The sequence below is a fragment of the Ciconia boyciana genome, chromosome 4 (assembly GCF_034638445.1).
Source record: "Ciconia boyciana chromosome 4, ASM3463844v1, whole genome shotgun sequence".
In the NCBI taxonomy this organism is placed as follows: Eukaryota; Metazoa; Chordata; class Aves; order Ciconiiformes; family Ciconiidae; genus Ciconia; species Ciconia boyciana.
This window is the reverse complement of record NC_132937.1, coordinates 33,936,398-34,007,407: the sequence shown is the minus strand read 5'-3', so window position 1 is coordinate 34,007,407 and position 71,010 is coordinate 33,936,398. Positions and strand designations below refer to the sequence as shown.

At 51.3% G+C, this 71,010-nt stretch overlaps 2 long non-coding RNA genes across 3 annotated transcripts; both read right to left on the bottom strand.

Annotated features, from left to right (window-relative positions):
- Positions 1-19,930: 19,930 nt before the first annotated feature.
- On the bottom strand, positions 19,931-21,673 carry LOC140650674 (uncharacterized). The gene is made up of 3 exons (XR_012042126.1): positions 21,519-21,673; positions 21,177-21,294; positions 19,931-20,338 (listed from the first exon to the last, which is right to left on the bottom strand). It is a non-coding gene; the product is annotated as an uncharacterized lncRNA (long non-coding RNA).
- LOC140650675 (uncharacterized) lies at positions 21,668-58,379 on the bottom strand. 2 transcript variants are annotated; one of them, XR_012042128.1, is made up of 3 exons: positions 58,241-58,379; positions 56,450-56,680; positions 21,668-21,788 (listed from the first exon to the last, which is right to left on the bottom strand). It is a non-coding gene; the product is annotated as an uncharacterized lncRNA (long non-coding RNA). The 2 variants fall into 2 exon arrangements; XR_012042127.1 differs by lacking the exon at positions 21,668-21,788 and adding an exon at positions 30,478-32,774.
- Between the last annotated feature and the right edge of the window lie 12,631 nt (positions 58,380-71,010).

Genomic DNA, 71,010 nt, shown 5'->3' with positions numbered 1-71,010 from the left:
TTGGCCAATATTTGCATTTCTGGGGGATCTTATCAGCAGGAGGGCTGCTCTAGCTCTTGCCTTTGCAGTCCTCCTGGTGGCTGGCTTGACAGAGCCTGGATAGGAAGCAATTTTCCTTCCATCATGCTGAGCATGGCCTTGCTTTGCTGATTTTAATGAGAGTAATTTTGCCCTGGCTTGTATCAGCTGCAGCCCACCTGTGCTGCCAATTACACCGGTGGATTTGGTGTGACCTGTGGGGCTGGGATCAGGAAGTCAGACGTTTAAGTGTTTGAGCTGCATGGTGTGAAAAATCTTGCCAGTGTTGAAACAGAGAGGTGGGGGAGTAGTTTTCTGGGTTATGAAAGACCTAAGGACATACTGGTATCAGGTGTTGTTGATCTCTGGGGAATTTAGAGAATCAAGGGCTTGCTAATTGCAGATGTGTTGCCAGCATGTTGGGAAAGAAATTCTCTTTAATCACAGGCTGTGTGCCCTAACTTTTTTTGTTATTGGATTAGTTAAATGTGTATTGTAACACCTCAGTGTCTGAGAAGGCTATGTGTGTGCCTGAAGTGTGTGCATGTATGCAAACATGTTGAAAGGGCTCTGTGGGAGTGAGGGTGGCAGTTCTGCTATGTAAACATGATGCATCTGTCACACTTCCCATTTCTGGGAAAGCTAGCATCCAGGCCAGTGTGTGATTTGCTCACACTGACCTGGGTACTATCCAAGATAAGCTTTCTGCAGTGTCCATGTAGCTGTGACTTCCTTTTGGCTGGTGGCTAATGCTCAAATTTGTTCCTGCCTCCTTGTAATAACTGTTGTTATTGTAATGGTTTCAGTCATTGCAGGGCAGGTTGAAGGGGAATATTGGCTGGACTGATAGCACCACACAGCAGCTTGCTCACTCCCCCCTGGTGGGATGGGGGAAAGAATTGGAAGGGTAAAAGTGAGAAAACTTGTGGGTTGAGATAAAGACAGTTTAACAGGTAAAGCAAAAGCTACACACGTGAGCAAAGCAAAACAAAGGAATTCATGCACTACTTCCCATTGGCAGGCAGGTGTTCAGCCATCCCCAGGAAAGCAGGGCTCCATCACACGTAATGGTTACTTGGGAAGACAAAATGCCATCACTCCAAATGTCCCCCCCTTCCTTCTTCTTCCCCCAGCTTTATATGCTGAGCATGACGCCATATGGTATGGAATATCCCTTTGGTCAGTTGGGGTCAGCTGTCCCAGCTGTGTCCCCTCCCAACTTCTTAGTGCACCCCCAGCCTACTCGCTGGTGGGGTGGTGTGAGAAGCAGAAAAGGCCTTGACTCTGTGTAAGCACTGCTCAGCAGTAACTAAAACATCCCTGTATTATCAACACTGTTTCCAGCACAAATCCAAAACATAGCCCCATACTAGCTACTTATGAAGAAAATTAACCCTATCCCAGTCAAAACCAGCACATTCTCCACCCCTTATTCCATACCATTTACCTCATGCTCAGGTCCCACACTATCTAATATGTCCTCATTAACCACCACTCCCCTTCCCACCCTTTGATATAATACATTCATTGATATAATACATATCATTCCCTTAGTCTATGGACCACCCTTATAAAATGTCCATAAATGTCCACAAAATGTCCACTGAGTTCATTTAGTCCATGACTTTGGGCTCCATCTCTTATGGTGGTCACTCAGGGCAGGAGAGGTGGTGTGTTGCTTGGAGTTATTGGGCACCAAAGCCAGCTCAGGTTGGGTCACTGCTGTGCTTGCCCTGCTTCTTGTAAGGCTTCTCTTCCATTGGTTCAGGTGGTTCCTGCTATAGTAATTCCCATAACATGCAACTCAAATCATGGGTTACAACAATTTAAAGGTATTTGCATTACAGTCTCCACCCCTGGTCCCTTTGGACCAGACCATCGGGTTTAACATTGCAATGAACTCCTCCCCTTGCCCCTGCTCTGGCTTGGACTTATCCACAGACTGCAGTCCCTTAGGGTTGTACCTGCTCCAAGTGGAGCCTTATCTATGAGCCACAGTCTCTCCAGGGATATACCTGCTGCAGCATAGACGTGTCCACAGCCACAGTTGCTTTGAGGTGCACCTCTTCCAGCATGGCCTTCTCCATGGGCCACAATGCCTTCAGAGATATACCTGCTCCAGCGTGGCCTTACCCACAGCCACAGTCCCTTCAGAAGTAAACCTGCTCCAACATGGCCTTACCCATGGCTGCAGTCCCTCCAGGGGTGTACCTGCTCTGTCCTGGGCTTATCCATGGCCGCATGCTTTGAGGTGCTCCAGCATGGCATCGTGCACAGCCACTGATGCTTCAAGGTGTACCTGCTGCAGCATGGACTTATCCACAGCCACAGATGCTTTGAGGTGTACCTTCTCCAGCATGGACTTATCCTTGGGCCACAATCCCTGCAGAGGTATACCTGCTGCGGCACAGATGTAATCATGGCCACAGATGCTTCAAGGTGTACCTGCTCTGGTGTGGGCTTATTCATGGCCACAGACGCTTTGGGGTGTCCTGCTCCCGCATGGATTCATCCACAGGTCACAGTCCCTTCGACTCGAGTTCACACTGGAGTTCCAGCCTGTCCAGTACAGCAGCACAGAAACAGCAGCGATGCCCTGGCCATCTGCCAGCCCAGGCACATGGCCATTGCTATTACCAAAATGTTCCCAGGCACAGCAGAGTAAGATGATAAGCAGTACAGCAGTACAGCAAACAGCAAAAAGCAGCCGCTAACGAGCACTAGACTGATATACAGGAAGGCAAGCAAGCCCCATGGCAAGCACAGGAGCCTGCCAATTAATAGCTAAACAGCAATAACAGCTATAAATTCTATCTAGCACATTCCAATCAAATCTGTCGTGATCTCAAACCCTTCAAGCCCCACGTTGGGCGCCAAAAAGGACTGTCGTGGTTTAACCCCAGCCGGCAACTAAGCACCACACAGCCTCTTGCTCACTCCCCTGCTGGTGGGATGGGGGAGAGAATAGGAAGGGTAAAAGTGAGAAAACTTGTGGGTTGAGATAAAGACAGTTTAATAGGGAAAGCAAAAGCCACGCACGCAAGCAAAGCAAAGCAAGGAATTCATTCACTCCTTCCCATGGGCAGGCAGGTGTTCAGCCACCTCCAGGAAATCAGGGCTCCATCACGCGTAACGGTTACTTGGGAAGACAAATGCCACCACTCCGAATGTCCCCCCCTTCCTTCTTCTTCCCTGTCGTGGTTTAGCCCCAGCCAGCAACTAAGCACCACACAGCCGCTCGCTCACTCCCCCCTGGTGGGATGGGGGAGAGAATCGGAAGAGCAAAAGTAAGAAAACTCGAGGGTTGAGATAAAGACAGTTTAATAGGTAAAGCAAGAGCCGCGCACGCAAGCAAAGCAAAGCAAGGAATTAATTCACTACTTCCCATGGGCAGGCAGGTGTTCAGCCATCTCCAGGAAAGCAGGGCTCCCTCACGCATAATGGTTACTAGGGAAGACAAACGCCATCACTCCAAATGTCCCCCCTTCCTTCTTCTTCCCCAGCTTTATATACTGAGCATGATGTCATGTGGTATGGAATACCTCTTTGGTCAGTTTGGATCAACTATCCTGGCTGTGTCCCCTCCCAGCTTCTTCTGCACCTGGCAGAGCATGGGAAGCTGAAAAGTCCTTGACCAGTGCAGCAACAACTAAAACATCTCTGTATTATCAACACTGTTTTCAGCACAAATCCAAAACATAGCCCCATACCAGCCACTCTAAAGAAAATTAACTCAATCTCAGCTGAAACCAGGACATTCCCCCAGCTTTATATGCTGAGCATGACGCCATATGGTATGGAATATCCCTTTGGTCAGTTGGGGTCAGCTGTCCCAGCTGTGTCCCCTCCCAACTTCTTAGTGCACCCCCAGCCTACTTGCTGGCCGGGCAGTGTGAGAAGCAGAAAAGGCCTTGACTCTGTGTAAGCACTGCTCAGCAACAACTAAAACATCCCTGTATTATCAACACTGTTTTCAGCACAAATCCGAAACATAGCCCCATACTAGCTACTGTGAAGAAAATTAACCCTATCCCAGCCAAAACCAGCACAGTTTGGCAGCCAGGCTCTGTTCTTTCTCTAGCGCCTGGCCTTGCTCCCAACGCAGGCCCATCATACCACTCGTGATACCAGCTTGCTTGTGACTCTGAAGGTCAAATGGTTTGCAGCAGGGTGATAAAGGAGCCCTTGATCTGAAAGCGAGATTGTTCTTGTGCCTTGTCCCAGGAGGGGTCTTGTGGGCCAGGATGTGTGCTGGCTGAAAGGAACGTTTAAAATGTTATTTCTTTGCTCCTGTCAAAAGCCTTTGCAAATGTGAATCAAAATATCTGCCCCAGTGCCTTCCTGCTGCATGCTTCAGGCTGGTTTGTTCCCTGAGAATGGCCTGATCCAGTACAGTCAAATGTCCTGGGATTCTGTCTCTGACAGCAGACAGTAGTGGACATGCAAGGAAAAGGTGTAAAAACAGGGTGAGCGTGCACTGGTGTAGCTCCAGCCTTTGACAGCCTGTGGCTCAAATGTCTTCAGCCAGAGGTAGAGATTTTTTTCCCCCTCTGGTGTGAATTGGTGTCCAAGTGCATAGATTCAAGAAAGCAAGTCTTGATCACCTGCAGAATCCTCCAGATGGGCATCCCACTGCTCTGCTGTGCCTCTTGTAGAAAGCTGGTCCTTTCTGAGTTAGGGACCTGCTGCCCACTGGCTTTTTCTGTCTCCTGCTGTGGGGATTTGGGTGCTCTCAGGGGCTGAGTGGGAGACTCATGCCTCTCACTCCACCAGTGCAAAGCCTGTGCTTGTGTACCTCCAGCCCTGCGGCTGCAAGGTATCCTCCAGCAAGGCTCCATGCTATGAGGAGTCTTGCATGATGCTGTGCACCCCAGCCTCACGCTGCATCCCTTCTCTGCCCAGCCACCCCCTGTCGAGTGTCTCCAGGCACATGCTTCTTGCTGTACCATGGATGTCAGGTCACACATCTCCAGCACTGATGCATGACAGCTGAAAGATCAGCTTGTTTCTGCAGGGGTGCTGAGGTTGCATCTGACAGCCAGGTGTAAGTTGCACGTGGGACACACAAGCATGTGCCAGGCTATTGTGCTGCAGCCGGGAGGCACATCCCAGCAATATCTTGCTGAGATTTTTCCTGCCTCTTTCTGTTCTTGAAGCTTTGTTCAATTACGTTTTGGCAAGAAGGCAACTGAGGGTGCTCATACTGGGCAAATAAAATGTCAACATATCAGCCTGAAAAATACCTCATAAATTTATCTATACAACTTTAAATTAAAAAAGAAAAGCTGCAAACTGGCAGCACCTGTTCTGGTGAGCCCTTGGTAGTGCCCTCTTGATCAGAAGAAAAAGAGACTGGGGTGACTTTTGCATCTCAAGGTGTTGTGCTGGGGTTGGAGGGAAGCTGTGATCACTAGATTGATCATCCAGTCTTAATCCATTGGTGATGGTGTGTTAATTACTATAGTCATGTGTTAATGTGACATTTATACCAGGGGGACCTGTCATACCCTTAACTTCTTGCAAGTTGTCCTGATGGTGACTATCATTCCTGTCACATAAGCTGTAAATTGAAGGTAGTGTGCAGGTACCTGGGAGGCAATGAGTCAAAGGGCTTGCCAGTTGGATCTGCCTGGCCCGTATTGCATTTGTAGCTTGATTTGCAAGCTTCCTGTTCTGCTCTTCCTGCCACTGTGGCTTTCTACTATCTGTTTGCCCTTGCCATGCTCTGCAGCGCTCTTGGCCTGAGCAGTGATGTGCAAGGATATTTGCAGAGCAGGGATGAGCTGCCTTGTGCTCAGAGGTGAAATACCAGCAGGAAAAAATGCTGGAAGCTCCCAGCTGCACCATGTGCCTGTTGTGCTTTGCTGGGAGTGATGCTCAGGCAGATGGAAGTGTTTTGGTCTTGCTCTCCAGCTGCTCTAGGCCTGTACTGCTGAGCTGCAGGCAGAAAGCTGTTTGCAGTCTCTTGCTCCCCATGTGGATCATGACAGGCTTGCTTGGTGCTTTTGGGTTAGGATAACCCTCACCTGGGTCTAGCCTGCAGATGTGCTGAATCTCCTGGCCCAAGTGCTCTTCCCTGGAGGACAGGGGCCTGCCAAAGGGCACTTTTGCTTTCCCTTTTCCTGTTCCCCACTGGGCATTCAAATGTAAAGCTGCCAGGTTTCTCCAGCACCTTCCAGCTCCTGGGGGACAGGCATGGCTAAGTCCACCCAGTGCTACCTGCAGTCCACCTTGCTGGCCCTGATGGGTCAAGGAGCATAGGAAAAAAAATGGCAAACCCAGGGGAATGGTAAGGAAACAGCACAGACTGCAAAGGAGCTGGCTGGTGTTCTTTGCTATTCTCCTTCTCTTATCATGCAGCTGATCAGCAATCCTGGCAGGCTCCCTGTACCCAGGAGCGAGGGTGTCCTGGCAATGCAGGGAGCAGAGGGACAGTGGAGTATGGGAGGTCAGAAAGGGGACTGGGAGGTCAGGGCTCAAATCCAGCCAGGGTTACTGTCAGCCCGGGGCTTTCCCAGGTGATTTGCAGGAGGATATTGCTGTTGTGTGGGCAGCCTGACCCAGGCAGTGCAGCAGGGGTTACTGTGATCCCTTTAACAGGACACTTTCAGAGACCCTTAAGAATTAGGTCTCTGACCCCAGATACAGTGCTCGGTGCCCTATTGTGTCTAGGCTTGGCTGAGGACAGCCTGGCAAAAGGTTACCTTGTGGCAGAGCACAAAGTGGGTTTCTTTGAAATGCTATGGAAGGAAGGAAATATCCCCTCCTGTTTGTTTCCAAATCCTCTTCTAATCATATGGGTTAGGCTAGCTGTTAGCATGGCAGCGCTGTGACCATCTAGATAACTTCAACTTTTTTGTCTTAAGCAATGGAAAATACCATCAAAAAGTTTGTTTGCAGGAAATGAATTTAAAAAACAATTGCCTGACTTTTTCCTGAAACAGGTTGTTTCTCATCTGATCTTTGGCTGTACAAGAGCTTAGGCCAGCAGAACCCCAAGCGACACAAGCTCCTGTTTTAGTGCTCAAATGCATAAGGACACCTTGTCCTGCCATTATTGCCAGAGTGCACATATATCACCTGTGTCCCTGCTGCATCAGGGAGGCAGTGGGAGTTTTAAGGCTCCTTTCTCTCCTGGTCTTGCTGTGGCCACAAAGAACTGAGCCTCGGGGGCAGCATTCCTTGACTTTTAGGGGCCACCTTGCCTCTTTTGACAAACATCCGTGGGCTGTTTCGTGAAGTGTTGCAACATTTCTCTGCTTACAAACTTGCTCTCTCCTATAGCTGCTTGTGTGCACAAGTGCTGCTGTGTGAGGGTATGAGGTTTTACCTTTGCAGCTGTGCTTGGGCTGCTCTGTGATGCCTTGAATGTCTTGGGTTGAGAAGTGCCAGTCTGGGGAGCTCCATGCTACTGCACAGGGCTGGGAAGGGAGAGCGGCACCTGGAAAACCTCTCCTTCTAGCAAGAGTTGCATTTCTCTCATGTCAGTCAGTAATGCCTGACTGAGCTCATCTTGCTTGGGAGAGGTTTGTCCCTGCCTTGCTAGCTTTGAGTCCCTCTAATATGCTTCCACAGGCAGTTATTTCTGTGCTTTCTCCAGAGCTGTCACCAGCTTGGAGTACAAACCTCTTCAGGATTGAACGCTCTTGTGTTATTTGGAAATAAATGAGGGGAAAAGGTTTTCTGGGGGATGATAATGACTTTGTTGTGTTTGAGGTCAATGAAACATCAAACTGCCTCTTTTGGGATGCCTGTGGCTCACTCTGTGTGAAGCTGAAGCCTTTCTTTCAGAGAAGGATCTCTTGGTCACATCTTCTAGAGCTACCTGCAGCCACCAACTTCCTCTGATAGTTATTTATTCTGGGAGATTAATATTTCTCTGATTTAGGCATCTTCATACTGGGGAAATAAGGGGAAGCTGTGGAGAGAAGGGAAAGAGCTTTCTTCTGACCCCCACCCCAGTCTCTGTCCCTCAGTGTTGAAGTCTCTCTAACACCTTGGATGTGCTCATGCTGAGGGTTGCATGCAATGGCACAAAGGGTCTGTGCTTGCCCTCAGCCACTCCTGGAAGCCAGGCTGTGTCAGTCCAGCTTCAGACTGGTTTCCTGCTTGCCCTCTGAGCTGTGCCACTGGCCAGCAGACTCCAAAGCTGGTGGCCCATCAGGGTGCAGTGCAGGAGCTTCTCTTGGCACTTCCTTCCATGCGCTTGGCTGCAAGCCCTGTGGTGTCTGCCATCTCTGCTTGGAGGGGACAGGCATGCTGAGGGTTTGATCTTGCCAGCTGCTGGCGATAGCTCATTTTAATTTCCGTAATGGACCTGGTTCCTGTGGAGATGGTCCAGAGACATAAATCACAAGGCTTGGAGAAGAGGGGTGGGGGTGCCAGGTGAAGGAAGAGCCCATCTAGTTCCCATCCAGTTTTTTCCTGTCTCTTGTCTTTGCCAAGGCAGACCTGCTTCCTGCAGTCCTGGATGCTCTCCAGTATCTTATAGTTTACCAGGCTGGAGATAGTATAAATCACACTTGGAAGATGCTGAACCAGAGTTTCCTGACCCTGATGGGGGAGAAAGAGGAGCAAGAAGGGCTGAAGAGGGGAGGGAGCTGAGGCTTGAATGAATGGGAGATGATTTCTGGGTAAGGGTGAATATTAAGCAAGCAGGAGTCCAGCTCAGCATGCAGTGAGGCTGTTTGAAAGGAAGGTGGTGTATTGCTGCAGCATGTCACTGCTGCTTCCCATTGCTCTTTCCCCACCTGTCCCAAATGCTCAGCATTTGGAACAGGGGCTGCAGGAGCTTGCTTGGAGGTGGATGATGGTTCCAGATCTGTGCATCCCACCATCTGGCAGAGCTGCTGGGGGTAGTCCCACATGCAGCTATCCTGTGTCCAGGTTGGTCAGACCTCTGCTGCTTCCCTGATTGAGGCTAATGCTATAAAAAAGTGCTGTCTGGTTTTCCTGTAAGTCTTCCTGCTTAGCTACTTTTTTCTGCACGTCTACTAATGCCTCCTGCTCTACCCAACTTTCAGCACTGCTGAGCATAGGGTCTTTTTGCAGTCAGCTAATGAAATGTGGTCCCTGAACATCTCTTTGGAGATCCTCTAAGTGAGGGGGAGCTGTGAGATGCCAGAGGTGGGACAGTGAGTGACTTGGGGACCACATGTCTATCCAGTCACCTCCTGGGAGGCTCCAACCAGCCACGGTAGCAGGATAGAAGTAACCAAAGCTTAGCAGCAGAGAAGAGCTCCCTTGTGCTCATGCAATGGCAAAAAAGACCCCAAAGCTTAAAAAATGACTGAAGAGGAAGAAAAACTTCTTCCCTTTTTCAAGTAATCTTTTTCTCAGACTGACCAGCAAGGTACTGTTGCCAAGGTGAGGAGGCAGCCTGGAGGAAGGCAGGACAAAACCCGTGCAAATCAATGGGCAGATGGGAATTGAACTCTGCCTCTGGTGCTCCAGCACCGCCCAGTTAAATCCACTCTCCTGCATAAGCTCTAGGAGGCAACTTGGGCTGTGCAGAGGACCCTGGGCCTTTGATATCCTGGCCTGAGTACAAGCCCATGTGTCTCTGGCTGCAGGTCCTTCAAGAGCTATTAAGTGGCTCAGTTTGGTTTGTAGCATCTTGGCATCTCTTCTGCCTCTTGTCTCTGTGCCACAGTCTTTCCTGTTTGCTTGGAGCTGGTGGAGACCAGAACGAGCCTCACAGCTTGTAATGAGCATGGATAATATGGATCAGAAGTGCTCTGGGAAATGTTTTCCTTCAATTATCTGTGTTTGTTACTTGTGGCAAGTGGAGGAAATGCTCTTGAAGGTGAAGGGTGGGTAGAGTTCATGCAAAACCAAAACAGCCTTTTCTTGGTTGATGCTTAAAGTCTGATTCCCTCCCTCCCTACTTACACAGACGTTTATTTGCATTGATGCCTGAAAGCCATGCTTATACAAAGATCCAACCTCCACCAGTCCTGCAGAAATGGTTGCAGATTAGCACATCAGGCAGTGGAGAAGGAGAGGTGTGTGCAGCATGATCTACTGCTCTGTGGCCTGCAACTAGTTGCTGCCTTCTCTCTGGACCTGTGTGTTTTTCCCCACCTGCTGTGTTTGCATAGGCTGTAAATTTTTCCAGGCAGGGCCTCTTGCTGTGTGTGCAGTGTTGGAGCTGCTGTCTCAGTTGGAGGCTCTGGGCATGCTGCAGAGACAAGAGTGCAAACAGATAGTGGGGACAAGATGGCTTGGCACTGCACCGGCTGATGCAGCAAGCCTGGGAGGCTGCTGTTGAGGTGATGGCATTGCAAGTAGGCAGAGGTCTGGGGACCAAAGGATTTGTATTGGTCCTAGCCAATGTGCAAGCTGACTTCTGGAGAAGGTGATGGGAAGGCTGTGATGGAGCAGTAAAGAACTGTTGTGGGGTAAGAAATCCTGGAGGCAGGATTCTTACTGGGAGGTTGTGGGCAGCTTTGTATCCCCAGAATACCTTGCCAAATTGCATTTTTAGGTCAATGATTCAGTACCTGGGGAAACTGAAGTAGAAAGTGGACTTAAAAATGACAGGCTCTGGGAGGTGTGAAGTGGCCCTGGAGGACCATCCCTGGAAGTGTTCAAGGCCAGGTTGGATAGGGCTTTGAGCAACCTGGTCTAGTGAAAGGTGTCCCTGCCCATGGCAGGGGGGTTGGAACTAGATGATCTTTAAGGTCCCTTCCAACCCAAACCATTCTACGATTCTATGATTGCATCAGGGAAAGAACCAGGAAAGGAAGAAACTCAGGAAGCAAAGTGCAGCAGTGAGGGATGTAAAATGGAGAACAGAAGTGTGCCCATATATGGTTTTCTGGGGGGACTAGGAAGAGAATGGTCAAGCTATTAAAAGCTTAATGTCTGCAAGGATGCTGCTGGATGCCAGAGAGGAGTGTGGACCCTGTTGAATGCAACAGGATGAATCTTTAAGTTATGGTATGGAGGTGTCTGAGCTGTATGATCTCAGCCCTTCCAGCTGGTGATGGAAGGAGGGAGAAAGGGTTTTTCACAGTACTGCCAGGGAGGAGTAAATACAAGGGAGACAATAGGTCTATTAAATAGAATTGGTTTCTCACCAATTTCTTTTCCCTTTTCAAATGACAGAGATCCTTGCCATCTCTTTATACCTGTCTTTAGCAAGATTAAAAATGCCCAAAGGGGTGTGGGGGTAGTGGGAACAAAAGATAACTATACAGAAATTGCTATTAAGGAAAGCTTGAGGATACTTTGCAAGCATCTCAAATGCTTGGCTAACCTCAGTAAATACTCTTCAGGACATTAGGGGAATTAGTGATTGAATGTAAATAACTGGTGTCCCTTCGCTTTAAAAAAACAGAAGGGAGTCTGGTGCCAGGGGTATTGCCGGTGCAGGGTGGGTACCAGTCTGAGGGACAAGACTGGCTCCCAGTTGGTTGTTCCTGTCCCTGCAGGAAGCGGTGTGATGTCTCTGTGCTCTCTCATCTCGCAGCTTGACTCCAGGATGCAGCTCTGCCATGGGATTACAGCCCCAGTCTGGCAGCAGCTGATCTGTGCCATTTATTACTCAGCTCAAGTAGGCATCCTGGGCAGCCTTGCTTTAAAGGTGAAGTGAGCACTGTAGTTGGAGGGAGGAGCGAAGAGCAGGTTTCAGTGTTGCAGCTGGATTTCAGAGCAGTGTCTGATGCAAAGCTTCCCTGGTGAAAATGGTTTCAATATGCAAGCAGGAATGAAAGGACAGTGAGACTTCAAAGTGCTGGAGGAGCACATGGGATGCCCGTTCTGACCTCTTAAGGCTGCTGGTCTGTCCTAATTGATCCTCCTCCTGATCCAGTGAGAATAGCTGACTTGCATTTTAAAAACAACATAACCTGCCTTCCCTCTTTCCAAATGACCATTGGCCTGACTGTCTTCAGTGAGAACATGGGCTGTCTCCTTTAACAAGTTATGCATGTGCAATGAAGAGCTAATGGAAGGTGTGGAGGGACATCTTGGGGGTGGGCTGTCAGAAGATGCCCTGGGTCAGGGCATGAAGAAGAAGCCAAGCTACACGGCTTGGCTTCTGGTTCATCTTCATGGCTGGTCTGGAGGGAAGGGATCAGGGCATCTCCACTGCTCATCTGCCCTCTTCCATTACAGCTCAGGGCTTAAGGGTGGAGTGGCTTGTGATTGGAGCTGAGAACTGGGCATAATACTTCTCAGCCCAGGCTAGTTTGTTTGCCCTCTTACAGTGACCCACAAGCTGAGTTGTCTCCTTTGCCTTTGCTGTGTGGGATCTGAGCAGCCCCGAATGGGGGTCCCCACTGCCAGCAGAAATCTTTTCCCTGCACTGGTATTTTTGCAGGGGGTGATTAAGTCCTCTCCTGATCATCTCTTGGCTTAGTTGAACCAATTGAGTGCTTGAGCCTGTAGCTGCACAGCAGGTTTTCCAGTTCCTGACTCATTCTCCTAATTCTTCTTGGAAGCTGTTCCACTTCCACAGCCTCTTTGCGAGTGCGGACACTGGCACTGAAGGCAGCAGCCAGGAATAGTCTCACTGTGCTCTAGCAAGAGCTAATACTAAGCTTGTGCTGTTCAGGATGCTTCCTGGTGTATGCAGGGTATTTTTTTCTCCTTAATTATACCACTGCCCTTGAACAGCCTGACTTGCGTGTAGGAGCCACAGAGGAGACTTGGAGCTGCATTTTAGGATACGTGAGGCTCATTTAGACCAGCAAGTGGGTTGCAGTATTTGGCTGTGCTGGCACACATGATGTTCAGGCTGGGAGAGGAGCTTCAGCGAAGGGGAACTGGCAAGGGGAGCCAGTTGCCCTTGTGACACTGGGTTTGCAGTTGATGCAGTGGAGCAGGGTTTTGCTTATGCCATGGCCTTGCGTCTGAGGGTAGGAATGAAATAGTGATGATTACTTGAGAGGATCGGCTTTCCGCTGAGCAAGTAGGTGGAAAGTCAGGCAACAAAATTAGCTGAATACATAGTCTGGGCTGGAAGAGGTTCTTTCCCTGGGGACAGATTAAGGCATATGGTGTCTTACGTAGCAGTGATGGCCCGTGTGTTCTCACCATGCTTTGGCGCTCTGAGCTGACAGTTGTTGAGCTGTTGGCTTTGTGCTCTGTCCTCATTGCTCCCAGCTCCTTTCCAGTGACCAGCTGGGGTTGAATATCTCGTGACACATGCTCAGTCCTTGTTGCTGCTCTTTTCCCATAGGCAGTTGGGTGCTCTGCCCCAAGCCCTTTCTCCCTGGGACACTTGAGTTCAGCTTCGTGTCTTGCCTGGATCTGTATGCAACTTCCAGGGAGTGAATGGTGCTGGGGACAGGCAGGGCTCTGCAAGCCCTGTCTCTGTGCCACTGGTTTGTGCCAACTGAGCTTTTAACAGCAGGGGCTGTACCCATGAGCATCATATGAGACTTCACAAATAGCTTTGCTTGCACTCAGACAACCTCCCTGAGCTTCTGGGTGCTAATGTCAGCACATCGGGTCCTGAGCACAGAGCAACAGGCATCTCACAGCCTCTTCCCTAACATGCAGGATCACAGAGGGGAGGGGATGGGTGCAGCAGAGCATAGCAATAAAAATCTGAAGGTCCTCAGTTGTTTGGCTCCTGGAAATGTAGAAATCAACAGGATGCTGTTGGTCCTTGCAGCAGGTTGGTGTGCAGTGATTTTTCTTGGCTTGCTGTAGCAGTGGTCTCTGTGGGAGGCTGTAGATGACCAGGGCCCTGCAGGCAGTAGCTCAGTTTCCCATGCAGGTCTGGTAACATCCTACCTAAATTCTGTAAAAGGAAAAAAAATAATTTGTTGCATGTTTTTTCTGCGAGTGGGTCATATCTGCTGTTCAGTGTCACAAGCTCCTTAGCAGGTGGAAACTCTTTTGCAACTCTTGATGCAAGAACTGAAAGCTTTCAGCAAAACCTTGAGATTATCTTATTTCTTCCCCAAACCTACCTAAGAGGATGCAGATAAACACTTAGCAAGGTCCAGGTGTAAAGTCCCTTGGTGGGTCAGAATTTGCAGTATGTGACGAGGCAATAAGTCTTGAAGGTGTCTCAAGTGGTATTGCAAATAATCTCTTTAATTCTGCTTTTAATTTATGTCTTCTAATGAGCAGGGAGGAGTAGAAGTCTTAAATTCAGCTCATGTAACTTGGAAAAGAGAATGAAACTTGAGGAGCTGTCAAAAAACTAGCAAGGATGCGGAAGGAGTGTAAGGAAACTATAACCTGAGAGGATGAGAGATGAAAACTGCAGGCTACTGCAGGGGGGAATTCAGCCCCAAAGTGTAGGGACGTTGGACACTTCCTGTGCCAAAAGTATCAGGCTTCGAGCATTTTGCAAATGGAGTATAGGGGCCAGGTTTCCTTGTGTGGAGCTTGGTGTGCCCCACGCTGGGTTCCTGTTCGCTGCCCAGCTCCACGTGTGCGGTTGTCCTGCCCAGGCAGGAGTGGGGATGGGAGGAGAACTCTCCAGTGGTCTCCTCTGGTACGTCCCTGGGGACCCTGTCTGCTCTGGGGCTGCCAGCAGCTACTGCTGGGCAGAAGTTAATAGTGTGGGCCTTCCAGGTGCTTGCAGATAGCAGCTTGGCCTGGTTCTCCAGCTGTTCTTGAATAAAAGGGTCACCCTGACTTTCATGCTACTTATTTGGCAGCATTTAGTACAGGGCCAATAACATTGATGTCTTGTAGCTCCTTTGCCATGGATGCGTGTCACCAGAAAAGCAATAAGGTGTGTGAGAAACAGGCCTGGGTTTTCTGTTCCCTACGTCTGTCCTGCCCCAAACTCAGTCTGGGAAACCCTTAGGACGTGCCTTGGGGTGGAAATCACATGCTGCAGAGGACTGGGACCATGTTCTGCAAGGCCCTGAGGTGGCACGTGGCTCTAGCACCAAAAGCCAAGTAACCCTGGGCTCTGCAAGTGGGGGGCTTGCCCTGCCTCCCCCAGACCCACCAGGCAAGACGGGGTTTTGCAGCCAGGGAGCTTAAACCAACAGTTTGATCTGTAGCTCCTCATAGCCAATGCTAGACAAGGCAGATGTTGAGTTGCATCTCTTCCCTCTCATGTTCACCTGGAGACCCCCACATCCTCGGCTAGTAAATTACCAGCCTAAACTTCTCCACAGAAAACTGCAAGGTAAATATTCTCCTTTAGAAACCTCTTTCCCAGTTAAATTGATTCCCTTAGTACTTTCATGCATTTCAAGAAGTTGGAACAGTTCACAATTGAAAACAAGCAGTGTTTAGCTCCTGCTGTGAAAGGGAATAGTCAGGCACCAGAAAGGCTGTCATTTTAGCTGTGCTCTTACAAAAGAGGGTGTTACAGTAAACTTGCTTATTTCACTGAAGGAGAATTCAGCAGGCTTGACAGAAACTGGATGAGACAGGCATGGTAAATGGATTTTGCTGGCAGAATTGAAAGCAAAGAAACATACATGTGCAGTGGCTGGTCAAGAATTGACTGTATCTTGCAGACACCAGGAATGAATTAGGGACAGAGAATTAGCGAGCCCTGAAACATCATCTGTCTAGCTGTATTCAGGGTCCTGTTCACCTGTGGTATGCCTCCGATGGCAATTGAATGCAGCGAGCAGGGTGGCTCTGTTTAACTGCTTTTGCTGCCTTTTAGCTCTATGTGTGCTAGAAGGGTTAGGGGTGCCTGCCTGGGGTCTGCTTGGATAGTACTGTTGGGCTCCAGCAAGCTGCGATGCTTGGTTAGGTGTAAGGCAAGCCAAGGGGGCTTCCTCTGGATGCAGCATCCTGGGGGGTAGCATCCCATGTGGTTGGCACCAGCTGCCGGAGCTGGCTGGGAGCTGGTGGGGACCATTGGAGTAGAGCAAGGGAGAGGATGGATGTCTCCTGGTGCCTGATCCCCAGGGGAGGAGTGGTACCCAGCTCTGCTTGGGGGTTTTTCTTCAGTGTTTCACTGCCTTTTAGGGGGTGGATTTAACTCCCCGGTGAGCACTGTGTAGGGATTGCAGTGTTTCATCCCTTACTGGCACAAAGCATTTGCTCCCTGTTCTCAATGCAGCATTGGCAGGGACCCTCCTGATGAAGGGGGACCTATCCTGCCTTGCTGACAGATACGTGGTGGGTTGGGGGGATGGAGTACTTGGGAAATGTACAGTGTCTTATCTGTGACCTCTTCTGCAACAGCTCACTGCCAGCAATGAGAGGGCAAGGCTCTTGTCCTGGTGTCCTGCAGACTTTCATCTCTCTGAGCAAAGCTACTTGTTGCACCATTATAGCTACCTCAAAGGACTGATGCTGCCTCGTAAGCTGGGGGGAGTTCTTTCCTCCTGGGGACATGGAGGGGGCTCTGAGCTTCAGCCCCTGTGGGGTGACCAGGTGGGAGCCCAGCAGGGTGGTGGGCAGCACAGTTGGGAGCACTGTGCTTCCCCCAACCTGATGAAGGAGCCTCAGAGCTGCTGGGGGCTCTGGTTAGTGTGTGAGGACAGCTACAGCAAAACAGCCTTTCTAGTGTTATCCTAAGGTAAACCAGCTTGGTAGGGAAAAATCCGAATGTCAGAATGAAATGTCCTCCTTAATCATACCCCAGTGTGTTCCTCTAGCAAAGCCTCTTCTTTCCTAGCCAGGAGTGACATTGGCCAGGTCCAATGCACAACAGAGGACTTTTGTGTAGCAAATCTGACCCAAAATGTTAGGAAGGTGGTCTTAGTTCTTCCACACCGACTGTCCTGCCTCCCCCTTAAGCACTGAGGCAGAAACATGCTTGTTAAAAAATATTGTGCTCTGCCTCTTGGTAGTGGCTCTATTTACTTTTGTAAAGGGAAGTTATATTCTCCATCAGTATAAATCAGGAACAGTTGCCAGTGCTGTGTCCCTTGGCAGGCTGCTGAACCCCAGCTAGAGATCAAGAGCAGAAGGGCTTGAATAGGGGGCTGCAGTAACCAGGTAAAAACTAAAGAAAGAGGCAGGGGCTCTCAAGATTTGGGAGGCTGCTTGGGTACAGGTGACCTGTTTGACATTAGAGCAGTACATCCTACAGTGTAACCCATGGTGCATTTTGATCTGTGGGCTGATAATCCAGAAATGGCTCTTAAACAGTTGGTTTGCATTTTCTGTGCAGTTGAAGTCAAAACACCTGGAGTCGCTCTGGATCACTGATCTTCTGTATGAGGTGCAAACTGGAGATGTGCTTGGACTCAAAGCCGTGTGTGTGGGTTTATCTAGGCTGGCTGCCAGGTGCCCACCAAGCTGCTCTATCACTCTCCCTCCTCAACTGGACAGGGGAGAGAAAATATAATGAAAGGCTCATGGGTCGAGATAAGGACAGGGAGAGATCACTCACCAATTACCGTCACGGGCAAAACAGACTCAACTTGGGGAAAATTAATTTAATTTATTACCAATCAAAAGTCAGAGTAGGGTAATGAGAAATAAAACCAAATCTTAAAACACCTTCCCCCCACCCCTCCCTTCTTCCTGGGCTCAACTTCACTCCCGATTTCTCTACCTCCTCCCTCCGAGCAGCACAGGGGGATGGGGAATGGGGGTTGTGGTCAGTTCATCACACGTTGTCTCTGCTGCTCCTTCCTCCTCAGGGGGAGGACTCCTCACACTCTTCCCCTGCTCCAGCATGGGGTTCCTCCCACAGGAGACAGTCCTCCATGAACTTCTCCAATGTGAGTCCTTCCCACGGGGTGCAGTCCTTCAGGAACAGGCTGCTCCAGCGTGGGTCCCCCACGGGGTCACAAGTCCTGCCAGCAAACCTGCTCCAGCGTGGGATCCTCTCTCCACGGGTCCATAGGTCCTGCCAGGAGCCTGCTCCAGCGTGGGTTCTCTACAGGGTCACAGCCTCCTTTGGGCGCATCCACCTGCTCTGGCGTGGGGTCCTCCACGGGCTGCAGGTGGATATCTGCTCCACTGTTAACCTCCATGGGCTGCAGGGGGACAGCCTGCCTCACCATGGTCTTCACCACAGGCTGCAGGGGAATCTCTGCTCCAGTGCCTGGAGCACCTCCTCCCCCTCCTTCTTCACTGACCATAGTTGTTTCTCTCAGGTGTTCTCACTCCTCTCTTCTGGCTGCTGTTCCGCCGCAGTTTTTTCCCCCCCTTCTTAAATCTGTTATCACAGATTTGGCTGTGATATCACAGATTTGGCTGTCACTGATTGGCTCAGCCTTGGCCAGCAGTGGGTCCGTCTTGGAGCCAGCTGGCATTGGCTTTATCGGACATGGGGAAAGCTTCTGGCATCTTCTCACAGAAGCCACCCCTGCAGCTCCCTGCTACCAAAGCCTTGCCACATAAACCCAATACACCTTGATTACCTGGATCTTGCTTGCTGTGTTGGAAATGGCTGGACCTAGAAGCCTCTTCTTTCTGTAGATAGATGCTGGCTGCCTCTGCGTGTTGGTTAGTGACACAGACCGGCTCAGCATCATGGTTGGTGTTAAGGTTAAATGAAAGTCCCATACCTCAGGATGAGGACGGGGGGCAGTCAACCTTACATTGGTCTTAGTGGCAAGGGTAAACTCAGTGTATTGCCACCAAAAATTAAATTTTTCAGCTTGCGAGGTGTATCAGCAGCACCTCGGTTTTGCAGGGGCATCAGTGTCCTTCCTGTTTCCAGCACAGATTGGTGCTACATGGTTCTATGTGGTCCCACCACTGCTTTCCTCTGGTCTTGTCCTATGCCAGTCTCCCCCTTGCATCCCAGGTGGCATGGCCAGTGCCTGGCTTTCCCCTTCCCTGCCTGGGTGCTGCCTGCATCCCCCTGCCTGGCAGCAGGCACCTGGTTGCCCCCTGAAGGGAAAGGGAGCTTGCTTGCTTTGGGCTCCCGGGGACTTGGAAGCAGACGATGCCTTGGGGAGCAGGAGAGCTATCACTTTCCAGCTGCTGTCATGTTGGTGCAGGCTCGCCATTGAGCCACAGCTGCTGTGGGACTGGGAAGGGCTCTCTGTCTTGCTGGAGGGTTTGTTTTCTCTTGGTAGCCTCCTTTACTGGCCCTGGGTTAAAGCCTTTGACCTGATGAGGTCTGGAGAAGCTAGGCTCGTTGTAAAGCATGCTCCGGGAAGGGCATCTCTTAGCATTGGGCTGTGGCCCCTCATTACAGGGTGGTAGCAGGATTTTAATCTGGTGGCAGCATGCCTGGGGTCAGCAGCCTGGCAGGAGGCTGCCTGAACCCAGAGCTGCATTTATCCAGCTGCTCTGGTGGCTTTTGCAGCATCTGCTGAGCACTGTGCTGCTGCCAGTGCAGGAGGGTGCTGTGTGGGCTGGCAGTGCTACAGGTGTGGTGGTGTCTGGCTGTCAGGTAATGTCCTGTTGGGGTGTCTGGCTCCTGGTCTTGTCACCGAAATCGGGAATCAAACTCCTTAACACCAATGTAGCATTAAGAAGCAGGCATTCTTTATTACGGCGCCGGATGCACGGGGGATTGCTCTACCAAGCGTGCATACCGCAGGTTACATCAACCAAAGCTTATATTGTCCGATTACATACATATGCATCAAATTTCCCAGAATGATCATGCATATTCATTCTATTTCCCAGAACTAATTATCATATTTGCATGGTTATTACGCATGCGTCCTTGAACTCCGAGGGGCTTCTGTGGGGGTCTCTGGTGATCCTTGGTGGTCGTACAGGTGTGTCCTTTAGCTGACCCCTTCTTATGGGCATGTGCAATATCACCTTGCTTATGTAACTTGCTTCCCTTCTTCATGGTGCATGGTCCCTAAGAATGATTTGGCACCCTTAACACAAACCAATTATTCTAACTACTCCTCAACTCATTGTCAAGATGGGCTGGGGCTGTACTGGGAACATAGCAGCATGTCCGTACTACTCCTCATCCTATTGTCTTTGGGCATAGTAGCATATCCATAGCCATAGGTGTACAAACACAACATTAAAGCATTGTCTATCCTGCTCCTATCTCTATGTTGCTTGGTTACAAAAGAACAAACTAATCATTTTGGTTACATCTGGTTACATTTCCCCCCTTTGGAAGTTTTGAAATAATAATCTTTTCAATACTTCCACTCTTAATCTTTCATATCTCAACATAAGCAGGTGGCTTCTCTCCTGGCATCGGTGTACGATGCTTCATCACTGATTTTAAAATTGCTATAGAGTTCCTAGACATTGTCTGTGTCAACATTTTCTGGGTTTTCCAGTCCCTGCCAAAATAGTTTCTGCTTCCAGGGGACCCCTGTCCTCAACATGGGGCTGGATGCACTGTGCAAAGACGATGGAGTTTTTACCCAGAGCATTCGTGACTGTCAGCGTCACCTTGTACTTCACCATTGAGAAGAGCTGGAGGTATCTGATGTGACACCTGTTTTTAGGAAAGATGTCCTTCTCGCAGACCATCTCTCTCATGCCGTGTCTGGAAAGCAGGGGAGAGAAGAGCTGTTACCTACGGAGCAGTGCTCGGGGTGGGGATGCACCCACGCAGCTGGAGGCAGGAGGCAGAAGGACCAGTGCTGTCTCCCCCCTATGCCTGAGGTCCCCGTGTGCCAATCCCCACCACAGCCAAAGAGCTGCTTTCCTCCTCCTGCCAGGGAATTTTGCAGGCTTACGTGTGCAATGTTTTATCCTAAGCCTGCACAGAGACCGGGGTGAACGTCCTCACACTGGTCCCAAGGAAAGGATGAGACCCTGCTGGGGTTGGGGTTGGCTCTGTCCCTCCTGTGAGAGGAACAGGGTCTCCTTTCTGCTGGTGACACAAGCCCCAAAAGCTAATGCATGGCACCAGCCTGTATAAGGGCTGTGCCAGGGCCTGGGCACAGGGTGGGGGACGATACCATGCCATGGCCAATTCTGGGTGAGGGACACCACTGCTGCCTGGCCGCAGCGAGCGTACTGCAGAAGGGAGCATGGCTGTGCCAAACATGCTGAAAACCAGTGGGCACAACCTCCACCATGAACAAGTGGTGCAGAGAGGATGGACTTTGGGGGCATGGAAAGGGGACCTGGGAGTTGGGGACTTTCCTGGTCCTCTCTAGGGAAATGAGAACTTTCTTGGGACAAAGCCCCAGTGCCAAGCAGCTGGTTCGGATGTCCCTGGAGCATCCTTCTCCAGGCCCATTTTTGGGACACCGATCCCAAATGCTCATCACAGGTCAGACCCACTGCCCCAAGACTTCATGGCACTACTTGGGACCTGCTCCAGGCTGCAGGGACAAAAACTCACCCCGCTGCACCCTTCCGTGTCAGGCACTTACATGACGGAGATGTTGAAGGAGTTGGGGATGTAGGTGGGACTGGGCAGGTGCCAGCTGCAGTAGAAACCCTTCGGGTAGTTGTTGGACTGGCACATCAGCACTGGCTCCTTTGGGGGGACTGCCAGGGAAAGAGAAAGAGCAATTACCCGTTGCGGTGGGGTTATCGCCAGGTCCTGAACAAGGGGATGTCCCTCCACCCTCAACTGCTGCCAGCTCGGAGGGGAGAGTTTGCAAGGGGAGCCTGGTTTGTGGTTATCAACTGCTCGAAGCATCTGGGGGCCTCTGCTGCTGAGGTTCCCCCATGAGACCTTGCCTTGGACTGGGCTGCACACAGCAGCTCACCTTCTCCCCCGGCAGGTCACCAGCTCTAATGAGGGAAGGGATGGCAGAGGAGGTTGGCAGGTACTGGGGGAAATTGTCTTCAAGGCTGCTACAGAGATGTTGCTGATGGGGAGGAGGTGCTGCTCTCTTGACTCCATTAAGCTACAGTGCTCACGGCTTTCTCTGCCACATCCTTGGGAGTGATAAACTTCTTGCTGAGGGATGATCTTCCAAAAGACTGGAGGTCCTCAAAAGGATGGAGAAGGTCTGCTTATGAAGAGGTGGAACAACCTGAAACCAGCAGAGAAAATTCAGCTCTGCAGGAGAACTGGCTGCATTAATGCTTTCAGCAGCAAGGCAGAGCATCCCATCCCAGGGCCCTGCCTCCCAAGAGACACAGAGGCAACTGGAGATGGGACGAGAACATGCAGCAGGGAGCAGCCTACCTCTGGCCTCGTCAGCAGTCCTAGAGATTAGAGGTAGAAGAGGCTTTTAAACCCAACCAAGTGTTCACGCTGCACTTGGCTTTCCCAGACATATGTGCACTCTGTGCTCTTTGCAGGAGCACAGCCAGAGCTACAGGAAGACTCTGCAAAATGCCGAGGGCCAGTGCGTGCGGGAGGATGAGATGTGATACCTTTCAACTGATAAATTTTGCTCTTGGAGGTTCGTAAAAGCCTTATCAGAACTGATACCGAAGTCAACTCCTCTTCGTACCTGGACACTTGCATTGCTAAGAGCAGAGTTCAGCTCTAACTGCAGCACATTGGCATGGTACCTTGCCATAAAATACACTCCCTGGTCTGGATGTGCCCCAGGGTACCATCAGAAAGGCTGTTTGAACCTGTGGCAGTCCCTCTTTCCCTTCCTTTGTTAGCCCTTGTCCCCATGCATCCACGTGGGATGTCCTGGGACACACTCTTCTCTCCAAGTAGAGTTTTGAAACAAACTTAGCAGACCTGGCAACCTCAGCGCAAACATTGCTGTCCACCACCTCACTGCGGTCCTGGCAGTGCTCCCCACCACACAGGTCACTGCTCTCCTCCCTGTCTCTGAGGCAGATGCCTTCCCCATGGCTCTCACCAAAAATGAGATGCAAACCAGGATGCAGCAATGCAAGACTTCAGGGAGCACCCCAGGCTGGGAAACTCCTTCCCCTGAGGACTGCGAGGGCAAATCACAAGTCCCACAGCACCATGCATGCACTGTGTCTTGCTGTGGACCATCCCATACTGATGTTGGTGCAGGGAAGCCCTGCCCAAACGCTCCCCCTGCGGGGTTGCCATGTGCAAGGGGAGGTCTGTGTGCAGCCCCACGTCCTGCAGACCTGCCTAACACACCTCTGTGTGCCATGCCAGAGCAGTACAGGATGCCGCAAAGTTGGCTAAGGGTGCCCTCGCTGCACTGGTGAGCCAGCGGCACTGGGAGGGTGCCAAAGCCTTAAGACATTAATGTGAAATCTGACATCCCTGCAGCCACATCTGTGCAAATCCCCAGCGTGGCACACAGCCCTGCAGAGCTGCTGGTCTCCTGGAGGTCTCCTTGGCCCTGCTTAGGTGCAGCCCAGGCCTCGAGGGTGTAATGCGCTCGGGGATGGCTTTCCCCTGCTCAGCCGTGAGCGCCTGGGAACAGAGCAGGACCCTGATGGGAAAATGCAGCCCTATCATGCCTTCTAGGGAGGGCCAACCCAGCCGGTTTGCTGTGAGCATGGGCTCCTGGGGTGGACAGCCGGGATCCTGGCTCGGCATTGCACAGCAGAGCCCATGGCCAGAAAATAATGATGGGTTTTGCTAGAAAAGCTTTCGGGGGGGTGTGGGGGGTGTGCCATCAGCTCCAGCTGCAGCACCCTGTTGCAGTCCACAGAGGAAAACTGAGGCACGGGGCTTGCACATACACTGGCACCTCCGGGGCAGGGCTGGAGAGGGAGCAAGCAGACGGCAAGAGAGCCAAGGGCAGCAGAGGCAGGGAGAGGGAGAGGAAGTGGGGGGCCGGCAGGGAGGGGAGGCTGCGCCAGTCAGTGATGCGTGTTCCTCCTAATGGCTATTTCAGCCTTCAGCCGGCAGACGAAGGCCAGAGCCTTGGGTAATGAGCCTCCCAGCTAAATTAGTCAAGTGGACCCTCTGCAGCAAAAAACAGAGCATCTAGTTGCAAGGCCAGAGACAAGGCCCTTACGGGTCCATCCTCCTCCTCCTCGCCTGCCGGCTCCTTAACCCCTTCCCTGCCCCACAGCTGCTCCCAGGGGAGGTGGGAGCGAATGAGGGGCAGCATCGCCCTTTGCAGGGGGCAATAGGAGGGGTTTGGAGGCTCACCGGGAGGTGAAGGGGTGCAGGGGATTTAGAGACAGCCTTTGGGGTCTGAGCGACCGCGTGGTGGCAGTGTGGGCTAACAGCACCCGCCTGGCACCCAGCAAACCGGGCTGGGGGCTGGAAATATTGCATGGGGCGGGGAGGATGCTGGGGATGCTGCCATGGGCCTCTCGCCCACTTGCTGCTGGGTTCGGGCCGCTTGCGTTCAGCTGTCCCACACGACACCAGGAGCGAGCCGGGAATCCTGGTAGAGGCAGCCGAGGCTTTGGCAAGCATCCCTGAATCCCTGCACGGTCCCTGCCCAACGAGGAGGCTCTGCCCTACCCACATGGCTTTGGATGCTGCACTGCTACTGAGCTGCAATTAGTCCATCTGAGGATAATTTATCTCCATTGTCTCCTTTATTATGCTAGACCTGGCTCTTGGTGATCTGTGCTGATTCCTCCACCAAGGAGGCTGGGTCAGGCTTGTGCCTCCAGTTTGCTTTGTCGGGAGAAGGGGGGGCTGCCCAAATTGCCTCCCACTTCCATCCCCACTCCGCAGCAGCCTTCAAAGGTGCCCTGTTTTCACAACCTCGAATGCCTTGAAGATCCTGTCCTCCATACTGGGATCAGAGCCCCAAATGCCGCCCTTAGCCTCTGCACCCATGGCACCTTCTGCCTTTTGGCCTCTGGTGCCACCTCCTAGCAAGCCGGAGGTGGAAGGAGAGCCCGGGGAAGGGAGTCAAAATGACCTTTGTGTCTCTGCCACCATGGTGCCCATGCAGCATCCTCAGCCCACTGCAGCTGAAGGGATGCTGCTGTATGAAGCCTGTCTCGCCCCAGCCATCGCTCTCCCTTTCCAGGCAGGGACAAGCTGTCTCACGGGGACCTGCCCTGTCTCCTACACTCCTGCTACCTCCATCTCTCCAAAGTGCTGTCAGTCCTGGGAGGGGGTTGTCACACAACTGCCCCACTCTCCACCTCGATGGGCACAAAGTCTGCCCCATGGGAGAGTGCAGGGCCAGTGCGATGTGCCACTCGGGGACGCAACTGTGACACCACATGGGTGACCATGACCGCCAGGCACCATGAGGGAGGGGGCTGAAAGCCCCTTCTCAGCTGCCACAGTGCATCGGGAGGGCTGTGCCTGCTCACCCTGCCACGGTGCCTTCTCCAAGCTGGTGGCAGGGTCCCCGTCTCCCTACAGAAGATGATGGCTTGTAACCCTGTTCCTCTCCCCTCCTCAGCCACGAAAGGCCCTTGCTGGCACAGCTTATCCTGCCCATCAAAGGCTCTTAAAGAGAGCAAATAAAATTGCAGGCTCCAATCGATCTGGCGCATCGTAATGCTGTCTTTGGAGATGGGCCAGACCGCTGGGCCAATCAAGAGAGCAAGAAAGGCAGCGAAGGAAAACAAAGCCATTGAAGGAGCATTAAAGGCTTTTTATGCCCTGAGGCTTTGGGCAGTGCCTCTGGGTGTGGGGCGTCCAGCTCCAACCTCCTCCATCCTCCCCCAGCTGATGTCCAGCTCTCAGTCCCTGCCCAACCCCAAAAACAAGCCGAGCAACACGTTGCCTTTGCACGGGCACTTCTCCCAGGGCTGCCGTGCACAGCCTCCCTAATCCTGGCAAATATTTACTTCCCCGTTGCCTGTGGAACTGCTGAACTCCGTCAAGGCAGAGCTCCTTTCCTTTCGCCGCAAACAGTGCCTGCCCTCTCTAATCTGTCTATTAACCTCGCTAACCTCGCAGGAAGACACTTCTCCCACATGCTCTGCTGACGTCCTCTCTGCAAACCTGGCATGTTTAATGCCCGTCCATGGTGGCTTCCCAATGGTTTGGGCTGCAACCAGCCTTGCTGCAAAAGCTTGGGGCAATGGGATGAAAGGCTGCACCAGAGCTGGGCACATCCTGCCTGGGCACACTGCTTGCAAGCCGTGCGATGCTCCAGCAAAATTCGGGTCTGCAGCAGGCAGCAAAAACTGGTGCCAGGGTCATCGTCATTGTCTCTGCAGACCCCGCAGAAGACTGGTGGCAGGGATGGGGTTGGCTTTCCCACCATGTGGTGCCCCCGGCTTTTCATCCATTTGACCATTGTCTCTCCATCTTGTTGGAAATAGCTGTCGCTTGACCAGCTCCAGCATCTCTGCTCAGCTGGGGAGAGCACAATGAGCTGCCCTCAAGGATGAAAGCAGCCCTGGATGCATCGGCACAGACACAGATTTTTGTCTCCCTCCCCATCTCTAAAGCCCAGTCATCCTTGTACCCCGAGTCCCACTGTGCAGGGGAAAAGTGTGACCAATCCATTTTAGAAACCACTAAAAATTATCATCTACAATAGCTTTTCCTAGCCCTACTAGGTCATGAGATAACAGATATTAAGATTGTGGCCTTTTTATATATAGAAAAGTTATTTTAGGTCACTTTTAGAGGTTTCTGAAAGGAATCAGTTATAATTTTCCTCTCCTGCTGAGGGCTGAACGTACTAAAGATGCCTTGCTCCACAGGTGGAGGGATACAAAAAATAGTACCAATAAAAGTTTTAAGAGGCCTCTCAAACACTTCTGTAGGAGATATTTCTTCTGGTGCACTTGGGGCACATGCAGCCGCTGGGCTGCTGGGGGATACTGATCTTACAGTGTGCTCGCAGGGTCACCTGCATAACTCCTCATCCCGGCCTTGGGCCAGCAAAGCCTCCAGGGCCCATGACAGCAGTGTGTGCTCGTGCTAGAGCTACAGCCATGACACAGCCCACTGGGTACATGCAGGACCCCTGCACTGCCCCACGCTGGGGGACAACCCCAGCACCAATGCTGCTCTGCTGCTGGACTCCCACTGTTAGCATCCCTGCCTCTCCCCAGTGCCCATGGCAAGATCACTGCCCCATCTCCTGCTTGTGCCTAATGTGATGTGAAACCCCTCCACATCCTCATCTGCTGACTTTTTTTGCACCACAGCCATGACCTTGCAGGCGGTGGGTATGTGCCAATAAGTAAAAAAGCACCCAAGTGACCAAAAGCAAAGCTGCAGAGGCTGGAGGGCACAACAGGGACCCATCCAGGCGTGAGATGCCAGCCCCGAGCACGCGGGCACACGTGCACAAGAGCAGCACGCCCTACACGTCTGCGCATGCACCTATGCAGATGCTTTTGTTACACGCACACTGGCTGCAAGCACGATGTATTATTTATCTAACGCTGCTTTTCTAAAATTGTCTGTACAACAGGCTGGTAGGAAACAACAAAGAAAACAATGGTGAATAAACCATATCTCTACTGCCTGGCAGATCAGGGGAGCATCCGCCTGCCATGCACCACCTGTGCTGGAGCGGCAGCACGGCTACAGCCGGGGATTGTCCCTTCCACTGCCCCAGCTGTCAGGATGCGGCTGTGTCTTGTTGCTGGAGAAAGGGAGGGAGGTGAAGCTCCAATTTGTCTCTGTTACCCCACATCCAGGCTGTTCTTGGATAAGGGTGAGGATGAGGAGGGGTGCAGAGGACAGCAGTGGGGTGGTACGGAGGCAGGCGATGCTCCCCTGCATTGTGCTTGGGAGCACAGGCTGCACTCTGGGAACATCATGTTCATAACCACCGTTTCTTCAAGAAGGATTAAGCAAGGTTTTTTTTAAATTAATGCGGCAAAATTCATGTGAGAGAGAATTAGAGAGCACAGGGGTGCAGGGGCACAGGGCGAGACGGGCTCATCCCTCACCAACCTCCTGGGTGACCTGGGGCAAGTAATGGGGGACAGGGTTTAACCCCTCTCCGAGACACTTTAGCTCTCTCCCAGTCAGTCTAAGCCACCCCAACCTTAGCAAGGGACATTTTCAGGGGGACATGAAATTAGGCATCAAAGACAGATCCCTCTGGAGTGCGAGCCATTCCAGCTGAACACCAGAGATGCCCACATTCAGCCAGTGCCTAGCCCGGTCCCGACACCCTCACACTGCAGCATCTCCCTGGGAGCTCCCAAAATGGGCCAGGGACACCTGTGGCTGTAACCAAAGTCCCCTGGCCCCACTGACATCTAGGAGCCAGTTCCCCAGCCTCAAAGAGCAAGAATTTATTCCCTAGAAGGTGCCAGAGAACAGGGTGGACTCAGTAAAATATAAATTTATTAAAAGCCCTGTTTTACACTGATTAGGGCTCGTAAACCAAGCTATGGATTTTCTCATTTCCCTTGCAGAAAGTTCAGCGTGTGTGTCGAGAGGCAGGGCTGTAAATTTTTGGGTGAGGCATTACTCATAGAGAAGAGAGAGCTCAGAGTCCCGCTTTAAGTGCAAATCGTGGTGCAAGTTCCTAGCCCTAAAAGCTGCCTCGCAGCAGGACCACATGATAACAGACTCACTGGAGTTTGCTTCATCCTGCATGAGGCTGTGCTATTCGTGGCACAGCAGAGGCGCTTTTCAAACCTGACAGCTCTCAAGCCTTCAAAAATTAGCAAGCAAGCCTGGTTAAGCAGTGAGAGGAAAGAGCAAGAGAAGGAGAGGTTTCTGGCAACTGTGGCATGGGGTGGGGTAGCCGTCTGGCACGGTAGCCCCCTCCAGAGATGCTCCCCGAGGTGCGGGGATGCTGTGGAAAGGTGAGTTAGGCAGGTGAAGCCGTCGGGCATCCCTCATCCATGACAGACCCCTCGCTCCCCGCTGCAGAGCAAACTCCCTCCAGCAGTGCCGGTGCTGAGCACCATTGCTGCCCCAAGGCGATGCCCATGTGGGTCTTCAGAGATCCCACCTGGCATACTGGCACCCCAAACCCAATTGTGCTCCTGCAGGTGACCTTGTCCCCACGGGCTGGGATGCTGGGATGGGTGCCTTAGGGACCGATGTGCAGCAGGGATGCTGGGCACCTCCATCCTTCGCTTGAGACCCTCCCTCACAGCTCCCTCCTAACCCCCCCACCCTCCATCGGAAACCAAAGAGCAGCTTTGCTCTGAAACAGTATTAAATATTGAACAAAAGAAAGCAAATCTGTTATCTGGGATAATTGGGAGTAAATAAAACATTTAACCAAACCAAATGCAGCTGTTTCTACTTGGAGCCGGCATAACAGCAGGGAAGCCAGCTCAGCTACTCTGCGTCCTCATTACAGCAGCTGATTATTGTTTTGTGTATAACGGTAGCACCACCAGGCCTGGAGCGAAGCCGGGGCCCGCGGTGCTTGGTGCGGTACACCTGCAAGGGGCCAATGCTGGGTATACCAGCAAGGCAGGACACGGCAGCACAGAGAGTGTGTCAGGCACAGGAAGCCCTTTGCAGTGCTAGGGTTTGCTCTCCAGCCCAAGGAGTTCACACCGAGGCTGGCTTTCCTCCCCCAACACCTCTGCGAGGGGATTTGCATGTAACATAAACTATTTCAGAGCCAGGTCACTGGTTCGCACATAGCCCCGGGCAGTAATGACCAAACCTCGTTACTGGCTGCTCTGGGACAGAGCCTGCCAGGCCTCTGTCCAGCTCCTGGAGACCTGAAGAGCGGCATGGGGCAAGGGACTACATAGCTCCCAGGGGAAGGTGCTGGCAAACGGGGCTAAGGGTGGCTCTGGGGATGGAGAGCGTGTCCCTGCCTGTGGCTCAGGGCTGGAACATCCCGGGGTGCCAGGCTGCCGTGCCCAGCAGGCGGGGAAGGGGCAGGGGCTCTCTGCCCTCGCAGAGAGCAGGGAGCTGATGTGCTCCTTGCTTTCTGAGCACAGCTGTGGGGCTTTCCATGACTGGGGTTTGGGGAGCAGAGCTTGATGCCCCTGCAGCTCCCACCTAAATGCTGACCCTAACCCCTCTAAAACGGCCGGGAAGGATGCGGGGCATGAATTGCATGGGGTTTTCCAGTCCCTGCCAAAATAGTTTCTGCTTCCAGGGGACCCCTGTCCTCAACATGGGGCTGGATGCACTGTGCAAAGACGATGCACGGGGAAAATGCTTCCTAGCACCCGCACAGGTCCCCCAGAAGCTGCTCCTTACCCCAAGGAGCTTGTGGTCGGTGCACGTGGGAGCACATGGCAGCCCTGATCTCCGGAGAGGAGTAGCTGTCTCCCTTGGTACCCCCTGATAAAAGGCTTGGGGATCAGTAGCCCAAAACTGCTCTGAAGTGTTGAGTTTCTGCCATGCCCGGTCTCAGTCCACACCAGCTGTGAACAATGCACAGCCCTGGAGCCCAAATCTGTGCAGAGCCCTGGAAATTTCCTCCAGGAGGTCAGCTGCTAGCCAGAGAGAGAGAGCATCCCTGCCTGCTGTCAGGAATAGCTCCTTTCCTTCAGAATTTATGGAAAACCACCCTGTCCTCTTTTCTCCCACATGTTTTGCTAGAGGAAACGCTGCAGGCTGTGCTCCCATCCCCTCACAAGGCACAGCTCACAGCCCCCTGCCAGCCTGCACCAGCTGCTCCACCTCAGATCCAGTGGGAACAGGGCACCTGAAAGTGGGTGTCCACATGCAGGTACCCACCCGCACACTGGACGTGTGCGCAGGCAGCGGAGCTGTTCACTCATCCTAGAGCCAACCCCGCGTTTGGCCATCTGGATCACATCTGGGTTTGCTGGTGCAGTCTTGTTGCCTGTTTTATAAAATAACTCCTGAAACACACAAAGTATGTTTAGAGAGGAGACTGTTTTATTCTGTGCAGGGTGCAAGGTGGAATATTTCCACAAATCGAGCACACCTACTGTAATTCTCTTCAGTATTTATACATGAAAGTTAACACACCACACCTATCTAATACATAATCATTAGACTGACTAAGCATCCTCTTCTTCCATTGGTCCGTATTTTCTCTGCTTCGATTTAAAGCGACAGTGTGATTTTAATTCACTGTGCATGCTCACAAGGAGCTGGGGGGGTAGTCCTTTTGTCCCCCAATTGGGTTGGTGGTCGCAATCTCCCCCTGCCGCCTTTACCTTTCCCCTAGTTACTGTGATTCCTGTTGTTTTCATGGTTGTTGTGGCGTCCCTTTATCTTTACGACTTTCCCTGTAGGAGGATGTTCCCGTTATTGGTCCTTGAAGTGTTTCAGCTTCGCATTCTTTGAGGAGAAATGTATGCTTCTTAGTGAAGTATGCAGTGCCCGTACCCTCTTATCTGGCTTGAGCATTATCCCTTGAAGATTCTACAATTCTCATATTATCGTATGCTAGTTTCTACTCCTAACTGTGATCCCTTCTTAGCTACTAATAACTCCTATACTATTTCTATTTTATTCCAAAATATATACACATATATACATGGTTTAAGGTGACAATTCCCCCCTTTGGAAGTTTGAAATATTTCATTTGAGACTTCCAACATCTGTGGCTAGTAGCATGTTTCCGACAAAGACAGTCTTCAGTATTGCCTGTTTCATAGAGTTAGTTATCATTATGATGATTATTATTGCAATCACTGTAAGAATCAAACCCTGGGCTAAACTGGCTAACCATCCTGTAAGAGATCATCCACCCACACTTTGCAGAATTTTTATTATCCAGTTATTTTCCACGCTTTCCTGTAACTCTCGGGTTCCCTTTGCCACTCTCTTAATTTGGTCAATCTGTTTATTTAGGTCTTCAGTCACATTGGGAATGTGAACACAACAATGCTCCTTATCCAATTTCAAATATCCGCATAGTCCCTTTTCTTTGGCCAATAACAGATCTAAGGCTAAATGATTTTGTAAGGTCATTTCACTGTTTGCTTGCACCTGTTTATTTATTACAAGTAACCCCTGCTTAGTTGCATTCTCCAAACTACTCATCTGCCACGTTAGATTTGCAAACAGTACTTGGTTCTCATAAGCCATTATTCCGGGGGCTAACATTGATTCCATGGCCCACCCGACCTTCGTAGCTGTTGATGGGCCATGCCATGGATCCATTTTTAATTCTCTTTTGAGTTTTCCCCATAAGTGACAGGTAATGGGATTCTTTTTCCACAATGGACACAATGTTAACACTCCTAAGGTAATTTGGTGATTCAGGATATCGAAATGAAGTCTGTTTGTCCAAGTTCCGTCACTTAAGACCCATACAGTATATCCTGGAGATGGAATAGTTTCTGTGTGGCATTGGACTTGTCTCTGTGCTACATGTTGTTCTACAATTAAATTTCAACACTGACGCCCAATTCGCAATGCCTTTTCTACCCCAGTTATGTTTTTCAAGATTCCCATATGAGAGCAGTTGAATACTTGAGTACAGTTCCATTTAGGGATGTACTCTCCTTCTTTGGGATTCGTAATAATATCTTTATATTGATTTTTAGTGCTTCCAATTTGTCCTATCCATTCAAAACACCATGAACTAAGGTTCATATACCTCCATTTGTCTGCCATTGGCTTTTTCCAGTTTGTCTTATACATATATTTTCCTTGTTGTTGGTTAACCAAATTGGAAACTGTGTTTCTTACATGGTTACTATTGATTGACCAACACAAAGATTCTCCATTTGGTAACGATGCAAGAGTCCCATTACACTTTTCATTTGTTACTGTCCAAGTTATAATTTCTCTCATCGGAATCTTGGTTTGTTGATTAATTATTTGACTCCAATTTACCAAGGGAAGATCTCTTAGAGTGAGGATTCCCCATTCTATTGGATTTTTACTAGAATGTGGAATTGGGAGGCAAGTGGTAATGCCCGTAGTATTTTGTAGTTTACCAAATCCCTGAATCAATTTCAGGATCAAATTGTCTTCTAATCCTTCAATTCCTACTAACATCATTAGGATAATTAGAATTTTGGCCTCCATGTCTCCATCAAAATCATAAACGAGATTACAGTGACTACAAATAAGAATATGCCTAGTGTACAATCTAAATCCACATAAGCAATACCCTGATCCCAAGTACAATTCATGAATTGTCCCTTTTAAATTTCAGTCATAAAGGGCTTTCATTCTGTTTCTCCACAGTCCACTTCTCCAGTGGGAGTCCTTTCTTAATCCGAGTGTGATGAATCCACGGCTCTACTCCATCCAGCTTGACTGCAGTATATGTAGTCAGGAGGACTTGAAAGGGTCCTTTCAGCTTCGCATTCTTTGAGGAGAAATGTATGCTTCTTAGTGAAGTATGCAGTGCCCGTACCCTCTTATCTGGCTTGAGCATTATCCCTTGAAGATTCTACAATTCTCATATTATCGTATGCTAGTTTCTACTCCTAACTGTGATCCCTTCTTAGCTACTAATAACTCCTATACTATTTCTATTTTATTCCAAAATATATACACATATATACATGGTTTAAGGTGACAGTCTCAGCATCCCCTGGCTACCAACTCACATCCTCAGGACTGCCCCTCTGCCCCATGCTGCTGCTCTCCCGGTGTGATGCTATGCCGCCCCGTGGGGCTGATCTGCAGCCCATGCCTGTCCCTCAACCCCGGGGACCATGCAGTCCTTTGTCTGCAAGAGCCCCGGCCCCTGCGGCTCCGAGTGCTTCACCCAACTGCGTGTCATTGGTGCAGTCCCGCTGGGAAACCAACTGCAGGCACTTCACGAAAATGGCTGGGCTGGAGCCAGAGGTCCCCCAAGAGATGCCAGAGTTGGCTATAGAGAGCTCACATATGACCAGAAGGAGCCTCATATGGCTTCTTTCCATGCCTGTTCCCACCCCGAATCCATGTGAGTCCCCACAGTGGCAGCCAGCCTCCCTGGCATGTCTAGCAAAGCCACCTGTCCCATCCCACATGTCCTTCTGCATAATACATCCTGGAAAATCACAGCATGGGACTCTGGTAGAGACGGGGTTGAGACGAACACCCTGGGGCCAGGGGTGTCTCTGGCTGGTGGCACTGGTCAGGCTGCTCAGGGATGCTGCCATCCCTTTAACAACATGCATCAGGGAAGATGCTTAATTTGTCCTGGGAAATGAGGTCTCCACACCAGCCCTTAGCTGCCCACTCCCTGGCTTTGAGAAAACACCAATCAGGCACGTCACTAACAGAAGGAGGGTCCCCAGCTCAAGCCTAAATCCTCCCCTGTGCTGCTGGTACCATTGGGCAGAGGCAGGAAGGAGGAGGGAGCCCATCTTCAGAGCATCAGCCTTTGCAGCTCACCTGAAGGGCATCCTTCAGGGGTACAAAAGCCAGGGGAGAGTGTGGCATTTCTGGAAGGGGTGGGCTGATGTACCAGCTCAGCTAACATCATTGCTCGACACAGACCCAGCTCTTCCATTTCTCCCCCATTTCTCACTCCACTGCCCTGCCGAGCATCCAGCGGAGCCAGGCAGGAAAGCGGCTTCAGCTCTGCCAGCTTCAGGGAACAGGGAAAAAATTAAAATGGAAATGTTGGCGGCTTCTTCAGAGGATGCAGGAAGGGACAACCTGTCCCAGGAAGAGCATCTCCCCTGCTTCTTCCCAGAGCTTCCAGGCTAGCTCATATCCTGAAAGAGCTGCTTCATCCCCGTTCCTAAATCCTCTTCCTTACTTAAAAGTCTTCCTGTTACGAACCCGGCTGTACTTGCTCTCCTTATCAATGTCTTTTTTTTTATCCTCAGGCCTGAATTAGGCCCTGGCCTCATTCTTATCTTATGGCAATGAGATCCTTGGGATGATATAAGACACACAACCCCAGACTTTGCTACATTTAGAAATAATAGCTGCATCCTTAACTCAGATGACTTCAAGGGAGGTCCCATTATTCCACCCTTCTGTAAAGAAACTGTGCTAAAAAAGGCTCTTTGCTTTAAAAAAATGATGCTTGTCTTCCTCAAATCCTGGCTTGACGCTTAAATCCCCACAAGCGGCAGTGAGCAAACCCTGTGGGATGCCCCCGGGGTGCACAGCCAAGGCAGTGAGGGTGGCTCGAGGGGCTCAGGGAGCCCCTTCCCACCCGCGTGAGAGCCCGCAATTTGCAAAACGAAGCATGAAGCACTAACTGATTCAGTTAGTCCTGGTGACTGTTTTCACCTGCTCTAATCATCACCTGTAAAATCTTTGCAAGGTTGTTTTCATTTTCTTCTCTCCCCACTTCCCCCGGCTCTGCTCTGCAGTGAGCACCTCACTAAGTTCCCTTAATCTCCCCTTTAGGTCATACGCTATCTTCTAATCCTTTAATCTGTTTTCCTCTGAAGTCCCTGTAATTTATCGATAGCCTTTTAATAATGAGACCCCCAGAAGCAAACGCACTTTTTCTGACTGCATCAGCACCAAGTCAGTGGTGAGAGCAGCATCGTTGCCACCCCTGCCCTGGCAGCAATAACCCGGGTGTTCGGCACAGCCTGTCTCTCCCCGCAGAGGACAGCAGCTTCTCATGCATCCTCCGATTTTCTTCCAACAAAGAACAAATAACAAGCAGTTATTGTTATAAATAATATTGTTATAAATATTTTAATTATTTCCTGAGGGCTGGCAGGACCCCTTGGCACAGACCTCCCCCGGGGTAGGCAACCCTCCCACAAACGCCAAGAACCAGAGCTGGGGACTGAGCTGTCACCAAGAGGTCCTCAAATCTCTTTTGGGCAAGGCGAGGGAGGCATGATACTGGGATGGGCACCAGGCACAGGTGACTGGGGCACTGCTGCTTTTTTGGGGAGGCACCACACTGCACACACAGCGGTACTGCCCAGCGCAGCAGGAGACCCTCAAGAGGAGGCCTGGGGCAGAGTGGAGAGGAGGGCATGGTGCCCAGATGCCCCACTGATGGCTGAGGCTGACTCCTGGCTGGGTCGTGGTCTCTGCAAGAGGATCAGCACAGGAGCAAGGAGTTTGGCAGGGAAGCTCAGGGCTGCTCTTTCTTCCCCTGCCTTTCTCTCCCCCTCCAAGGTCAAACAGTCCTGGACTCTCAATAAACTGTTGTAGGAGCTCCAGGGGATTTCAGGAGGTATTTGATAGGATTTCAGCAGACCTGAAGCATGACTTCACAGGGACAGGGGGGAAATACCCAAGAGCTTTGGAAGGAAACATTATTAGAGTCACTGAAGGATTTTGTTGCACTTTCTGAAGCGTTGCACAGAAAATTGCAGGGGAAGAGCCAGCCCTATGGTCCAGACCTTGCCAGCGGCAGAAGGATGCTGTGGTGTCCTGGCTCACATAAGCCCCACTATCCTGTCATGGACCGGGAGCACACTGCTGCTCTGTGCACTGCAAATGCCTCCTGCAACGGGGACAACTCTCCCCTCGATGCACGCAGGCGGCTCAGCATCCTTCTGAGATGAGGTGAGCAGCAGGGACAGGTCTGAGAGCAGGGGCTCGGCTGCAGATGAGAGCTGCAAAAAAAGCTGGAAAAAAAGACAGGGCAGGGCAGTCCTGGATTTACCCAAATACCTTGCCATCCTCTCCTGGAGTGGAAAAAGCAGCTCTGGCTGGGTTAATGCCAATGCAGCTAGGTCTATCCCATGGCGTACATGCCACCGGCAGCATGGGAAGCAAGGCAGCATGCCTGGAGTAAGTGGAGAAGTGCTGTGATGCTGACAAAGTTTCTGACCTTTCCAGTGGTGACATGGGGTTGAACCTGCCCAGGATCCAGTACCGGAGGATTTGGGGTTTTTCTGCAACAGAAAGGTGCTGGAGGCACAGCTTGGTACCTGTCCTGTGCCAAAGAAGTTGTTCACAGGCATTTTTCAAGAGCAGTTCCTGCAGCAGCACCCACAGCATTATGGCAGAGTAGCTCAGTCACGGCCTGGCATAATGAAATGCAAATGACTTGAGGTCATAGCTCACACACGCATCTTGGTGGCTGTGTCTCCTGCTTTCTGCACTAATATGGGCTGGAAAGACAAGAATTGGGCAAGGACCCAGAGGGCAGACGCATGGTCTTTGTCTCTCCTCCCCATCCTGATACTTTACTTGGGGAAGTTTGTAGATTGAACGCAGCCCTCGCTGTGAGCCAAATGGGTTGCAAATGTATTGGCATGTGCTGTATCATCTGCAGCAGTTAATAGGATCCATTTTCCAAGGAAGGGGAAAAGGAAGAAAAGGAGGGGAATGCTTAAATCTGCAAAACAAACGTCCATCACCCCTTCCGAAGCACTAAACCCATGGCAATAGATTACTTATGAAAGGTTGGTCTAGATCAATAATCTGCAAGGGCTTCTCACAACAATGCAGCTGGATTCAGATGTCAAACCAAAATCCTTAGCACTTAATACCTTCAAAGCCTGTACAAAGAATGGATGTGATGCTGGCCCCGGTGGTGTTATCCGGGGGAGATTTGTCTCTGATTTCACCATCAGCCTCGTTAACACACTAATTCCCGCTGCCCCGGGAGAGGGCAGGGGACCTCCCTGCCTGGTGGCACCTATGCCATGCCCTGGCTCTGCAATGCTGCAGGAGTTGCCTTCCCATTCGGTATTTGCCGCAAAGCTCGGGAGAAGTGATAAATCGGAGAAAAGCGCTCTGTGCCACCTTACAGCCAAGGAAATGGAGGCACAGAGCAGCCAAGGCATGGCCACCAAGGATGGAGGGGCTGACTGAGGCTGCCTGCTAAATCCCTCAGCCCCATGTGCATCTCCCCGTGTGTCCCGGTGAACCAGGGTGCTTGGTCCACCTCTGCCTGCACATGGGCATCACTGGGCTCGGCACCCACAGGTGGCTGAGCTACCTGAGCCCCCATCCCCCCACTCAGCCCCAGGCAGGGCTGGGAGAGACCTCCTCACTCACCCGGCTTCCCTGCAGCCCAAGCAGATGTTCTGGGTCCTGTATCCCAGGACAGATCCCAGCTTGATTTATTACTGGACATGACTTCTGGAGTTTGTCTGCTCCCCCTCCTCTGACTTTCCCCACACCCTTCCCATTTTGTTTTATGTTCACTTCGTGGTTTCCCCACTATAGCTTGCAATAAACAGAAACTCATTTCCAGTATAATCAACTGCACACTCTGCCCCAGCAAGCCTCATGACCTTGCCTTTCCAGCTCCCCACCCCTGACTGCTTCAGGCTCTGGGAAAATGGTCTCTTCCTTCTGCTTTTTTTTACCCCCCACTCTCCTGGCCCTTTGCATTTCTTTTTTGCTGAGATTTATAACGTGCTGGCCAGAGACGGAGTGGTCTATCCTGCTCCATGTCATGTACGTGCTATTAAAAGTAACTCTGCCAATAGACCTCGGTAAGGAAAGCCACCCAAAATCCCAAAGAGCTGGAGACGGGAGAAAGGCTCTGCCTGAGCTGGGGATTTAGCCCCAAGATGGGGATGTTGTCCCCAGCATGGCCAAATGCCTCCCAAGATGCGGGATGCCTCTCAAGGCACGAAACGGGGCTGGATTTAGAAAACTTGAGTCGTAGGCTCAGCTCTTGTGCACTGATGCGCAGGGGCCAGGCTGTGCCCAGTGCTGGAGCGGCTGCCGGGAGGCTATTGGGATAACAAGGCTGTTAGAGACCCCGCGCTGCTCTTAATCAGGAGGCATTAGTGGTGATGGTGTTATATGGGGGGGGGGGGGTGTGTGTGTGTGTGCTAATGGTGTTCCTGAGGGGGTCATGCCTAGGCAATCACCAGGACCTTGCCTGCAGCTGCCTGCAGCTGCAGAGCCCCTTTCCCTACGTGGCTTTAATGAAACACCCCCGCGTTGACCGCTTTGGCTCAGAACCTGTTTCTGCTCAAACATCCACAAGCTCATGCTCATCCAACCCAGCGATCCCCTCCAGGTGCCTTTCCCCCGGTGATGGAGGTGTGCGGGGCAGATCCTGCTGTCCCTGAGCCCCATGTCAGGAGAGACGCTGATGGGATCAGAGGACAGCCCGATGGGAGCCAAGCCCAGGGAGAGAGGCTTTGCAGGAAGGCCATGGAGAGCTGGATGGATTCACCTCTCCAAAGGGCTGGGCTGATGCTCTCAGGGCTGCCTTTATTAATCTTTAACCACCTGGAAGGGAGGTGGCCGGGCCAAGCAGGTTGTCTCCACTCTTGCTGTACTCAATGGGGACAGACGGGCACCTGGGGAAGGCAAATCACCAGCTGGCATTCGAGCCTTTCCTCTACATGGGATACACGACTGTCTGCAGCATTTTCAAGGCTGTACAGGGAGTGTAGCCAATGCACTTGCACTAGAAAGGCCCTTAACTTTGCAAACATGATGCCCATTAAATGCCTTCATCGCCCAGAGTGGGTACGATGTGCAAAGCCAGGATGGCTGTGGCTCAGCAGTGTGGATGGTGTGCTTGACCCAGCCCTCCATCTGCCAGCATGAACCCAAGCGGACACAGCCAAAACTGTGCAGATTCAACCAAGAAAAAAGGTGAACATTTTAAACACGCAAGTAATTAAACCCTGGAAGAGCTCGCCAAAGGCTCCAGTGGATTCCCTGCCACTGGAAGTCTTTAAATCAGGGCTGAATGTTTTCCTGGCAGCTCTGCTGCCCTTCAAAGAGGGATTCATTCAGGGCAGTGCCCTGGCAGGGGCCATGCAGCAGGACAGGTGGCGGCAGTGGTCCCCCTCATCTCCCTCACATCCCACATCAGAGGGATGCTGCAGGGGATGCACACACCTGCTTCTGCCCATGGTGCAAGGACATTGGGGTCAGTCACCTCGCAGTGCCCAGGGACAAGGCTGCTTGTTTGGCTGCAGCTCCCTGGTTGCAGTTTTACTCTCTATCACCCTCTCTCTGGGACAAGCCAGCCCAAGACCACCAGTGGTTAGGAGTTAGTCATTTAATTCCAGGCAAGGAGCTGGTCAAAGCAGCTGATGGTTTCATTTTTGCTGGGAGATTAAAACAAACAAGGAAATGAGGTGGGTTAGTGGAAATCTGAACCCAAGTGGTTTGGCTGGAGAGTATCCCAGCATTATAAACTGGCCTCTAAGAGAGCTGGAAATATCCTTATCCCCGCTGCGGATGCTGCCTGACCCCAGGCTCATGGTACTGCCAGCTGGGACTCACTGACAGCAGGGCTTGTGCAGCCCCAGACAGCTGGATTTTGGCTGCTTGTGCAGCATCTCTGTTGGTTTTTCCCCATCTGTGGTTTCTGAAGTTGAAATGAGCACCTTGAGGGGGCTGCAGGCACTGGGGTGCTGCTGGAAGGCTACGAAATGCCAGCAGCACTGCACCGGGAGCTCCACGCCTGCAAGAAGGTCATGTTGATTTGGAAAAAAAACCATGCACATCATTTATGGGGATGTTAAACCCGAATTACTGTCTCTGTGCAGAGCCTGAGTGCAAGCGGAGACTGCGGTACCATGGAGCAGAAACCCCGCACAAAGCACTGGGGAGCTCCAGCAACAGCTCCCGGCATCTGCCCACTCCCAGCAGCTATACCAAATGGGTGGGTTTGCCCATCTTCTCTGGTCCTCAGGGAGCAGCTGATGCTGATCAGGTCTGTAATACTCCTGAGACGACCCAGTGGGCAGGATCCAGGCTGAATCAATATCTCCATTCACCCACTGTAATGCATGAATGCGCTGGGTTGAGCCTTGCACTCGACACACTGCTCAATGCAAGTGCCAGGCTGCTGGCTGGCCCCAGGGAGGCCATGTACTTGCAGAGGGAGCTGCTCCAGGTGGTTTAAATTCCCTCAAGCAGGAAGGGGCTGGGTGACAGAGGTCTGGTAATACGAAGCCACCTTGGCACGGCCCGTGCTGTCTGTGCTGCAGGTCCTGCAGATGGTCTGCCCATCATATTTGATGGGAAAGCTGAAGGGCACAGGAGGTTTCCTCTGCAAAATGCCCAATTCCCATGGAAGCACAGCGATCGGGAGGAAACACTCATTTAGAGAAAAGCACAAACAAAAACTTCAAGCAGAAAAATCCCTGGAGTGGAGAAACTCTTCTGTTTCGTGCTGAGACTCATTTTATCTCGATGGCTTGGCTATTATCTTGCATCATGTCCTCATTTGCCAATAGCACGGCACAACAAGGCTCCATATCATGATGAGAGCAGTTGGTGTTGCAGCTGGCTGTACAATGGCATGAGAGTTACAGCCAGCTACAAGGAACCGTATGGGTCTGCTGGATTCCCTAACAAATCCATAGCAATGGATTAGCTGTCCACAGAGATAGCTGGTAGCATTTTATCACTCCTTCACATCCCATTTATAAAAGGACTCTTGGTATGAAGGGTGGCCAAGAAACTGCTCTTCTCTCCCATGGATGAGCAGCTGAAGCTGTCCCCAGCCGGCTGGAGCCCCTTAGCCTATGCTTTGTCTACTCAAATAGAGCATCCTCAGAGCAGTTAATCACCGCAAGTGTCGAGGCCAGAGACAGCCGAGGCCGCCAAAACCTGGCAGAGTTCACTGACCCCGGGGAGGAATGCAGCTGACTCACACCATGGGAATCTGACCTCCATAGTGGCCCTGCGACTGGCTGAGACCATGGATATCCATCTTCCAGCACTGTGACTCCTGGCAGTGCTACAAATGGTCCGGCATGCCCTTGCGGGTCACGGCAGGTTGAGCCTCTAACCTCGCTGCAGCGATGCCCTTTAGGCTCCCCGGTGCATGGTGCACATCCCGGCACAGCACCTGCACTCCTGTCCCTGTTCCTGGTCTGCTCCGGAGCATGGGCAGCAGTCCTGGCTCTCTCCAGCATGATATTTGCAGCTAAGAAATGCTCCAAGTGTGCCAGCGCTGGAGCTCTGCTGCCTCTGATTCTCCTCCAAGTGACCCACAGGGTCCTGTTAGAGCTGCTGTTATGGTGATTTTTATTTAAATCAATATCTTCCATGTTATTCCTGAAGTGCTTGCTACCAATAACCTCTCATCCTCCCAGGATGCTTTCAGCTGCAGTCAGATTTGCTTTGCTCTGCACAGAGCTATGGGCCCTTGACACTTCTTCTCCTTTGTAACTCCACCTCTGCCCATGCTGCCTGGAAGTGGCTCTGCTTCTAGCCCGGGTACAATTCAACCCCTCTGGTGGTCATAAATATCTGCGAGACTCCCAGATGGTATTTAAATTTCCAGCCACTGTGATGGGAGGAGAAAGCCCTGAAAAATCTCATTTCCAAAAACTTTTTTCAAGTGGCAGCCCCACATGGGAACTGATAAAGCAAATCCCCAAGTGTTTGGGTTGAATAGCAGGTTTCAGGTCCGGCGCGTGGCTTTTGAGTCCTGCCTCTGTAACACTCCTTGTTACTATTTGCACATCCTGGCCCTGCATTTTTGGCTGTGCGATTACGTGTGCATCCCCAGGGAGAGCAGGGGTTTGTATGGCTGGTGTTTCTCATCGCAGAGCATGGAAGAAGTCTGGGTCACTTGGTCACCTATGCCAGCAGAAAGGGGCAGGGGAAACCCCCAGGCACTGATGAGATCCTGCTAACCACGCAGTGTACAAAGAAACGCCCTGGTTTCCCGACATCTCCAAATTTACAATAATAAATCCCTTCCTGTTTCATCTGAGCAAGTACGGGTGCTTTCCTACCAGAGCTGAAAGGCTTGGCGGATCTTCCCTGGGTACAAGTGTGGCTCAGCCTGAGAGCCACAGGGTGACAGTCCCGGGGCTGGGGACCTGCCAGCATGAGGCACGGCCCTGAGGCAAACAGAGACAGAGCCCCACGGGGACATACTGCAAAGCCGACCTGTCACCAAAATCGGGAATAAACCTCTTAACACCAATGTAGCATTAAGAAGCAGGCATTCTCTTTATTGCAGCACTGGATGCATGGGGGATCCTTCCGCCTAACGTGCATACTGGTTTACACAGATCCAGGTTCATTTATACAGTATACCTTTCCATATGCATAGGTTTTCAAACTACTAGGCGGGACTATGTTAATTAGTAGCTTACATAACGATGATTCAGCATAACGCATGCTCAGTTTTTCACGTGGGGGTCTTCTGGTGGTCGCAGACCCCAAAACCATGCTTTTCAGGTCATGAATTCAGGGTCGTTCTTCCTTTTAAGGCTTAATTTTCTCCATGGTTAAATATCACATGCTGGAAGATCCGGTTTTACCAGGATATCCTTGGGTTTTCTTTTGTTTCTTCTTAATTGACCCTTTGAACTTTATTCTTTACATGTTCCTCACTTACTTTCCAACAAACCCTCACTGCAAAGCACCATGCCAGGGGTGCTGCAGACCCCTGCAGAAATAGACCCCCGAAATGAAGCACCAGCCACCATCTCACTTCTTCCAGCTGCCCCAGCTACCCTTCCCCAAAGCCTTCCCCAGCGGCTTCCCCCAAGGTTGTAAAAGCCAAAACCAACAGAGGAAAAAGTGAGGCGTAAACCCGTCATTGCGATGGCAGATCAGTGCGTTATGGATTTCCCATATCAAAATAATGGATCAAAACTCGCGCTGCTGCCCGGGCTCCAGAAGGGCACTGCCGCTCCTGCCCATGGATTATGTTCGATGAAACTGAGTTAGTTGAGTTTTTATCTGTCAATTAGGAACCATGAAACAGTTATTAAATAGAGTCAGAGCCCTCCTTGCTGCTCTCTTGGGCAGTGCAGGAGACACATAATAGCCTGTAATGAAGCATTAAGCAGCAGCAGTTTTGTTTCTGATAGGATTGGAAATTATAAGCCAGCGAGGCATGGCTGGATGGGGGGAGCAGGTCCCTGGCTCAGCAGCCACATACTGGCAGCTGCTATGGGGAAGATCAAGACTGGAATTTCTCTCCCCTGCCCCGAAAAAAGTCTCTGCAGGACTGCTGTCTCACTGCACCTGCTTGCTGGGGAAGCGAGGGCCTGAATTTAATTACCTGCTTTTCCTGGTGCGGTTCTGTGGAGGCAGGAGGGCCTTCGGCTCTGTGCAGAGATGTTATCCCAGCCCCGAGGAGAAAAAGGGCTGGTTTGAACAAGCTTTAAGAGACAGGGACTGGGCTGTCAGCGGGGATGGAGATAACACAGGCACACTCCACTTCTGGAGGTCATCAGTCTGGGGCATGCTGTCACAGCCCTCCTGCTGCAGATGCAATGCCCTACGGCATCCTTCAGGATGCTGGCACAGCTTGGAGCCGAAGCTTTCCCCCAAGCCAAGTTGGGATGTCTACCTGCCCTCAGGGGCTCTCTGCCCAGAATTTGGCACAGGGCAAGGCCAAATTCTGGGCAGAGGGGTGGTGGTCCTGCAGGGAGGAAGATCCCAGGGAGGGGGAGCGCATTGTCCTAGCAGGGGAAGGGACAGAAGCGGGTAGTTCCAGTGCCAGTGGAGGCATTTACCCCCTCTTTCCCACCCCTCGTGTCTCAGGGCTTGGTAAGCCCTTGCTCTGCCCTGGCAGCTCTGCACCCACGCCAGCCCCAGGGTGCCCAGGAGGGTGTTTGCTCACCCACCCACAGTCGTGTATTTATTGCCTCCCCAGCCAGTGCAGGCACACCCACAGGCAGTGCCTGTTTGCAGCCAAGGGGCCACCCAAATGGGGACAGAGCAAACTGTCCTCCCCGCACCTCGCCCCGATGAACACCATGGATCTGGCCACGCCAAAGGGTTTCGCACATTCGTGGTGGCTTTGCAGCTTGCTCACTTCCAACAGAAACACAACAACAGCAGCAATTTGTTTGCTTTTGGTGATTTCAAATGAAGGGTTGAGTTTCCAGGGCTTTTCCTTTTGGAGCTCCCTCCAATTTCATTAAAATCTCATCGAACAAAAATAAAACGAGCAAAATCTTGAATCCAAACACTTAATTCTCTAACTTCCCGATTCACCAAAAATTTTCAGCTGGCTCCGACTTCCAGGGCATTTTTCCGAAGTTGCCAGTGAACAGCAAAACCCATTCATTCCACCTTTCTGGGCAAAACCCTCAGGAATCCTTCCCTGAAAACTGGCATCTCCCAGTACAACGAGAGTACCCACCAGCTCCTTCTCCAGTTGCCAGCCTTCAGAGAGCAGGAGGGAAACGCACCATGGCAAGTTACACTGGCTCATTACAAGCTGACACCATTCACCCCTCTCTTCACAGGGACTTTGCAGTTTCAGTGTATGCAAGCTATTAAGGGACTCCCGGACAAGTTACACCATTGCACTGCTGTGTCCCGAGTCCTGCTGCCACGGCATCCCCCCAGCACGGTCTGCAATGCCCAGCCTTGTGTCTAAGCCCTCTCCTTTCCTTCCAGCCATGCAAAAATGAGAGGGAGACCTCAGCCCAGCAGAGATCTGAGCCCTGCATGGAAAAACATACCGCTTGTGTTATCCCACAAGTGTGAGGTCGTTTACCCGGTGTGCGAGACGCCAATATACACACAGGGCAGAGGTATTTTTATTTCATGTCTGCTCAGAGATGGGTGCTAGGTGGTAGCTCCACAAAGCTAGCACAAAGTTCGGTCATACAGGTACAGTATTTATACAGTCCAGTTATGCATATGCATAAGTAATTACACAAAGCAGTTTTCTATTGGTCTACATTTCTCTTATTTCAACTTAAAGCTACAGTGCTACTTTAATATTCTGCACATGCTCAAAGGTGAGGGGTCTGTGCTTGGGCCAGGGTCTCCAGCTCGAGGGGTGTGACTTTTAGTATTATAATGAGGATAGTTCGCGTGAGGGTGCTTCTTATCACACTTCTACTAGTTGTTTCAGATGGTTCCCAAAACATCTTAATTAGCTTACATATTTCTCCAGGATGTGCTTCTCTCCCAGGGACAGTAATTCTTGTTTAGATGTTCCACGTTCCAGCCTGAATCCCCCTTATCAGCTTTACGTAAGCCTTGGCTTTCCACCAGCTCCTGTTAGACTACACTGTTAGACTACACTGGGGGCTGCAAGGCAATGACAGACAGGTTTCAGCATGACAGAGGGGAGGGATGCTGGTACCCCAACAGATGGGATGCTGGGAGAGGAGCATGGAGGGGATGGTGATGGGCATGCTTCCGGGGGGAAGCAGCCTCCTCCTGCACCCTCTGCCCTGCTGCATGCCCGTGCCGTGGGCATGTTGTACCAACATGGGGCTCTCTAAACCTTATGGACAGATGCAGACTTGGATTTTTATTGCTACCAAGCCATCTCCGACACTTTCACCTTGCCAAGATGAAGAAGATGCCCAGGACATGGATGAAGCAGCCATGCTGCCTCTCCAACCCATCTAGGGAATAAAAAGGAGGGAAAAACTTGAAGCAGCAGGAGAAGCAACAGCTGCTGTAAAAGAGGAGGAACCCAGAAGACAGGAAAGACGCAGAGCTGTGTCTGCAGAGACTGGCACACACAGCCCCTCTGCTCACCCCTGCATTGCAAGCTGCTCCCTCGAGCATTGGGACGGGACAGGATCTGGGGCAGAATTTCCATCCCTGCACCACGGCAGGTTGCACATGGATTGCAGGCATTGGGGGACCTCAATACCACCCAAGCTGAATTTCATCCCAGCTCCTGCTGGCAACTCATGTGCAAACTCCTGTTGTGGTTTGGTGTCAGCCAGTGGAGCCAGCATGGCGCAGCTGGGGCGTGCTGGGGAAGGAAAGCTGCAGCAGGGATGAGGGAAATGGCAGTCCCTGCCTGTTCTGGGCACCTCGACTGTGCCTGCAAGGTGGCCAGGAGGGAAGGCCACAGTGGGTCGCTGGAGTCCTGTCGCACACCTGTATCCACTGCGCCAACATCAGGACAGGGGGTAAGGAGCAACCGATGTGACTCTCCCCTCTCTAGCCTGAGGAGGATGCAAAATTAGGGCCAAATGCGGCCCAGGGTCCTTACAAAGCATCTTCTATCCCCAGCTGTCTGGGGCTGGGGGGAGAATGCTGCCCTCACTGCACCTCTCCAGCAGATAAAGAGGCCCCAGGCTGTTCCTTGGGGGATCAGCCTCCACTTTTGGAAAGCAGCCAAGTGGCAAAACCAGGCTGGAGCCTGCCTCCAGTGCCACAGAGCTGCTCAGCCAGCAGAGAAACCTGGGGCAGAGATGCAGGCGGGGAGACCCGGGGGGGTTCTTTGCAGCAGTGACGAAAGGGCTCTGCAAACACCTCCATCCCAGCGTGAGCAGCCCTTGGCTGGCAGGAGGGGCTACTGCCTGACAGGCTCTTCCGTGCCTGCTTCATACCTGGGAGGGATCCTGGGGGCGAGGGGAGGGAAGGCGGCCAACCCCTCCTCCTGCACCTTCCCAGCTTCCCTGAAATTTGCCCAAGAACAAACTCTCAGGGATTAGTGGTGGACACATCCTGGTGAGAACGATATTAAGGGATTATGAGATTAGAAATACCATTTATTCCAAGAGGAATAACTCTAATTCTTATCTGATTGTCTACAGATGTCAGCAATCAAAGTGCCTCTTTCATGCAAAGCAGGGAGCGCTGCAGGAGCAGTAGGTGAACACGACTTGGCCCCCTCCTAGCAAGAGGAGAGCCAGCTCCTCCCGCTGATATACGCCCTGGATCGCATCTGGCAGCAGCTGACAGCATGCAGACAGGGTTAGTTTCCTTCATGGGGAAGAGCTGCCCGACAGGAGCACTGCATCAGGGCTGCATCCCCCTGCTGTGCTGCCCCCCCCCAGTGGAAGCTCACCTGTGCCTACTGTGAGCAGGGTGCTGGTGGAGAGCCCCGGGGTGGTGGGTGCTGCTTTGCTCACAAGCAATGCCAGCCTGAAACCCCACATCCCCAGCTCAGTTGCAAGCCCACCATGGTCCATTTGCTACCCTGGACCACCAATTCCTCCTGCCCTGGGCTGTGTCCCCCTTCGGACAAGGACGTGGCACTGTGACCCACAGGGTGCATGGCATCCCCTTGGTGATGCATGGCTCTTCTTGCTCCTGGAGGGAGCTTCAAAAAGAGAAAAACTAACCCACTCTCACCCCAAACTGGTGTGCTGCCCCCCTGCACCCTCGGGGCCTGCCTTAAGCCCAGTCAGAGGGGCTGGGAGTGCCAGAGCTTGAGGCAGTGTCACCAGCTCTGTGGCATGGCTGCTCCCTGGGCTGGCCAAGCACTTTCTGCTGCCCTGCTTGCCAGCTCGCCTGGGGAGACAGCTCCTAATGGGGCGGCCTGGGAGGCTCTGCCCAGCCATTAACGGAGGTAAGTGCTTCTGGGCGCGCTGTGCCAAGCTCCTGTCTGCACGCTGGAGGCAGAAGTTCACAGGGAGCTGCTCCTGGCAGCCCTTCCCACCACCGTTTGATGGTACATTATCTCCATCCGGCTCCTCATCAAAAGCTCTCTGTCAATCCCTCCTTTGGAGGAGGGCAGCAGGAGCTTCCTCTCATTCAGGCTAATGTCTCATGTTTTTCCTCCTTGTTTTTCCTCCCTGTCTCACTTCCCCCTTCCCTTTCTCAGCCCTGAGCCGTCTCATCCCATTTGGGTCCATTTTGCTTTTCTGCCTTCCCCATGCCTTGCAGACAACCCAGTGCTGAGCCACCGCTCAGCTCCTCCTGGTCAGGAGCAGTGTGCACATGAAGCCAAGGCATCAGGGAGCCAGGATGGAGCAGGGTGAGGAGCTGTGCTCTTTCTGAGCTCTGCAGGACCGCTGCTGACCCTCCCCTTCCCAGGCACCTTGCTCCAGGGTGATCATTCGCAGCTGTCCCCAGTGCTTCACTTAGCCTCCCTGCACTGACTGGAGCAGCTCTGCACTGCAGGGAGCACAGCTGGCTAAGACCCCATCGTCCCCATCCCATTGCTGTCCCACAGCATCCCCGTGCAGGGTTGGACTAACTCAGTTTAGACCCAGTGAGGGCAGCTCTGCCCTTCCCCACCTCCCTCATTTTGCTCCTTATAAACTCCACTCTCCTGCTGTCTTTCAGGCCAGGTATGAGCATGGGTATCTCAGAAGATGCAGGGGATGAAGGGCACAGTCTCGGCCCCATCCCAAGCAGGGACGCATCCTCCGAAAGCCCCACAGCCCTGCTCCGCACCACCAAACACCCGAGTCACATCATCTGACGAGAGAAACAGCCGCTGAGAAGCTAAATCTACAAGACAGGGATATGCACCTTCCTTAACTCACCGACTTGAAGGCCACGCGAGAAAATTAGTTCATCTCACCTGACCTCCTGGGTGGCACAGTTCATTACATCCCTCTGTTACCCCTCTATTGAGCCCAATAACTCGTGTTTGACTGAATCATCTTTCAGTGAGGCAGCCAGCCTTGCTCTGCAACAGAGGAGACAACAAGTGACAGAGGAGCCACCACTGCTTTTGGCAGTTTGTTCTGATGCTTAATCATTTTTTCCATTAAAAATATGAGCCTCATTTCTAATTTGAACATGGCTATGCTCAGCTTCCAGTTGTTGGCTCTTGTTATGGCTTTGCTTGCTGGTTTAGTACCCAGTATCTTCTCCACTTGGAGGTAATTACCAATAGGAGTCAGGGCATCTTTCCAGCTCCTTTTGAAGCCACTGAACAGACTATTTTAAGTCTTTCTCCTTACAGCAGTCCCCCCTGCTCCCTTTGCATCCTTCCACACTTTCTCTGGTTTTCCAAGGTCCTTCTCAAATTACTCCTCCCATAACGTCCTGGGACCAATCTGCAAGGAAGTAAAATTGCCTCCTCGTCGGACACATGCAGCGTTTGGTAGAGCTGGCTCAATCTTGGCTACCAATGCAGCCCCAGAATGGTCTTTTTGACCAGTTTGGGCTATCTCCATCCTGGCACCCTCCTGGAGAAGGTATCTTCTTGTGCTCTCTGTAATTTTGCTTTTTTTCATCATAATTAAGCCCTGGAGGAGCATGGCAGCCCAGCCCTCGCACCACCACCAGCCCCAGGCAGCTGCTGTGCTCACCCCAAGTGAGAATTGGCCCTGAGGTTTGCTCTGATCTACCAGTCTCCGGGAGATGGGGAAGCGAGGGAAGGAAACGCAGAGAAATGATGCCCTGCACCGACTATGTGTCACAGCAGCTCTGTGAACTTTTTAATGCCCGTGAAAAAGCCCACTGCTCTTTTTCACTTATGAACAATACCCTCGGCATCCTCCGCAGGTCGACGCAGCAGCCCCCATGCCACTGCTAACGCAACACTGCACTGCTACGGCAAAAGTCACACCCACGAATACCGCCTTGGCAGCTAAAAACGTAAGCAGCGTTTCCCCTCATGGGTCTCTGGAGGTGATGGGACCGTTGTTGGTATGCTTATGCTGCTCCAGCAAGGCAAGCCTGGTTTGCAAAAGCCATGTACCACCGGCACTTGCAGCAAGGAGCATCCTGGTGCTCTTGTACAGTCCCCAAGCCAGCAGCATTTTCCCACCTGCTTCACATCAATGTGAATAGCAGGGGTGGCCATGGGACCAGCTACCTCCCTCCATGCTCTCTTCTACAGGAGGAGTGCAGGGATCTGATTTTGACCTTATTTCGCCACTTATGTCCAATGCGGCAGGTCAACTGGAGATATGGGAATTCCCCTTTCCCCAAGCTTCGCGGCTCTGTCTCCCTGCTGCAGACCAGGAGCCACTGTGGAGAGCGTAAGGGAAGCAGAAGTAAACCCACGTGCTGGCCAGCCACACTCAGCCAGCTCCTGCTCACTTGGTCAGGCAGCAGGAGGAGGAGGAGGGATGGGAGGAAGGGATGGATGACAGGCTGTGGCAGAAAGGAGAGCATGTGTGGAGCTTGCCCACGGGTGATGCCTCCAGGCTGGCTGCCCATGAGCTGTCCCGCTCCATGGTGAGATGCAGAGGCACCCAGTCCTGTGTGACCGGGGCATGCTGCTCCCCCAGGGTGGGCTGCAGCGGGTGGGAGGCCCCAACCCAGCACACCCCAGTTGGAAAGCCAGGTAGGGTGCAAAGGGCACTGAATCACCAGTTTGGTTTATAAGCCCAGCTGCATGGCTTTGGGAAATCACTGCCCAGTCTGTGCCTCAGTTTCCCCTTCTGCCTTTTCGTTTAGGCTCTGACCTCCCCCACTTCCCACTGAGCTAGGGCTCTTCTCCCCGGCAGGGAGGGGAATGGGAGGTGGCAGTGGCTGCCCTGTGTCCCCAGCACAGCACTGGAGTCCAGGTCCCTGGGTTTTGGTGGGGGCAAGGGAGGAAGAGGAGGAAGAAGCTGATGAGGCCAAAGAGTCTTTGCAGAGGGCAGTTGCACCTGGCTGGTGACTGGGATAAGTCAGGCACAGAGGCAAGGGCTTGGGTCCAAACACAGAGAGCTGAGATGAATCCTGCACCAGAGGACTGAGCATTAGGAAAGCAATCAGGAGCCAGAAACATGCCCACAACAGCCAGAGACCCTCCATGCCAGGATCCCCTCTTTGCAAAGCAGCCACAGGCACATTCAAACCCATTGCACATCATCCTTCAAGCAACAGAGCTGCCCACCGGGCCATGCAATCACACCGCTGTACACATAGAGATGCTGCGGCATGTGGGCAGCAATGCACAGGTACACACGGGCAGGTCGTCACGCCCTGGAGCACCAACACCTGCACAGAGATACCTGCACGAGCACCTTTCTGCCCAGTGCCCTCTGCTCTGTGCTCCGTGCAGCGCTGCGCTGGATGCTTTAGGCTCTCGCCTCGCTGCAGGGATTGCTTTGGGAATGCAAACTGCCAGACCGCCTTGGGCACTTCTCCAGGAGAAGTGTGTGTTAAGACACACGGGACACGCCATCAGCGTGTCCCCCACCATCAGAGGCAGGGATTCAGCAAGGCAGCTATTCCCCAAAAAAGTGAACAGCATCTTGTCGACTCCAAAGACAACGACAATGAATCTCAGCCTGTTCACCATATACACAACATATTTCACAGGCTCCCTGGCTCCAGCCTGCTGGAGTCCCCAGGCACTGGCTCAGACCAAGACAGGTTGCACAGCATCAAAAAAGCAGCTGAAAGGCAAAGAGTCGCTTGCAGCCCTCTGCTTTCTTCCCTGACCAAGAGGGCAGGGCACACGCCCCCCTGGCATGTGACACCCAGCACTGTGCAAGGTGGAACATGCACTGAGTTGGGGTGTGCTCAGCACAGCACCACACACACTACAGGCTGCAGCGAGGAAAAACACCTTGGGGTCGGGAGCGCTCAGCACAAGGCATCCTGACATGAGCGCCAAGGTCTCAGCTCCGGCTCCTAACCTCCCTGTGGTTTCCTGGCACAGTCCCATTGAGCGATCTCCTGGCCTCCAGAGATGGACAGCAGCATCCATCTCCTCTCCCTACATGTCCGAGCTCAGCCACACAGGACACCAAGCTTCCCCTGTGGACCTGACTCCGGTCCAGCCCCGGTTTCGTGGTCACTCTGTCCCCCCCTGCATCTCCCAGCTGGGGCAAACTGCAGCACTGGGGAGCCACCGCTGCCACTGTGCCCTGACCCCGCTGTGCTGGCACTGCTGGGCTCCAGCCCTTCACATCCCTGGAGCAAGACCGAATTTCCCCACGCCGCTTGGTACGGCAGGTTCTCATTGCTTGCTCGCTTTTGGCAAATGCCCCATGCCCCTCTCCCTCCCTTGCATCACTGGCAGTCAGGCTGCTCAGTCTGGTACCCAGCGAGCCGGCAGGGAGAGGGACCAACGGCCCACTATTAGCCACATCTGTGCTCGGCAGGCCGTGCACAGCTCCCGTCGGTGCAGAGAATACCATCCTGAAGAGAAAACAAGCATCCGTCACCCTAGGGACGGTATCATAAACCATTTTAATAAAGCATTTTGCTCCCCCTCCCCACCATCCCAACTCAAGCAAACACTGTCTTGTTTAGTTGGCAGCAAACTAAAGATCCCCAGGGAGCAGAGGAGGAGGAGAAAAGGGACATGTGTTTAGAGCATTTCTACTGCGTGGCTTTACCAGGCTATTTCTATCTCTTGTCAAAATTTATCAACTGTGTAATTGTTTAAACAGCATTAAAGTGCTTGGAACAAGAGCAACTGGAAATTGTCCTGCAGTTGCCTCTGGTACCGATGCTGTTTCCACTCCTCTCTGGCCCATTAGCAGTATTTTTATAACATTCTGTAATGCACGGAGCTGTGTGCCAAACCTCAAGAGTGCATTATTTCCCAACGTCTTTGTTATATTTATCCCTGGGCCCTCCGGCCGCACGTTTCCAAACACAGAGCTGTGGCTCGTGGGGGCAGCTGGGAGCCTGGCGCCACTCTCCTGGTACCCGGAGCCTTCCCTTCCCGCCTGCCTGCTCACAGTGCTCAGCCCCGGGCTCAGCCCTGGGATGCCTGGTGTGCAAAAACCCCGGCCCCATCACTTGCTGCTTCTGACCACGCTCGGGCATCCACCGCTCTCCAGGATGCAGGGCGGATGATCCATTGAAGATACGCATGGAACACCCTGGTTGCTCTCCTGCGCTTCACCCCATGCTCAGCTGCCTGAAAAAAAGGGGTCAGAGCAACACATTGCTGCTTGAAGTCCCCGGGAAGAGGCTGCCCTGGAGAAGTGCCACCTTCCCCCAGGCCAGTTTGTGCTCAGGATGCTTTGCACCTCAGAGATAGGTGATCTGGAACCCCTAGGGATAAGCAAGCCTGTGGGCCCTTCCTCCTCTCCGAGGTGGGCTCTCTATCCCTGGTCACCCCATCCCTGGATGCATGCTGTCCCCACTGCCTGTGTGCCAGTGTCTCCATCGCTGCAGGGGACAAGACAGCCCTGCTACCCCCAGCCACATGCTCTCCTCCGGATGCTGCTGGGCTCCCAGCCACATCCCCCACAATATGGACCTGGGTGTCAAACCCCACCCTGAGGACCAGCTGAGCTACCCATGTCCTCCCACCCACCTGCTGAAGCACATCGATGAGACACCTTCACATGCTTTGTGCCTTTTACACCATTACGCAGCATCCTGGCCCCTCCAGCGTGAAATCCCCACCCCAGAAATCCCAGGGTCCCCCTGCAGCCACCAGCACGTCCCACCAGAGCTCCCTGCTCCTTCTGGGCCAGAGTTGTTACGGGAAACACCACCAAGAGCGGTCTGAAGGCCGATGCCAAAGCTCCCCCATCTCTCCCAGCAGCTCCCCTTTCAGCACAATCTGATCCCCTTTAGCCATTTCCTAAGCCATGTTCCAACTCTCATACTAATCCACATTTTCTCTGGTTTAACTCAATTTCCCATGTGGCATCATAGCAAATACTTCACCGAAGTCAAGACAGATTACATCGACCACAGTTCCCTTATCAAAGAGAGCTATCAGGTTAATCTGGTGTGATAATATCCCTGGCAAGTACCCCTTATATTTTTCTCCCATTTTCCATTTGTTTCCACGTCTTTAATTGCTCCTTCTTCCAAGAGCGCCCCACAGCCCCGCTGTGCTCTGGGGTCAGGCTGTCTGATCGGGATTTTTCCTTCTCTCAAGCACAAGGGACACATTGCCTCTCCCCATGGTACTGAGTACCACCAACGACCTCTCAGCTGCTAATGAGCCTTGCTAATGAACAGGAGATGTCCTCACCTGGGGATGAGGTGCTCCCTAGGCCTTCAATGCATCATTTTCTTTGAAGGTGCCTCCACGGCAGAGGATTGTCTCCAGGTTTTATCCTCCCTCCTCTTCCCCAGCCTGCGCTGCCCTCGCTCTCAGCATTGCTGCTCAGACCCGGCGCGGTTCATTTGGTACCAGGCTCTGCTGAGCTTACTTTTAATCTCCCCTGAAACCTGGCTGCATAGCCAGCTCCACTCTTCTCTCATCATTTGCTCTGTATTTATACAGCTAACCCCCCTTTTAATTTCCTCTGCAAGGTCTTGCTCAGCTTGACTCCTGGCAGGTCTCCCTTTATCCCTGTGCTCGCTGACCCCCATGATGGATCTTGCTTTGTTAGTTGACACCCTTTCCCAGTCCTCGCCGCCTCTCCGTTCCTTCCCCACATCCTTCCTGCAGCGTTGTCCACTTGGGAGCACCCCTGCCTTGCTTGGGGGGCATGCTCCAAGTACCATCATTTATTTAATGAGATCCCCAGCACTTCTCTCTGTGCGGCCCCCAGCCCATCACTCCCGCTGCTGTCATCAACTCCCTCTTCCAATTTTGTTGCCCCAGTAAGAGAGGAAAATGCAGCCACAGGCCTGTTTTTGTTTAACTTCCTGTCCAATTGAAACAAACTGAGTCCAAGATCCCTGAAATCCCAGGTTTGGGATCCTTCAAATCCCAGGTGAGGGCGCCAAGTGCGCTTGGCTGCAGCAGGGATGCTGCCACAGGGCCATGTTGCAAACCTCCCATGAGCCACCCATCTCCATCTCCATCCCCTCCTGGGATGCTCCCAAACTCACAGCAGCCCGTGCACCTCCGGGGAATCAATCACATCCTGCAGAGGCAGGAAAGTTGGGGGGGGGGGGGGGGGGGGGCGCAGGCAGGGACTGGGGGCAACAGCACTGGGAAAAGAAACCTCACGGAGAACATTAAATTAAAATCCAGGCAATTAAATTAATTACCACTAAAAGCATCTCACCTGATTAGTTCCTTGCATACTTAATTGCATTAACAACACCAGGCATTTGCTTATTTATTTGTCACCCTCTCTCCCAGGGCTGGTGGCCCCTGAGGTGTCCAACTGGGCTCCTCAGCTGCCTGGTGCTCAGGGGGGCTGTGAGCTGCCAGCAAATGGGAACATGTGCTAATAGGAAACAGCAGGATTTGGGCTCTAACCCTGAGCAATTCCCACAGGTCCCCGAGCGGATTGACAGGGATTACTATTAGTGAGGTGCTTAGCAGATGGAAGAGCCATTGCAAAGTCACAGCGATGCCACAGCTGCAGAGGAGGCGGTTGGAGGCTGCAGCCCCCTCCCCAGTCCCCTTGTTTCCTCCAGACCTGGGCTGCAGCCCCCTGTGCGCTGGCACGGCCTGGGACCTCTCCCCAGATGGGATCTGGCAAACACATACCCAGCCAGAGGAGCTGCACAGCCTGCACCCAGCTCCTGCCTTTCCTGCCTCCAAACAACCCGTGAACACCTCCTCACCCTGACAGCGTGGCTGAGAGGCCCCTGACTCATCTGTCATTACCTACTTGCTGCCATACCCCCTGCCCTTGCGTTGCCTTCCAGCTTCTTCCAGCACCCCTACCACTTGGCTCACATGCCAGGATCCCTCCCAGCGGACCCCGAAACCATGAGTTGGACACCATGCAGCATCCCTGAAACTTGAATTTCTTCAGTCTGACCTACAGGTACAGTGAGCCCCTCCTGCCTGATTTGCAGGGCTTACGCAGGCTGGTCCTCCTGCTACCCTCTGCCCCTGGACCATGGTCTAGGATGGAAATGCCACCCTGGCTCAGATGCAAGATGCTGAAGGCGAGACAAGAAGCAGAGACAGGCTCTGCCGCATCCCTCAAACCTGGGAACGTACGGCCACCTACACAATGCATCCCCAGCTGGTGTCTTGCTGGTGCCTTGCAGCATCCGCCGCAGCAGTCACCATCCCACAGCCAGCTACACCGGCTGGTGCTCCCAGACACCCACTGCTCCTGGTTGCAGACACCGTACTGCAAAACACACAGCTGCTATCAGCTGTACAAACACAGCAGCCCACCAAACACACAGATGCTATCAGCTCTCAGCATCGTGTGAAATATAACACAATTCTTATCTCCTGCGCTGAGACCTGTGAATCAGCGCATCTCACACTTAAGATATGCAAAATCCTGGGAAACATGCAGCTGTCCTCCACCACACCTGCATACAGGGGCTCCTGCAAACACACAGCAACTGCCACCACCTTCTGGCTGCTCCTCCAAAACAACCATGTTGCAGTAACCCCAGCCAGGACTTCTCCTTCCCACTTGCGATCCCCTCTGAATGGCTCAGCCCCAACCCTTTCCACCCACAGAGATGGTGGTCATAGTACTGGGCTGGATGGAGAAGCAATATCCCTTCCCAAATTATTCCTGGGGCATCATTTAATCTACAAGCTTTGATGCAAAGTTTGGGGCAGGAGGGGCTGATCCCACCTTGCTGTTGGGATTAGTACACTGTGGGGAGCTCGTATGGCAGTGTGCAGCAGGCAACCATATGTATGGACAGTACAGGGGTTGACATGGCAGGAGGGGGCTGTAAGGGGTCAATATGGGAGCAGAGAGCGTGGCTCTGTTCCCCCGTCCCCCTGATATCACATGCCAGGGTACTCACTTCCCACCCTCAGGTAGGTCTGGTATTTGAGGTGCCAGGAGGAGCCCTCGTAGCAGGAGTACTGGCTGCTCTGCATCAGGTCGACATTCTTCAGGATCAGCTAGGACCCATTCAGGTGGGACTCATCGATGTCGGTGCTATTGGCCATCCAGGTCACAGCTGCATCCCAGTCCATGGAGCCACACTTCATGGTCACGTCCACGCCTACCCGCTCATACTGGATGTGGCTGTCTGTGGAGGAGGAAGAGGAGAAAACCAGGTGAGCTTGGAGCCCCATGGGCAGGGCTACCTTGGAAATAGCATCTTACCATCACTTGTATAGGAAATGAGGGAAGGACTAGGGCATGGACTGACACCATGTTGGTGGCCAGGGAAGCCCAAGTTCTCCTCCTGGCCCCGATAATGATTTATTTTAACCTTAGACCAGAGTGAATCAGCTGGCAAGGACCACCAGATCAGGACTCATGGACCACCTCCATCTCACAGGATGCTTTCCTCCGACCTTTACCTTGGAGGAGACATGTCAGGTCTGCATGTATGGCTCGCCAGCCAAATGCCCCACAGCACAGCCAGACACTCACACCAGCAAGTCATTGCCACTCCTGCATCCACGTGGCTCGTTGCAGGATGCAAACCAAATGCACACATCAGAAAGTCCCAGGGCAGCAGAGCGCGGGTGGGATAGGAGAATACATTGCTAGCTGGAGTGGTGGGAGGCAGCTCAGGTGCCCGAGTCAGCTATAGCTCAGCCACGGCCAGGCAAAGCCGATGAGCAGAGAGGTGACAGACCCCCAGGACTTGTCACCAGCAAACTTGAGTTATTTACTAGCGGAGGTGGGAAGCAGGCAGCTGCCCTTGCAATTCCCTGCCCAGGAAATCAGGTGGGAGGACTGCAACCTACCCGTGCCGTGCTTTGGAAAGAGGCAGCTGCTTGGTGCATGCTATGCTGATTATCTCCCTGCCTGGCTTTTCTTCTCTCTCTACAATAACATGATGCCTTGCTGAGCCATTTGATTTAGCATCTTGCGAGTGGTGCAATACAGCTCATTGGGCACCAGCTGCCTAGTTGAATTTTCTCAGGTTTCTGGACAGGAGCTCAAACTGACATTCATTAATGATCCTTAGCAATTGAATCTTTTCCGTGTTGCTACACTGGCTGTACTGAGCTGCATGTGGTAAGGATAAAACCGTGTGTGTGCACATGACACGGGATGAAGCAGGACAGGGGGAGGAGCAGGGGATGAGGTTTCTTCAAGGCTTCATCAAGCCTTCATGCACAGACAGAAACATATCTTGGTGTCTCGTCCCACTCGGTGGGTTGCGAGAGGGGTGAATCTTTTCTAGTCCCCGACTGTTTGTGTACCGACAAAGGCCGATCTCTGCTCGGCAGAGTCGCGTGGTCGGTAGAGTCACAACAATGACTCAGAGGAACAGTCTGGCCAGCACCTTTATTAACTGGCAAATTCCACAAACGGACAAACTTAACGAACTGGCGAGCTTAACGAACGAACAAAAGCGGTTTGGCAATGGAGCTATTTTCCGGGCAACCCGTCATAGTTTTTCCCAAACTTGCATACATATTGGAAAGAGCAGAGGAATAGAGAAGCAAGAAAAGGAAAGGAAAAGAGAGGAGGAAAGAGAAAGAAAAAGTATCACCACCCTTGGATCCCGCGATGACGATGACAGACGTGGCAATCCTCCAGTGGTGGGCGCGCGCGCGCTTCCCTGGGGGGGGGGGCATGTCTTCTATAGGCTAATCCCCGCCTCCAGGTACGCCCCTTCAGGACTTACATGGTTCTTGTTCTAGAAAGTTCTCAATCTTCTGCACAGGTGTTGGGGGAGGGGGGTGGTCGCGAGCCCCTTCCTCAGACAAACTCTGTGTGACCTCTGGCCATAGATGGTAAGGTCCGGCGGAACCCGGAACCGCGCGTCCTCCGACGCGCTCTCCACGTCTCGCTCTCGCTCTCCCCCACCTGGTGCTCGCCGACCTGCCGTCGCCATGCAAATAGCGCCGCGCCTCGCCTCGCCACAGTGTTTGAGACATTAACTCTTTCAGTCTCTCACACTTGGAGTCATTGCACTCACTTCCCTGAAAAACATCAGCTCAGTGGTGATCGAAAACACAAACCCAATGATAGGAATTATTCAGAAAAGGATTGAGAACAAAATGGAAAGCACTGTACCCTAAAAGCTGTACACAAATCTGCCCCCGTGCCATTTGGAGTACAGTTCAGCTGAAAACGGAGCAGAGAAAGGAAATGGAGAAGTGCAAGGGCTGGAAATAGCCCCCACGTAAGGCTGGCTTAACAAACTTGATCTCTTCATTCATAAAAGGAGACAACTGAGCGGAGACATGATAGACACCTAAGCAATGATGAATGACATGGAGAGGATGAATAGAGAAGGACTGCTTGCTCTTTCTCCTAATAAAATAATTAAGAGGCAGCAAATGAAAACAAGCAAAAGAAAGTGCTTTTTTGCACAATGTGTGATTAAATTACAGAAACCCATGTCCATCAGTTGCTCTGGATGTCAACGTTTTGGGGAAAATAGTGACGGGATGGGAGAAGCACCCCCTGTGCTTGTCCTGCTCTTTTCTCCCTCTCTAGACATCAGCCCCTGGGTCCTGTTGGGAGATGGGACCACATGGGCCTGTAGGCTGGCATGATCCAGCCATTCCTGCACCTTGTGTAAAAGCCCACAGCCTGAGCTCATCTGCAAAGGAGAGAGCCCCAGGGCAAAGCTAGTCCTGGAGGAGACCCTGGCAGGTCTGAGTCCTCCTGCAGACCATCTGTCAGGACAACTACTTCAGACAGGTTCAGAAACAACACCTTTGGGGATTCTATCCATGCTGGGAAAGGGGGTGCTAAGAACAGATGGGGAAAAATTGGGTTCCTAGGCAATGATTTAAGGCCCCTAACGAAGGAGAAATCCAAAGCACAGCTTCAGAGGAGGCGTTTCTCCCAGCCGGGCTTGCTGAGGCTCTTACTGGAGCCAAGCCAGGTCCCCATGTCCCTCCTACCCCATGCCAGGCATAGGAGTCACACCCAGCTGCACCACCATGCAAATGTGTGGCAGGCATCACCTCCTTTGGGAATGGGTACCATGGGGACAGACACCCCCCCACCCCTCCCCCACGCTGGAACAGCCCTGTCTTGCACTATGGATACAAGCTCTGCTTTAGGATAGAATCACAGAACCATTTAGGTTGGAAAAGACCCTTAAGATCATCAAGTCCAACCATTAACCTAACACTACCAAGTCTACCACTAAACCATGTCCCTAAGCGCCACGTCTACACGTCTTTTAAATACTTCCAGGGATGGTGACTCAACCACTTCCCTGGGCAGCCTGTTCCAATGCTTGATAACCCTTTCAGTGAAGAAATTTTTCCTAATATCCAATCTAAACCTCCCCTGGTGCAACTTGAGGCCATTTCCTCTTGTCCTATGGCTTGTTACCTGGGAGAAGAGACTGACACCCACCTTGCTAAAACCTCCTTTCAGGTAGTTGTAGAGAGCAATAAGGTCTCCCCTCAGCCTCCTTTTCTCCAGGCTAAACAACCCCAGTTCCCTCAGCCGCTCCTCATAAGACTTCTGCTCTAAACCCTTCACCAGCTTTGTTGCCCTTCTTTGGACATGCTCCAGCAACTCAATGTCCTTCTTGTAGTGAGGGGCCCAAAACCAAACACAGTATTCGAGGTGCGGCCTCACCAGTGCCGAGTACAGGGGCACGGATCACTGCCCTAGTCCTGCTGGTCACACTATTCCTGATACAAGCCAGGATGCCATTGGCCTTCTTGGCCACCTGGGCACACTGCTGACTCATGTTCAGGCGGCTGTCAACCAGCACCCCCAGGTCCTTTTCCGCCAGGCAGCTCTCCAGCCACTCTTCCCCAAGCCTGTAGCGTTGCATGGGGTTGTTGTGACCCAAGTGCAGGACCCAACATTTGGCCTTGTTAAACCTCATACAATTGGCCTCGGCCCATCGATCCAGCCTGTCCAGATCCCTCTGTAGAGCCTTCCTACCCTCCTCAAGCAGATCAACACCCCCACCCAACTTGGTGTCATCTGCAAACGTACTGAGGGTGCACTCGATCCCTTCGTCCAGATCATTGATAAAGATATTAAACAAGACTGGCCAGAATACTGAGTCCTGGGGAACACCGCTTGTGACCGACTGCCAAGTGGATTTAACTCCGTTCACCACAACTCTCTGGGCTCGGCCATCCACCCAGTTTTTTACCCAGCGAAGAGTACGCCCGTCCAAGCCATGAACCGCCAGCTTCTCTAGGAGAATGCTGTGGGAGACAGTGTCAAAGGCTTTACTAAAGTCCAGGTAGCTAACACCTACAGCTTTTCCCTCATCCACTAGGCGGGTCACCTGGTCATAGAAGGAGATCAGGTTGGTCAAGCAGGACCTGCCTTTCCTAAACCCATGCTGGCTGGGCCTGATCCCCTGGTTGGCCTGCACATGCCTGTTGAGCACACTCAAGATGAACCGCTCCATAATTTTCCCTGGTACCAAGGTCAGGCTGACAGGCCTGTAGTTCCCTGGATCCTCCTTCCGGCCCTTCTTGTAGATGGGCATCACATTGGCAAGCCTCCAGTCGTCTGGAACCTCCCCTGTTAACCAGGACTGCTGATAAATGATGGAGAGTGGCTTGGCAAACTCCTCCACCAGCTCCCTCAGTACTCTCAGGTGGATCCCATCTGGCCCCATAGACTTGTGAGTGTCCAGGTGGCATAGCAGGTCGTTAACTGCTTCCTCCTGGATTATGGGGGGGTTTATTCTGCTCTCCATCCCTGTCTTCCAGCTTAGGGGGCTGAATACCCTGGGGATAACTGGTCTGACTATTAAAGACTGAGGCAAATCTCACATCTCCTCACATCTATTCCCTCCGGTGCCGCTTGGTCTTTGCACAGCTTTTTTTGCCAGCAGAAACCTTCCCTTCAAGGAGAAGGAATTTCATGCTTAAGGAGGCAGTTCTTCCATGGGTGATTTAAAACTAGATACCATCTTTGTAAGGAAACAAGCGTAATTAAGTGTCATCAATGTAGCCAAAGATATGGTCCATTCCAAGTTAATTTTTTCCATTAATGAAGAATTGCAGCAAGCAGAGCCCACGTTTGTTTGCTCTTTGGTAAATCCCTGGAGTCAGCAGCTTTGCTCTCTTGACAAAAAGAAATAATTAGCAAAAAAACTTTAATTAAGAGATAACAGATGGGTGCTAAAGGACTTGTACTCAATCACTCCATGATAGCCTGGAAGCAGACCTCAGTTTACTTCAGGGGCATTAGAAAGGAGAAACTTTCCCTCTCTGACATGGACAGCTCAGGGCAAGCTCCAGGGCAGGAGAGCCTCTTCTCTTGGCCTGGATGTGACCACAAAATGCTCTCCCATGAGGGGCGGCAAAGCCCTGCTGCCCCCGAGGAAGATCTCCTCCAGCTTTGCAGCAGCCTAACCTCCCACCACCGCTCTGCAGCTGAGCACACCTCCCTCTGCAGCTACACCCCAAACCCAGCTGGGGATGTCACTTGTGGAGTGAAAAGGGCCTTTGTGGCCCTTCTAGCCACTCAGCTGGAAGAGGATGATGCTTCTTCCATGAAACTTAATGCAATATCTGCTGGGGACTTTCTGGGGATGAAGGGACACTTTTGCAAACAAATATGCCATTGTCACAAACGATAACCCATGCCACAGGCTCCCTCCTGGACCCAATGGTCCAGCAGCAGGGAGATGTGATGCCTGCTCTGCTACTGGTTTGGCATGCCGACCCCAGGACCCAGCTCTAGGTGGCACAGTTAGGATGGTGGCACTTGCATGGCTTGTGCATGGGGGCCAACAAGGCTATGCAGCGGCAGGGCATTAAGCATCCTCCCGGGGAGAAAACACAGTGCTAAACCCAGTGGGAAACCGCAGAACAGAGACCCACTGCTGGAAGCAGAAGCAACACAAACTCGCAGCAGAAGCGAGGGCCAAGTCCTTGTTGCAGCACTGGCTCAGCCCCAAGGGATGCAGCAGATCCCCATGCCTTGTGGGCTGCAGTCCCACGCTGAGCCCTGTCTGGGAGACATGGTAGCAGGATGGGGGGAAGCTGCCTTAGCAGGTGAGTAACTTCAGCGTCATTCTTCTGCTTGTATCACACCAGACATCAGACTGGCTGAACCGACAGCTTTAGCCCTCATCTGAGTGGGATCTCTCCAGGGCAGAGTGTGCCCTCCCTGTGCCAGAACAGGACGGCTATGTCCATGTCTCATACTAGTCTTGGTGCATTTTTGGCAGCCCCATGTTGGGACGGAGCCTCTCTCACAGCTCTTCAGACCTGCCAAACCACATCAGCCCAGAGCATCATGCTGGCAGTGCCCCTCGCTGCAAGCCAGGAGGGCTCCAAGTCAGACGCAGCCTCAGTTTCCCTGCGTGCCATCACACCCAGCTCTTGTTAGGAGTAGCAGGGGCTGTACAGCAGTGTGCTGCCCCGACACCAACTCCTCCCCGGCCACAGGGAACAAGCAAACCTGGGAACAGCAACTAAGTCCATCCTGCCTTGGTAACAGGGTCTCTCCACCCATGCGTGTGTAGGAGACCCCAAAGAAGCTGCCCTTTCCCATGTCTTTGGGGTAGGACTGAGCTCTACCGGAGGGTGCTAATGCTGGTGTGTACCCACCTGCAATGGTCACATACCTCTAGCACCAATCATCTTGTGTTGCCATATGCAGGACCAGGAGAAGATGTGCCTCTGCTGCTACTTCTGCTTTTCTGTCTCAGCTGCTCTGGAGCAGAGACGAGAGGTCTGGATGCTGTTGGGCTGGTGATCTTGGCTTTTTTCTATTTTTTTCCAGGAGACTTTGCTCTTGCATCCCAGGAGGGGACCTGAGCTCATGTACTGATTTGGTTTCCAGCAGGATGTCTTGGTAAGACCTTCCATTGGATGTCCTAGCTCTTCTGGTCCAAAAATGCCCATGTCCTGGGGACTCCAAGTGCTCTCCTTGATGGGACAGGCTGAGCTATGACACCATTTTCATCCTAAGGCAAAGGGAAAGCTGGACTGGACCTTGTCTGTTCAGCTTCCTTTCAAAGTCAACTTGAGATGACTCATCCTGAGGAAGAGCAGTTGCCCGGTGAAGCAGCAACTCCTCCAACCCCCTGCATCTACACTGCTGCTGCCCCAGCACGCAGGGTGGTATGACATAGCAGGGAAGGTGTTGGAGGACCAGAGGGAGATGAATGGCACTAACAGGAACCAGCACATGGCAGAAAAATCCTACTGAGACCCTCCAAGCTGGGCTCTTGAGCCTTTGCCCTTCACTGCCAGGTGACTGGTGTTAGCACCGCGGATGAATTAAAGGCTTGTTTTCTGGTCCTGTTTTTTCATGCAGACAGGACAAATAACTTAGGCCACAAAAGAGTGCTTAGATCAGGCTTTTCAATGTTGTTTAAGGGGAAATCAATAAGATTCAGAATTAGGTGCCCAAATCACAATCGTAAACACAAGAAAAGCTCATTGTGGTCCAGCAGCAGCGCAAAGACGCCTGTATTTACTGAGCTTTGGGGTGGTGTGCCTCGCACCCCGCTGACCGCAACCTGCTTGCTATTTGCCAATGCCCATGTGCCCGCCCTCAAATAACAACCTTCCACCACGCAAATACACCAGGGGCAACCGCTATTTGTTCACATAACAACCTGGTCACATAACAACCTGGCTCCTGCTTCACCCCATTCAGGGCTGCAGATTAGCATCAGGCATTGTGTAACATTTTTTATTAGCACAGAATTATGGAAGTCAGAGGCGTAAAAGACCTGTTGGGTCCCACTCAGTCCATCCTCCTTCTGCCAAGACAGTATTGGTCCCTGCGGCATATTTACTATTTCTCTGGTCTAATTTTATATACTGTACAATCTGTGCAGTGCCAAGTTATGATCCCTGCATGAGAAGCAGAGCTCTCAATTTCCAGCCTCTTGGGTGAGAAGCAGAGCTCTCCATTTCCAGGCTCTTGGGTGTGTAAAATCACAACCACGATGTTAAATTAACTTTTTTTTTTTTTTTGCATTTAATAACTCTAAAATTCAGCCCCTCAGGCTCTTTCTGTCTGTCAGCTTGAGTTTTGCCTGCTGTAAGTCACTGGCTTGTCGCTTACTGATGTAACACTCATATAATGGTGGATCATCAGCAGCTGGGCTTGAAGCTGGGACTGCTGCAAATTAACACATGAATTTCTGCTGCCTAAGGACGGAAAAACTCCTCTGCTTTCTTAACCACAGGTACAGTAGGTTCATCCTCCTCCTTATGACCCAGCCCCAGCAAGGAGGCAGCACAGGGCACACTGCACACAGGGCCAGGACTCAAAGTCATCACCCAGGCTAGATTTAGAAATCAAAGCAGGGGGGCAACCTGCAGCACAGAGACATGGGGGGACAAGGCAGCACCGAAGGGCACCACAGTCCCTTGGTGACACTTGCACCCTGTGGCTGTCCCCCCGGCTTGTCACCTTGCCGTCAGTACAAGTCCTCCAGCACACCAGAGCTCAACAGTCCCTGCCTGCAGGCAGGGGGCAGGCAGTGAAATGGGAACCGCCAATGGAAAGGAAATATTCCTAGTGATGTCCTGTGCCTGTGAACTCCCAACAGAAGCACCAATACTTTTTCCTCCATCCCTACATCCACCAGAGGTTAGACTCCATGTATTGGGTTTGCATGGCAAGGTTTTGGTAGTGGGGGGGCTACAGGGGTGGCTTATTTGAGAAGATGACAGAAGCTTCCCCCATGTCAGACAGAGCCAGTGCCAGCCGGCTCCAAGACGGACCCACCGCTGAGCAAATCAGCAACGGTGGTAGCACCTCTGTGATAACAGATTTAAGAAGGGGGGGGAAAAACTGCGGCAGAACAGTAGTGGGAGAGAGGAGTGAGAACATGTGAGAGAAACAACTCTACAGACACCAAGGTCAGTGAAGAAGGAGGGGGAGGAGGTGCTCCAGGCACTGGAGCAGAGATTCCCCTGCAGCCTGTGGTGAAGACCATGGTGAGGCAGGCTGTCCCCCTGCAGCCCATGGAGGTTAACAGTGGAGCAGATATCCACCTGCAGCCCGTGGAGGACCCCACGCCAGAGCAGGTGGATGCGCCCAAAGGAGGCTGTGACCCTGTAGAGAACCCACGCTGGAGCAGGCTCCTGGCAGGACCTATGGACCCGTGGAGAGAGGAGCCCATGCTGGAGCAGGTTTGCTGGCAGGACTTGTGACCCCGTGGGGGACCCATGCTGGAGCAGCCTGTTCCTGAAGGACTGCACCCCGTGGGAAGGACTCACGTTGGAGAAGTTCATGGAGGACTGTCTCCTGTGGGAGGGACCCCATGCTGGAGCAGGGGAAGAGTGTGAGGAGTCCTCCCCCTGAGGAGGAAGGAGCAGCAGAGACAACGTGTGATGAACTGACCGCAACCCCCATTCCCCGTCCCCCTGTGCTGCTCGGAGGAAGGAGGTAGAGAAATCGGGAGTGAAGTTGAGCCCAGGAAGAAGGGAGGGGTGGGGGGAAGGTGTTTTAAGATTTAGTTTTTATTTTCTCATTATCCTACTCTGATTTGATTGGTAATAAATTAAATTAATTTCCCCAAGTTGAGTCTGTTTTGCCTGTGATGGTAATTGGCAAGTGATCTCTCCCTGTCCTTATCTCGACCCATGAACCTTTCATTATATTTTTTCCCCTGTCCAGCTGAGGAGGGGAGTGATAGGGAGGCTTTGGTGGGCACCTGGTGTCCAGCCAGGGCCAACTCACCACACCCCATAACTTGTTTCTTCCCCCTGTCACCTTAAACCATATATATATGTGTATATATTTTGGAATAAAATAGAAATAGTATAGGAGTTATTAGTAGCTAAGAAGGGATCACAGTTAGGAGTAGAAACTAGCATACGATAATATGAGAATTGTAGAATCTTCAAGGTAATAGATAATGCTCAAGCCAGATAAGAGGGTACGGGCACTGCATACTTCACTAACAAGCATATATATATATAAATATAATACTAACAAGCATAGAAATATAATACTATGTTACAGTTAATGCTGTTTTGTAGAGGTACCATACGTGGATTTGTTTTTCACGTCCCGGAATGATTGGAAAAGCAGAAAAGAATGTGGACTGATTGCAAAGGATGCAAATGTTTTGGCTTTAGAACAAGCTCGGGATAAAACACCTAAATGATGTTGTTCTGCATGTAGTATTGGTAAAAGGTGTATATTAATAGGGAGGAGGAGGAGGAGAAGTGACAGGAAAAGGAGCAAGTTAAGAAGGAGAGTCGCAAGGCTCAACTGCTGGCTGCAGCAATAGCGAAAGGCAGCCGAAATAGTAGAAGGTGAAATGATGGGTATAGGTTAAATTGCCCTCCTATGGGAGGAATATGATTACTCCCTTTAAACCTGGGGAGAGTAAATCTTTGAATAAGGATCAGTGTGCTTTTTGTAAACAAAAGGGGCATTGGAAGAGGGAATGTCCTCAGAATCGATTTCAGAGGAATTTTCCAAGAAAACAAGAAAATCCCAAGGTGGAAGAGCTGCTTACTTTGGGTCAAGATTCAGATTGACGGGGACTGGGGAATGAATCAGAAGTTTTCCCAACAGAACCCCTGGTTACTTTGAAGTTGGGGAATGATAAGACAGATTTTCTAATAGATACAGGAGCGACATGTTCAGTGTTAAATACCTGTAAGGGTAAACTGAGTAAACAAAATATATCTATTATTGGAGCCACAGGGAAAAAGGAGGTAAGGCCTTTCTTCCAACCAATTAAGTGTGGAATTGGAAATCGAGTTATTACTCACAAATTTTTATACGTTCCCGATTGCCCGATGCCTTTGTTGGGAAGAGATTTACTTAGCAAACTAAATGCACAAATTGTTTTTGAGAAAGGCAATATACAGGTACAGATACCGGAAGAAAAAGCCCTGGAAGCGCAAGTGTTAATGTTGCAGGAAGAAGCACAAGAGACTCCGGAACCTGAGACAATTCCGGAAGAAATATTGAATGCAGTGACCCCACTGGTATGGGCCTCCGGGATCCCAGAACAATCTCGCGCTGCTGAGCCGGTAAACATCACATTGAAACCTGGAGCACGACCGGTAAGACAAAAACAATATCCTATTAAACTAGAAGGAAGAAAGGGTTTAGAACCCATAATAGAAAAGTTTATGGTTCATGGACTGCTACGAGAATGCCAATCGGAGTATAACACTCCAATTTTACCAGTAAAGAAACCTCATTCAAATGAATATAGGCTGGTTCAAAATTTGAGAGCAGTAAATCAAATTGTGCAGGATGTCCACCCAGTGGTAGCAAATCTGTATACTTTACTGACTGCAATTAAAGAAACAGATCAGTGGTTTGCAGTATTGGATTTGAAGGATGCTTTCTTTTGCATTCCTTTGGAATTTGAAAGTTAAAAGATATTTGCATATTTGCCTTCGAGTGAGAAAATCAAAAAACTGTCCAAAAGGCTCAACTGTGTTGGACCATTCTTCCGCAAGGATTTAAGAATAGTCCAACAATCTTTGGAAATCAATTAGCAAAAATTGGAGAATTGGCAAAAAGAAAATCCGGAAATAACTTTGCTACAGTATGTGGATGATATCCTTTTGGGAACAAGAACATTAGAGGACTCTGTACAATATACCATTGATCTCTTGAACTTTTTAGGAGCAGCGGGGTATAAAGTGTCGAAGAAAAAGGCACAAATTGCACAACAGACAGTGACTTATTTGGGCTTCACCATCACCAAAGGTCAGCGAAGCCTTGGTCCAGAGAGAAAAGAGGCAATGTCAAATACCAGAGCCTGTGTCTAAATGAGAGCTGAGAGCATTCCTGGGAATGGCTGGGTGGTGTTGTCTGTGGATTATCAATTTTGGATTGATTGTGAAACCCCTTTGTGAGGCTGTGAAAGGTACAGGGGAACTTCTAGAATGGACTCCAGAATGCCAAACGGCTTTTTATAAGTTGAAAGAAGCCTTGATGTCGGTGCCCGCACTAGGGCTTCGTAACTTGGAAAAACCTTTCGAGCTTTTTGTGAATGAAAGACAGCGTGTTGCGCTAGGGGCTCTGGTCCAAAAGACTGGATCCTGGAAAAGACTAGTCGGATATTTTTCTAAGCAACTAGATCAAGTAAGCAAAGGGTGGCCCTCTTGTCTAAGAGCCGTCGCTGTGACTGTGTTACCGTTGCCTGGGGAAACTGAATTGGAACATGACTGTCTAAAAACAATTGAACAGGTATATGCGAGTAGGACTGATCTGAGAGATATACCTCTGGATTCAGCAGAATTAAATTTGTTTATAGATGGGAGCAGCCAGGTGATTAATGGAATCCGAAGGGCAGGATATGCAGTTATTATTGGAGGAGAAGAATTGGATTAATTGGAAGCAAAAGCCCTCCCTGCCAACACGTCTGCCCAGAAGGCGGAGCTGGTAGCATTAATAAGAGCTTTAGAGCTAGCAGAAGGAAAGACTGTGAATATATGGACAGATTCTAAATATGTCTTTGGAGTAGTTCATGCACATGGAGCAATTTGGAAAGAAAGGGGTCTCCTTTCGTCACAAGGAACACCAGCTAAGCATGGGGAACTAATAAGAAAAATATTGCAGGTTATTAAACTGCCTGAACAAGTAGCAATCATGCATTGTAAGGCTCATCAATTTGGGAATACTCCTGAAGTGACTGGGAAGCAACGGGTGGATTTAGCAGCTAAAAGAGCAGCAGAAGAACAAGTTTTGGGAATATGGCCTGAGAAGTATGAAGACTTAAAGGGACCGCCAACTTATAATAAGGAGGATAATAAATTAGCTAAATTGCTCAATGCAAAGAAGAACAAAGATGGATGGTGGATCACAGAAGATAATCGAGTAGTAGTACCTTCAAATGTTATGACAGCATTTATGGAAAAAGAAGATAGAGGAACACATTGGGGGGTAGAAGCTCTTATGGACAATGTTAAACTCCACACTTTAAGTGTAGGGATGGGAAATATAGCCAAGAGTATTATTGAGAAGTGTGAAATCTGCCAGCGAAACAATCCTCGAACTCAACCCAGACCTCCACCCAGGAAAACTAAGAAAGGAAATACTCCTGGCAACTATTGGCAAATAGATTTCTCAGAACTTCCCAGGCAAAATGGGTATCAGTATTTGTTAGTATTAGTGGATACTTTCTCTGGATGGCCAGAAGCCTTTCCCTGTCGCACCAATCAGGCTAGAGAAGTAGTTAAAGTATTACTGAAAGAAACAATTCCTTGTTTCGGGATTCCAATTGGAATGTCCTCAGACCGAGGACCCCATTTTGTGGCAAAAGTAATAATTCAGTCATTGGCAAGGATATTAGAAATAAAGTGGGATTTACACACACCATGGAGGCCGCAGTCTAGTGGGAAAGTAGAGAGAATGAATCAAACAATAAAAAGGCAATTAAATAAAATTTGTCAGGAAGCGCAGTTAAAGTGGCCAGATGCTCTCCTGTTAGCATTGTTAAGAGCAAGGATTACACCAAGGTCCAGAGAAAAGGTCAGCCCTTTTGAAATACTCTACGGGAGACCTTATCAGAGTATTAATCATGAGCCAGGATCTATAGAATTAATAGGGAAACAATATCTTAAGGAATATGTGATTTCTCTAGGGAAGGTTTTGTCTTCTCTTAACAGGTATCTACATTCGAGAACCCCTTTGTGTCTGGATACTGCAGTTCACGAATTTCAGCCGGGAGACTGGGTCTATCTGAGGACTTGGAACGATGAACCTCTGAAAGAACGTTGGAAAGGACCCTTTCAAGTCCTCCTGACTACATATACTGCAGTCAAGCTGGATGGAGTAGAGCCGTGGATTCATCACACTCGGATTAAGAAAGGACTCCCACTGGAGAAGTGGACTGTGGAGAAACAGAATGAAAGCCCTTTATGACTGAAATTTAAAAGGGACAATTCATGAATTGTACTTGGGATCAGGGTATTGCTTATGTGGATTTAGATTGTACACTAGGCATATTCTTATTTGTAGTCACTGTAATCTCGTTTATGATTTTGATGGAGACATGGAGGCCAAAATTCTAATTATCCTAATGATGTTAGTAGGAATTGAAGGATTAGAAGACAATTTGATCCTGAAATTGATTCAGGGATTTGGTAAACTACAAAATACTACGGGCATTACCACTTGCCTCCCAATTCCACATTCTAGTAAAAATCCAATAGAATGGGGAATCCTCACTCTAAGAGATCTTCCCTTGGTAAATTGGAGTCAAATAATTAATCAACAAACCAAGATTCCGATGAGAGAAATTATAACTTGGACAGTAACAAATGAAAAGTGTAATGGGACTCTTGCATCGTTACCAAATGGAGAATCTTTGTGTTGGTCAATCAATAGTAACCATGTAAGAAACACAGTTTCCAATTTGGTTAACCAACAACAAGGAAAATATATGTATAAGACAAACTGGAAAAAGCCAATGGCAGACAAATGGAGGTATATGAACCTTAGTTCATGGTGTTTTGAATGGATAGGACAAATTGGAAGCACTAAAAATCAATATAAAGA